Genomic DNA, 72089 nt, shown 5'->3' on the forward strand with positions numbered 1-72089 from the left:
ATACAAAGAGCAGAAAACCAGCCTTTAATTGTTCCGTGCGTCGCACACATTTTATACACTTATAATTTTAGGACTGTGTAATGCTTGTGAGAAATTATAGGTTTTCAGAACAAAAGAACCGGACACTAACATCAGATCAGACCTGACAGGATGCATTCCTTTCAGCATGCTGGACACTGACATCTTATATCCTTCATGTTCCGGCAGCAAGTGCTTCCATTGCTGTTCCTCATCAGAACAAGACAGCTCCCAGGACACTTTCAAAGAAAGCTTCTAATCGCAACTGGTCCAGCATTTCAGACCAACAGAAAACTCCAAATCAGCCTGGAATTTGTCAACACTTAGATACTGGACCACAAATGTGATTCCTAGCTTGTTTAACCATTTCTCCAATTATATTTGAGCCCCTAATAGGTATTATTTGTCCCAAATCAGCCAGAAGAAACCTTAAGAGAGTGATGCCCCATTTCTTTTAAGGGGGTTGAGTACATTTTCAGTTGCTATCTTGGGCAATAGAGGGTTATTATCAATGGCCGTGGGTTGCAAGGTACTATTGGTCTTATTTAGAAAGAAAACAAGGTTAGAGTCAGAATGTCTCTCTCCTCCCTTATCTTACATTCTTAGGTTTGGATTTGGAGTTGAAAGAAAGAAAGGAGAATATAGAAAGATATAGGGAAGATAGAACAAAAAAAATAGATTTTCTTTGGGGTCCTAAGAATTAATTGAAAGATGTTAAGATGGAAGGAGTGATATAAGCTGATCCACACTTCCTAATATTCTAGAATCACACAGAATTTTGGTGGTGGGAGTTGTTTCAAAATCCTAAACAGCTGCTAGATAAATCACTAAGAATGCTATTTCTATGGTGTTTTGTTGTATTTAAAGTCAAGGTTGATGACCATTGTTGCTTATGAAACTATGCCAGTCATTCTTGTGTCCACTGTGTGCCTTTCCCCTGCTGACTGTCAAAATGGCTCAGTGCCACAATTTTTAAGATTTTTTGGGGTTTCCTTCAAGTTTGGGATAGTTGGCTTCACCGAGGAGTTTTCAAGATGAGATTGAAACCATGGTAGTTCCCCCCCCCCAACCATTGAAATCAGTGTTTTTATTAAGAATATTTTCAATAAGTCCTCAAAGAGTAGTTAAAAAATGTTACTAAAATCCAAATATGTACACATGCCCATAGAATTTGGTAATCTTTTTTTTTTTTTAGCAACTTAGTTATTTTTTTTTATTAATTTATTCTTGTTACATCTCAATGGTTATCCCATCCCTTGTATCCTCCCATTCTTCCCTCCCTCCCATTTTCCCCTTAGGAAGGACAGCAGGTTACCAAGAATTTGGTAATCTTTAAAACAAAAGCATAAATCATTGAGTTCAGATAGGGAATATAAGCTATCAGCTAAATAGCACAATCAAGTAGAGTTGTTTTAAGTTCTCTTTAAAAAAGCATTTATTAAATTTTTATGTGTAATGTAATATTCTTTATTCTTAAGAATTTCATATATGTATCTTACTGGACTATGATATCCACTTCACCAGTTTTTCCTCCAGCTCCCCCATATATCTTTTAAACTTCCTACTCCTAACATTATATGGGGTTTTTAAATAACCCACTGAGTCTGAATATAATTGTGATTTTTAAGCATTTTATAAAATTTATTTATTGTTAACAATTACATACATGTATTAGTTCCATTTAGCGGCCATTATTCACTCTTCCTCTCTCCCACTCTTAGGGACTTCTTCTTCCACCTGTCTTTTTTTTTTTTTTTTCTTGGTTCATGCAGGAAGCCAGGGTTGCTGTGTATAGATGGAGTGTGAAACCCATTCTAAACCCAGGAGCAGTGTAAATCACTCCTCTCCACCAGCACTTTCAACATCTCTGTCCCTCTTCTGTGGTGATTGGTATTTACTGGACCTTGGCAGAAAAGCTGTGTATATCTCACGGATTGCTGAGACTCACCTGGCACTTACTGCCAGCCCTCCACCAGTTGTGAGACTCTGTGGTAGCCGGAGCCCTCTATAAAATGCCCCTTAGGCCTAGGCTAAGAGTAGCACTGGTCTATGGGTATAAAGATAAATGTTCAAGGGTTTTATGTTCTCAGACCAAAACCTCATGAGTTTTACTGGGGGCGGTTGCGTACTTCAGAGTTATGTCCCATGGCCACAATGAGTCATAGGGTTCCTTGGCTCTCTTTCTGTCTGCTATGACCCTGTGGCTATACTTTGTGCTTTGACCTTATCTGACATAAGAGCAAATGGTGTTGCTGTTTGGACAGGAGTGCGCAGCGGTAAGAGATAAGCTAGGTCTCTTGACATTCTGTGAATTGGAAAATTAAGTTGAAGGTGGCACAACCATCTCCGTATTAGGAGTACTCCTTATTTTTTGAGATCAGGAAAAACACTTAGGAAGCATATTATCAAAGTTTATGAGTGAGAAAACCCCAAATATTCCATTTGGCTATAGAAAGAAGACTTGTAATGTAGATTTTGAGGTGGGAAATTAAATAAAGAAACTGTTATACTCTAACCTTTATCCTGTTCTATTCTAGTTGAGTTCAGTTTAGTTTGGTGGTGGCCATTGGACTTGGGTGACTAGATCATGCTAGTGCTTTGTCACTAATCTAAACTCCAGCCATTGGTAAACTCTAGCTTTTAAAAACAAGGACAACAAAAAGAATCATCAGTCTTTTTTTTTTTGAGTAGCTATGGATTTGTTTCTTGTTTTGTTTTGTTCTTTTGGATTATGTTCAATTATTTTAGCCAGCAAAATGCTATGTAAGCTTGTGTAACCAAGGAGGAAGACTTGGGCTGAACACCATTTTGCTACGTGGACACACACACACAAAAATCATTAACTGAAACAAGGACACTAGAAGCAATACAAATTAAAGGTCATGTGTCCCCACCCTTTGTTTTTAATGTGATAAGTCTGCATAATTTTGGTGCCCATCATATGCTTGATTACTGAATGGTAAAAAATGACAAGACACAGTTTTTTTTTTCAGCCCTTAGAAATGAGCTTAACAATTAAGACTTGCTGCTAGAAACAGTGAAACAAAACAAAACATTTTTTTTGTTTATCCTCAAATCCAAGTATTTCCAAATCAAAATTATTAGTTAATTTAATCTGTTTCTTTTGAGTCAGAGTTTAGAGATACTCAAGACTAACCAAAACATACTTGGCCCTTGAAATTCCTCAGGCCTGACATGCAAACACAACATGTCAAAATTGGAAACCATTATTTCCTTCCCAAGGTACAAAATTAAGCCTACTTTTATTTTAATGATGAAATACTGGATTAGTATTGGGCAAGGATAAACGTGAACTTTCTTAATGATAAAAGTAGAAAATATCATTAGGAAAGCCACTGTATTCTTCCACAAATTGCAGCACAATAGATAGGCTGTTCTGAGGCAGACATTAGCTCGAAGTATGCATTGTTTGGAAAAAGGAGTTAATTAACAACTTATTAATTGGATAGAAAATCTGAAACTGTTGTACTTCTAGCAAATACATAATTTTCTTCAAGTATTATTAAAGCGTTTTTGTTGTACCTATTAAAGATTCTTGTCTCTAAGTTAATTTCATTATGCTAATAAGCTATGATCATCACAGAACCTAAGCTTTGATCCATGTTAATTGTCGCGATCTTCAAAGACAAAGTCACCACTTACTTTAAATGAATTTTACATCTTTTTAAAGAATCACACGGAAATTAGGGGAAGTAATTAATTTTTTATTATGTGTCTCAATATTTTTAAGGGAAGAAGTCAATGGTATTGGCTAGAATTCATTTTAACATTTAACTAGGGAAAACAGCATGAGGCAAAAAAAAAGTTCAGATGCAAAAGATTAAAGAAAATTTGAAACTGGGATCTAATTTGTCTTGATAAACTTTGGTGTTTAATATGCGTCTTTTGTTCTCACTATGAAACTGCAGGGTTTTGATTTGTAAGAAACTTTTTGAAGAATTAATTCTTTATAATTTTTATTCACTGCTCTGTTTCTCTTTTACAGTAAGACAGGGAAGTTGACCTTCAAACCATAAGACTTGAAACATCTATGAACTTGCAAGGTGAAATCTATTAGTGGCCTGATATTAGCTATTGCACAGCAAAAGTGTATGTTTCTTTGCAGGAGATAAAGCCTACTTATCCCTATTTGACAGCCAGTTGTTTGAACCTTAAGAAGTATAAGCAAATAGTGATATTAAATTGTTTGCATTTCTCTTTGTGTCAGAAAAGGTTAAGTGTGGAAATATTAACTCATTTTTGTTTTATTTTTTCATATGAAGATCAACTGCTTTAGGAATGTATTTAGCAGGATAATATTGATTGTATTTTTGTTACGACGTGATATGCAGGTTAGAGATATTCTCCTAAGCTACCATCAAATAAAAAACTTTATCCCACAGATGAAAACTTCTCTTTGCAACAGAGCCTATTACAGGAAACCGCAGCCAATCAAAACACAGATGTGTGAAGTTCACCCTAACAGGTGCATCTATTGAACACTTATACATTGAAGGCTCAGGGAACATTAAGGAAGAAGAGACAGACATATTTTAAGATCTAGGAGATCATGAAGTTTTCAGTGTTACTTTGTCTTCTAATATTGCTGGAAGCTACACCCAGAAAGTCTCCACAGCCCAACTACCTCAACATGAGCTGAACAGGAATAATAACAATGCACATAGCAGCATCAAGAAGTCCATAACACCTTGTCCTTGTTAATTTTCTTTCTTTTGTATTTCTCCCACAAATTCACTGTTATCTTCTTCCCTATGAAATGTGTATCTCACACTGCCTCTTGCATACCCAGCAGTCTGGGTACTGTCTGCTACTTGTTTGCTGTCCCCTAGTTTCTAATATTCGTGGGGACTCATAGTAGTGATCATAAAATGTCACTAACGGCTTATGTGAGTCAGCCCATCAAGAACGGATTCTTCTCAGACTATCTCTAGTTGTGTAGGTATCTTTTGTCTCATGAAGCAGTGGATGGTTATGTTACTCAGTTCCCCGGCTTCAGTAACACATATAATTTTCTCTTATACCCCCTCAAAAACCAGAGAGTGAGAGCTCCTTCACTGCTTTATAAAGGGTCTTTATCAACACAAGCATTTCAAGCGCTGAGCATTCCCTAACTACTATAATTCTATACATGGCCATTGTTAAGGCTCTGCCTAATTATGGATTTCCCTTTCTTCTGTGTGGAAATATGAAACTGAAGAGTATCATAAGTTTTTGCATCCTAAGAAGGCTCTTTACCAAGATTTAACTTCTATTCTGTGTCAACTACCCAGCTATAAGAAATGGCAAGCCAATTCCTGCATCCTTTCCTCTCTTTAATTTATCCACCAAGACAAAGGTGATGTGAAGGACACTAGCCGCATTTCCCCTTGTACTGTAATACCTCCTTTACACACACAATTCTCCCCAAGATGATATCTTAGCCTCAGTTGCACATCTTATCACACATTCATGGTACCATTTCATTACTTTTATCTTTATATATTACCCTGAAGGACTTGAAAACTTTTTGTAAATCTTCAAACCTCTGTACTTGGGAGGCAGACACAGTCATCAATGATTTACGTCACTGAAGGAAACTACCATGCTGTGATTCCTCATACAAACTCTTGAACTACCAGTGGCTCATGCTTAGCTGGACATATTGCTGCCTATATAAAGAAGCAGAAAGGCATACTTTCAAACACAACACGGGGAATGATAGCCATATCAGAATTGTCCCATGAACTCTCCTTCCTCACATAATTTATCTCTAGTTCTATGACTTGCTGCGCATAATAATTACCATGCAGTTACTCCTTCTAAACTCACCCTTGGGAGTGTAGATCCCTACTCAGAGATTAATTGTCTGACTTATATTGGCAAGATATAAGTAGCACCTGTTCATCACAGATAGAACACTAGTGACACATCAGAGAAACAATTCTATCAAAGTCCAACATGTAAACTAATGGGTCATTTACAGGAGGATGGGTGAGGAAGTACCCCAAACATCAATGATAACTCAAAGTCAGATCACTCAATCTGGGTGCCAACTCTTGAAAACTGCAATCCTGGAACTCTTTGTACAATATGCAGACAGCTCAGTAGTTTAAACAGTCCCTACTCTTCAGTCATTACTGCTTTGTGTAAGTAGGAAAAGGAAGGATCTCATGGATCTAAGTTTCAGGGATTTCCTGAGACTTGGAAATTATTTATTTCATGAGGCTTAAAAAGGCTTCCCCAGGATCAAATGTTTCATTTTAGAGTAAATTGCTCCATCAGAATTATGAGAAGTTTTCACATGTTAATTTCCAAAAAGATAATATAAACATGTATTGTTTGTATCATCTTCAAATTATAGTAGACAAAATTCAACATTTATATGGAGAAAAAGATAAAATATCTCCCTCTCCTCACTACCAAATTATGGCTATAGCTAGAATGATGTCTAAACTACACATTTTAGACTAAATTCTACTAAAAATAATTTTAAAAATAGTTTCTCTTAAATTTCTAGCACACATTTTATTCTTAAACTTGTTCTTGAACTAGTAAAATCACTCTTCAAATACAGCACTTGCATTTTATAATATCTATATAATTATATTTAGTTAAAATAATTTTGAGACTTTCATACATGATTATAGTATTTACATAATTTCCACTCCTTCCCCTCCCCATAACTAGCTCCTCCCCTGGGCCAGACAAATCTATCTGAAATTCATAAAAGCATAGCCTTTTCTGTTAAACTATTATTGTTTTACACACACACACACACACACACACACACACACACACACACACAGTGTTGTTTATATATAGATGAGTTTAGACAACTTTCTATATAGACTTTTCTGGAGAAACTGATTCTTTCTTACTTGGTAGCCATTGATTGACTGTAGCTCTTTATGTAGGGGAGGGACCTTGCAAAAATGATTTCACCCATGTGGTGATGGCTATTGGTACTGTAATTATACAGGTCTTACTTAGGCAATCATATAGCTGAAATTTCATGGGTTCAATTCCTTGTCACGCTTACAAGATGCTTCAGCAGCAGAAATCTTACTCCTGTGGCTCTTCCAATCTTCAAACCCTTCCGTGATTTTCCCTGAGTCTTAAATGAAGTTATAGTTGTATTCATTCAGTGTGGTGCCCCTTGTGGTCACTGACGAGGACTCTATGTCTTACTCCTGAAAAAAGTGCACAGCCATGTCTATTGCTCTTTATTCACAATAGCTAAGAAAAGGAAACAACCCAAATGCACTCCAACTTATGAATGGATAATGAAAATATGGTTCATATATGCAATCTAACACTATATAGTTATAAAGAAAAGTGAAATCACCAAATTTGCAGGTAAATGGACCAAATTAGAAAATAATATATTAGAGGAAGTAACCCAGACCCAGAAGGACAAACATCACATATTCTTTCTTATTTGTAGGTCCTAACTTTGAATCTTTCAATGAGAGCATATAGTTTGAAGTAAGTACAGGATTCAGAAAGTAGAAAAGGACCATGGCAGGGAGGGGGCAAAGCAAACTGTGGATAAGAGTATAGTTCCACACAGGTTCTAAGAAGTGAGAAATTGTAATAACCAGGGGACTTCTATGGGGGGTTGTAGAGGATAATGCAGAAGGAGAAGAAAACAGGCCATAAACAAAACTCATTATGCTTGAAAAACTTATAGGAAAACATTATGCTATGTTTATTTAAACACATACACATATGTATACATGAGTACATACATATATACATATTATAATTATGTCACACAGGGTTTATTGTTCCCTCCAAAAGCAACAGACTATCGAACACAAAACAAAGCACCCCACTGCCATGAGTGGGAAACCCCTCTAAGTTTTTGGTCAGTTTTTCCATGAGTCTTGCCAAGTATAGCCATTGCTGTTGTAATTCTTTTATTGGAGATGCTAACTTTTGGCTACATGGAATGAAACAGTAAAGGGGATGATGCAGCCTTATTCCTTAGGAGACTGTAGTAAGCTAGGCTGAGAGGTAGAGAGTAAGAGTCACACTCAGGTCCAGCAGTTTCTCTGTTATCCCAAAACCCCAGCATTAGCAGAGAGAAAGAACCCATGTAACAACAAATGAATGGGAGCCTTTCCTTTACCTTTGTTACTGTCTGGAAAGAGTAAGTTAGGGATTGCTCTTTGTAACAAATCTTAGCATACAAGTCACAGATTCACCTGCTTTCCTCTGCCACAGTCAAAATTGCAAGTCACTTGTCCAAATGGCCACAGATATGTATGATAGATTGTAGCACAATAGGCCTTATAAAAAGCAAAACAGATGATTTTAGAGTGCTGAGGGTCTAAAGCTCCCTGCTACAATGTTACCGAGCATGTACACATGTGAAGGCCTGTGTTTCATTCTCAGTTACAGTAACAAAGGAAATTTCAGATCAGCTTTCAATGCTATGAATAAATAAATTTAGAGTTGGGGGCTGATGAACATAGGAGGCTGAAACAGTTACATTGTCTAATCAAAGATTTAGTTTATTACGTGAAAACTTTAAACTTCTTTCCAAATGTATCAGAGCAGCAATGCAATGGCTTCAAAGAGGTTTGTGATCAAAGGTAGCAGTGGATTCTATGATTAGGGAGCATAACACAGACTTTGTCAAATGCTATAAACACTGGAGAGCAGTAGCTGAGAATAATATCTGTTTTATTTCTAAATAAATATGATTCTCTATTCAGAGGAAAATAATACTTGCAAAACAAAATATGTTTTTCCCAGTTTTAACTTGAATTGAGCAGGCATTAATATTCTTTATTTATTGTACTTTATAAAATATACTGTAAATTAGAAGCCTGGCCATAACTTGGCTTAATAAAATTTTAAATACTCCAAAGTTATATTCTCATATTTCAAATCATGTGACACTTTATAATACTCTATACTTGTAGCCTTAATTTTTCAAAAGTCTATTTTCTAAACACACTGGACTTTTCCTCATACGTAGCAGGAATGAAATGAGCTGGGCCCAGGTCAGCGTGTCCTGCTTTAGAGATGGTGCTCTTGAGTTCACTTTAGCACTTGCTGAGCTGTGTTGACTGATGTTAGTAGTTTGTTTGGACCCTAAAGACACTTGGATGCACACAATTTATAATGAATGTAGTGTAGTAGACATACCTGCTCATCAGCTATCAGTGAGCATGAGACTATCCTATGTGACATGACCATGATGTGTTAATGTTAAAATGATGCCAAGGAGAACACTGCAGAAAATAAAAGCAAGGAGGAACCTGAAGGGAGAGTAAATAAACTATTATCTGACACACACAAGGCACAGGAGTTCTCAGTCCAAATGCCTTCCTCAGCAGGTCAGAAGCCTTAGCATTCTGTGCTGGCAAGCCTAGGGTTAAGAATTGAGACATTAAGGTCTGGAGCAAATAGCCTTAGTTCCCAAATATACCAAGCAGTATTCTAACTTAAAAATGTTAAAATATCTCTGACTAGAGATAGCATAAGATGTCTGAGGTTAGCTGTGTTAGATGCCTTCCTCTTCTAAAGACGTTTGCTTTTAACTAAATGCTTGCTTATCTTTCTAATTTAACATAGTCCCACATTCTTCTTTGTAGTAATTTTGGGCTATCTGATAACATATAATGGAAAACATGTTTATGTCCTCTTCCAGTTCTTGTTGCATATTTCAAATGCTTAGAACAACAATTTTCAGAAGCTTTCATTAAGGTTAATTTAAAAACTACATTAAATACAAACAGATTTTCTCACAAACAAAATGCAATGTGTACTTAACAGACTCCTGTATGTTATATTTGATAAACTACCTCATATAAATGCAAATTTTGACTTTCTGCCAGAACCAGGTGGTATGGAAAATATTTCTATTAAACAAATAATGCTGGAAGAGCAAACTTGAAGCACTGGTGTGTTCACAGGGAAAGGGGATGTTTTCACTCAGGTTTGATGTATATTTTCAGGTTGACCTTTTTGTGTACAAATTGAAAGAAACATGCTGAAAATAATATGTGGTGAGCAATTGCCTTCATCGTGAAAGCGGGCTCAAGAAAACATATGCAAGGGTTGACTTTTACCTATTCGGAGACACAGAGGAAAGTGTTCTCTCCACTTTCCACGTGCCTATTTTTCAAACTCGCCTCCTCCTCCGTTAGTTTTGTGGTTATATTTCATCTCGTTTACTAAAACTGAACAAAGAAAGCAATGGACTGTGTGAGGATCACAAATGTTACTGCATGTGGCGCTTTTATGAACTCCCATTAGACAAGAGCAACAACACACAACAAACAAACAAAACAATCAGAACACGGGGAGTAAACAGAAGACCATCCCCTCCCTCAATCTAGTAACCTCAGTTTAGCCACACAAAAACAAAACAAAATGACAAAAGTTAAGCATGCGTCTTAGAAAATTCTTGGTTACTGTTCCTCAGATTTTCATGATCATTCAAACGGAAATACTTCTGAGACACATAAATGAGAATAGAATACAGAAAGGCTTATTTTAAGGAAAAGTTACCCAAATTTAGTGTTATTGTGGATCATGATGTGTATTTCAGTATATGAGAATACTTTCCACACAGAACTATTCAAGACCGTAATGCCATGAAATAGTTTAGGTTTGATATTGCCACTCAGAGACAACGTGTTTACTGGAAAGACAATTTACGTATTTGTACATGCAAACTTATACACGTACAAACATAAAGGATGTTAACAGTGGTGGTGACGGGATTTTTATCAGAAGTGTGTGTTCTAAGCTGTTGACTTCGGATTTCACATGCTTTCTCTCTATGTTTGATGGCAGTGTTCCTATTTAAATTGTAAGTATGTAAGGCTCACTTTCCATGAATTAATGGGCACTATTAATCAATTGCAATCATTTTTTCTTTGAGCTATGAATAAATTAATACACTAAACATTTGAAAATTTAAAGGCGTTTTAAAAAACAAATCTTAAGTTGAATTGACACATTATAATTCACATATTTGTAGTAAGGGTTGCTAATATATTTGTCACCTCAAATATTTCTCATTGTTCATGTTAGGAACACATAACATTTCAAACAGCTATTTTAATACATGTAATCACTGTGAACTATAGTTGATAGACTGTGAGAGTTAGTCTTCCTATGTGGATAGCCCTGCACTCATTAACCAACCACTGTTCATCCCAGAATTTTCCAGCCACAGCTCCCCTTTCTTATTTTTCTTTTTTTCTTTTCTTTTCTTTTAGAGACAGGATTTACTCTGTGTAGCCTGGCTGTCCTGGACTCCCTGTGTAGACCAGGTTGGCTTCAAACTCACAGAGATCCACCTGCTTCTGCATCCCAAGTGCTTGGATTAAAGGTGTGTGCCACCCACGTCCTCTGGATAGGGAGGGCTGGTGGCACTCAAAGAAAGGATAGCAGGCTACCAAGAAGAGACTTGATACCCTATGAGCATATACAGGGGGAGGAAGTCTCCCTCAGTCACAGTCATAGGGGAGGCGAATATGAGGAAAATGGGAGGAATGGGAGGATACAAGAAATGTAATATGACTAAATCAATAAAATATATTTTAAAAATTCATAACTGTAAAAAAAAAGGTGTGTGCCACCATGCCTGGCACAGTTCACTCTTTCACTGCTTGTTTCTAAAATTGAATTTTTCACCTTCTACAGATAAATGAAGATATGCAGTGTTTGTCTTTTTTTGTGACTAACTTGTTCATGCACTTTCTGACATAAAAGTATAATTCCCATATTGTTTTTTTGAGAGTAAAGAATTTAATTTTCTCTTTGGCAAAACACAGCTCCGAAATGTAAATGTTGATACTGTGAACTTCATAATGTAAGATTTTATAGGCCTCTCACTGTGAACCAGGAACAGGGGAAAAGCCTGGAGACAGAGGCCCTGGATAGTTTGCAGCATCTTAATACAGGATACCAAAGAGGGAGAAGCAAGTTTCATGGCAGCATTGTTGTTGGTTTAATAGAAAAGAATCAGTTTTCACGACTCCAAAAGTAGTTAATGTTTGGTGAGAAATGCAGGCAGTTCTACTAAAGAAGACAGAACAGACGAGTGCGGTTTATGGAGGTCTCTTAAGACCTCTGATCTCATGTGTTATTTCTGCTAACCTGAAACTAACACTACTGACTCACAGAAAATAACTCAATAATTGTCTCTAATGACAACATCTGACTGAGCATAAACTCTTCAGAGCCAACGAGTTTTAATAAAATAATTCTCATTAATACCATAACTTACTTAAATTTATTTCCTCTCACAATCAAAAGAGAGCCAAGGATTTTAGAGTTCATGAACTTTCAGAGAGAGATCTTTCTTCTCTGATTGAAATAGGAACAGCAGCCACTGTTTGCTTCCCAAGAACCGTTTGTCTTTAGAGAGCTGAAAAATTACACTGCACACATAGATAGTCAGCATGACTGGAGCTCTGTTCCAAAGGGAAGTTAACTTTCAATATTATGGATGCTTTGATTAATTCTTTATAATAAGCATATTTTACCCTGAATCCTTGAGAGATTTCAAAAGCCAGAAAAGGGTTTGATTATATGAAGCATGGTGTTAATGGAGGCTTAATAGAATCATGCATACTCCAACATGTTTAAAGCGAGGAAGCCTGACAAATGGTATTGACTCTATAACAAAATCAATATTGCCTTGCTAAGTTCGGTAAATTCATTTCTCAATGTTTATTTAGTATCAAAAGAACAAAATTCAAAGAATATGTAAAGCCAGAAACTTCCAGGGTTAAATATGAAGTGAAACAGTATCGAAACTATATTAAGTGAAGCTGGTCCACATTAGTGATTTATTGGAGGCAGGTAGTCAAAAGCATCCAGCTTTTTAAGGTAAAATTCTTATATATTTTAATATGAGTGACTTCGAATTCAATATTATTGTATCCTTTTTTCCAAAGGAATATTTTAGATTTTAAGCCAAATGTGGAATTATACGGTTGGAGGTTACATAATGCAGACCCACAGCATGTTTTATATTATGTCTGGGAGACAAGCATTAGATTTCACAGAGAAAGTCATGGAGATGGCACACTGTCGGAATTTCTGATCTAATTGCAGTGCTTATGTCTGAATGACAAACCCAAGGGCCAAATTCACAAACAATTGCATTTGCTTTTTGTGCCCTTGATGCCTAAATCTCTAGAACTTGCACTTTTAAACAGATAACATAAGTTTTCTCTTTCCCCCCTTACAAAACTTGGAACTTACAAATGTTTCTTACCTAACTTTAATAGTGTCCTTAGGGTCTTTGCATCACTCCCCAAACTGCAGGGCAGCTGAGAAAGGTACTGCCAAGTCAGCCATCCTACTCAAGTGTACATTCAACTCGGGCTCCTTTTCCAGCTCAGGCGCACAAAGAATGCTTCCAGAAGCATCTTTAAAACATGGCATATAGTGTTACTTTAAAACATAGCTAATTTCATTATTTTTATCATATTGTATTTATGTTCAAAAGGAAAGATTAAATAGTATCACCAATTAAACACCATTTGTTTTCAATATTGAAAGGGGGATTAAAGCTCACTTCTAGCCATCACTGTCACAAAGAAAATATGTGTGTGTGTGTGTGTGTGTGTGTGTGTGTGTGTACACACACACACACACACACACACACACACACACACACATATATATATGATACATATAGAGAGTTTATCCAAACCCCTTCCTATTTTACATTTATTTTTTTATATTTAACATTTTATGTTGGAAATATATTGCTTGACAATATGAAAAGATACAGATTTCCTTGCTAATTGATACTATATTTAAAATACATTGACAATTGATATATGGTGCATTTTTAATGCATATGGAGGATACAGTAGCCTGCTTCTGACCCTGGCAAAGCTAATAAGCATCCTATCACCTGCCTCTCATCCAATGCTCTTGACAGCACATATCCTTGTCAACCTTACTCTCGTGTCCAGCCTCCTTGCCTTAGCCCCTTGAAATCATCTCGACTCCTTTTTTTTTATACCAAGGACTCATATTTATGAACTCTAGATACTTTCCATATCCCAAGACTGTTGTTTGGATAGAATCCAGTTCTGCAATACAGTTGTGTCTGGATATTGGACTCTACCACCATGGCCCTAATGTTAGATCCATTTTAGCCCATAGTATTCTGTTAAAATAAATAACCAATGTTTAGTTACCACACGCTTTTTTTCAAGAGGGTTCTGTTTTATGCTTATTACTTCCAGACACTTATTAGTAAGCCCTACTCATGTGTTTAAGGGTGCTTCTATTTTTCCACTATGTTAAGTCCTTTAAAGACACATGGTGTGCAAATATACTTAAAATGGATGAGTGATAATATTGCTATTTTCCGATAGAGGCATGATTCAAATAATGTGTGATGACTGTCTCTATACTCCTAGTAAGAACAAACTCACAGGGGCTCAGTGTATAATGATGTTTACTGCAAAGCTTGATGACCTGAATTCCTTCTCTGAATGGAAATTCAGAAAAATTTGGTGAAAAGAGAAAATTGACTCCAAGTCCTTCTTTTACTTCCACATGAGCATTGCGATCTCTCCCAATACACACCACATTATCCAAATCTCCTTACATATTAAGTTTTTAAAGATATTGACTTTAATGTCATAAATACAGTCACAATCCAAATAAAACATATACAATATGTTTAATATTTAATAATTTAAATATTTAAATTTAATAATATGAAAAATACAGATTTTCCTGGCCAATCAACACTAGATGTAAAATACATTTATAATCGATAGTATGATACCTTTGTCTGCACAGATGGAAGGCAGACTTCAACCTCTGCTCTGGCTAGTTCTTGAATAGAAGAATGGATATATGTCACAGAAACCAAGTCATCCTAATCTTAGAACAAGTTTGGAAAATATATACCTACTATCATTCCACTGTGGCAAAGAATACGGACTCATTAAATATCATCCAAATTTGGACTAATGATTAGCGGCCTGGAACTTCTAAGTCCAAAGGTGTCGGGGCTGGAGAGATGGCTCAGCAGTTAAGAGCACTGTCTGTTCTTCCAGAGGTCCTGAGTTCAATTCCCAGCAACCACATGGTCGCTCATGACTATCTATAATGTGATCTAATGTGCACTGTATACATAATAAATAAATACATAAATCTTAAAAAAAAAACAAAACAAAACTAGGTGTCACTTCATTTTGCAAATATAAAGTTTGGTTTAGGTTAGTCTAGCCTGGACATGAGATTAAGTGTTTAAGAAAGTAGTCACTGCAAAGACTTCACAGGCCACACTCGGAGTGGTACCTGTATCCTTGGGTGTTCGGTGTACTGAAGCACCTGTGTTAGAACAGGGCTACTTGTTTGCATCAATATATTTTTCTATTACTTAGAGGGATTCTACAATAACAGTAGAAAATTGACCTGCACCATAATTTATAGTTAAAAGTCAAGTGCAATATTTTGTGGAATGATTAATTATGTATGCATTTCTGTTCATTTGTGACATATATTCAAAACTAAACAATGTTAGGAAAGTGGAATGAAATTTCTGATTAGTGTGTTTCCATTTACTGTCTTGTCAAATACTGTGTGATTATTGTAGCACAGGTCACATATAAACACCATATCATCGTGCCTGTGGGGAACTAAAATACAAGTGCTTCTTCATGTATTACAAAGAAGAAATGCAAAATACAAGCTTAATAAATATAAAACAATAAAATAAGATGAATATGCGAAACCTAAAATTCGATAGTTCATACCATCATCATCAATATTATTTTAATGAGACTTTCAATGGTATAAATGCCTAGTTGAAAGGATTTTCTCATCTATGGAGTAAAAAGCATTTAATGAAAGTGTTTGCTTTAATTTTTCTCGTATGAGACCCTCAAACAGATAGAGTGAACATGTATTGTGAAAGAGTATATTAGGTAGGCTTACAAGACAGTCTATGTCTCTCTTTTTTTTTTTTTTTTTTCGAGACAGGGTCTCTCTGTGTAGCCTTGGCTGTCCTGGACTCCCTTTGTAGACCAGGCTGGCCTCAAACTCACAGTGATCCGCCTGCCTCTGCCTCCCGAGTGCTGGGATTAAAGGCGTGCGCCACCACACCCGGCTGGCAGTCTATGTCTCAGCAGTCCCAATCTGGTGATGAAGACCTGGAGGATTTCAGGGTAGAGCAACTGTTATTTCACCTTTATTGAAAATCCAAAGAAGCTGGTTCTAACATGAGCACAGGAATGCAGTGGCACCATCTACACAGTAGATACACTGACCAAGAAGAGTGAAGGCAAATAGGCAAAAACCAAAGTGGGGCTCTAGGTTCTCTGCTTGTAGTATCCTTGGTTGATGCATCAGTTTGTGTAGCCCCTTTGGGATGAGATCCACTGCCTTTGATGGTCTCCTTGTGGAGCTGTTGACTCCTCTGGGTCCTTCCATTCCCCAGCTCTTCCATACAACTCCCACAGCTCTGCGCAGAGTCCCCCTGTGAGGCTCAGCATCTGTCCCAATCCCCCGCTGGATGGAGTCTCTCAGAGGACATCTATGTTGGGCTAATATCCACTTATAAGTGAGTTTATACCATGCGTGTCTTTTTGGTCTAGTTTACCTCACTCAGGATGATTTTTTTCTAGTTCCATCCATTTGCCTGCAAATTACAAAATTTCCTTGTTTTTGATAGCTGAATAGTTTCGCACTGTGTAAATATATAACTGAAAAGCTTCTGTAAGGCAATGGACACTGTCAACAGAACAAAATGACAACCTACATACTGGGAAAAGATCTTCCACCAACCCTACATCTGACAAAGGGCTAATGTCCAAAATATATAATGCACTCAGGAAATTAAACACCACCAAACCAAATAACCCAATTAAAAGAAAAAAAGGGTACAGAGCTAAACAGAGAAGTATCAACAGGAATATCAGATGGCCATGAAACACTTGAATAAATGCTCAACATCCTTAGTCATTGGGGAAATCAAAACCACACCAACAACTCTGAAATTCCATCACACCTGTCAGAATGGCTAAGATCAAAACCTCAGGTGACAGCACATGTTGGGAAGGATGTAGAGAAAGGTGAACACTCCTCTATTGCAGGTCAGAGTACAAACTTGTCCAACCATTTTGAAAATCTGGTGCTTGCTCAGAAAATTAGGAATAGTGCTACCTCAAGACCCAGCTATACCACTCCTGGCCGTACACCCAAAAGCACAACATACAACAAGGACATTTGCTCATTCAGCTTTACTCTTAATAGCCAGAATCTGGAAACAACCTAGATGTCCCTCAACTTAGAAGAATGGATAAAGAAACTGTGGCACATTTATACAATTGCAGAACCTTTTACAGGGTTGTCTTTAGCAGAAGCAGCAATGTCCTTTGCTGCTGGCTCTGCACTGCTGAAGGCAGGCTGGGACTAAGAGTAGGAGTGCCTACTGGCTTCCCTTTTAGTTGATTACAGATTCAGTCAAATTGACTCCAAGATCAGCCATTATAAGATGGTCAGACACACTGACATGTCTTCTAGTCTTCTCTCTCTCTCTCTCTCTCTCTCTCTCTCTCTCTCTCTCTCTCTCTCTCTCTCTCTCTCGTGTGTGTGTGTGTGTGTGTGTGTGTGTATGGTGTTATAGTATGATCACCTTTGCGGGAATGTGCATGTTATCATGTGTGTATGAAGGTAAGATTAATACACTAAGTCTCCTGTTCTCTGGCATTCTGCTTCTAGGTTGAAATAAGGCCTGTTACTCAGCCTTGTTCCCTGTGATATTGATGGCTGAGACTAATTGTCAATTTGAAATGAACCAGGATCACCTGAAAGATGGGAATCTAGTCATGCCTTTGGGGCATTAGATTGAATATATTCAGCCAACTGAAGTAGATACCTGTCCATTTTAAGTGGCACTATTCTTTCACTGGGATCCTGTGATGTATAAAATAAGGAAACTGAGCTAAGCACTACTCTGCGTTTATCCTTCTTCATCTTATAATTGTAGGCTCTTCATGTTCTTTAGGCCTTCTCTTCTCTGTCATAAGGGACTATAATTTAGAGTGCACTTTAAACCCTTTCTCCCTTCTGTTGCTTTTGCTGGACTATTTTATTATGGAATGAGAAAAGAAACCAAGACAGGTAGTGACCACCAAGTTCCAGAGGTCCTTCTCTCTCTGCCCCACAGTGCTAGGATTTGAGTTAATGTTTTCATTTTGCTCAGCAAATACTTTATTCACTGACCCATTTCCCCAGCCACTACAACTTGTTACTTTTTAACAAAGATAAAGGAGATCATAAAAAACAAAACAAAGCAAAACCTTAGATTCTGACAAAGTAATCTGCCAAAGGGGAGATTGCCTGGAGAGGCAGAAGGTTTGCACATTCAGTTGGGATGTTCATATTACATGATTTCAAGACTTACTATACAAAGAGTTCAATAGAACAAGACGGAAATCTCAGAAAGACACCTTCAAAAATGCAGCCTACTGATGTTTGACAATGTAGTAAATACAATCCAATGGAGAATAGATAACCACTAAACAGTCAATGGAAAAAACATCTGGACAATGATCTCACATCCTTCACAGAAGTTATAATCAAAATGGATTATAGACATAAATGTAATATGGCAAACAATAAAATATCTGAAGACAAATTATGAGTAAACACTCTTGACAGGGTTTACTGATATATTTAATATTAAAAATCACAGGAACACTCCATGAGAAAAATTGATAAACTTTTTCATTACAATTCAAAACACTAGAAACACATCATTTGCAAAAAAATTGTGAAGTAAATAAGAAAAGTCACAACTTAGAAGATTGTGTGTGTGTGTGTGTGTGATGCCTACTTGATAAACATCTGTTATTTAAAACACAGGAGTACCTGTAATCTTAACCATGAGATAATTAAGAGTCTCAAAGAGAATTAAAAGAGAAAAGAACTCTTACCAGTGACCTACACAGATGGCAAATAAGCATATGAAAGGTATCTATTATAACAGACATTAGGGAATTGCAAATTAACATAAAAATGAGGCTACACTCCCACAGCTATGTAAATAGGGAGAGTCTAACACACTGACAGCATCAAATGCTGAGCAGGATGTGGAGCAATGGGAATGTTCATTCACTGTAGGTAAGAGTGCAAAAAGATTACAACCATTTTGCAAGACAGCTGGCCCATTTGCCAGCAAAATATGAGAATATTTGAGATGACAGTCAGAGGTGAAAGGGTACATCTAGATAGGAAGCTATTATGCAATGGTGAAAAAACAAACAAACAAACAAACAAACAAACAAAACCACTGTGGAGACCAGGAAGAAATGTAAAAGAATACTGTGAAGCTGTGAAGTGATGTACACAATGTGAAAACTGTGGCACTTAAACATCCAGCTACACGTTCTAGAGAAGCTGTAACGGAGAGACAGAACAGACTCAGTGTTGTCAGTGATTTTTAGGTACGAAAGGTAGAAAGGTAAATTATGAATAACTTTTAAGGCAATAAAGCTGTTGTAGTATACAATAATTGTAGACGAGAGTTTTCATAAATCTTTCAATATATCTTTTATGGAATATAAAAAATGTTCTCACATAAATTGACAGTTGTTATTGAATATAATATGTCATGGTTGATAAATGTCACACATGATGGGAAAAATTGTGTGTGGAATAGTGGGGTGTGGTAGGGGCATATGACAACTCATTTTTCAGTGTTGTGAAGCAGCAAGTGCCCTAAAGAATAATGCTTATTCATTTAAAAATTAAGTAAAAAAAAAAAACCCAAAGTGGTCAATTTGGTATTCCACATTCTTTCAATTTTGCAATATTTGGAGGAATTCATTTTGTTTTATGGCTTTTATTTAGGAAAGCTTTGTTAACCTTCACTTGTGCACTGCTCTCTCTCTCTCTCTCTCTCTCTCTCTCTCTCTCTCTCTCTTTCTCTCTCTCTCTCTCTCTCTCACACACACACACACACACACACACACATACAAATGCACACTTCTCCCACTAATATTCCATCCTAGTCTTAACGAATATCTTTTTTTCTCTTTGAATGTAAGCTAACATTAAGGAACAATGTTTTTGCACAATTGTTACCAACTTTAGGACTGTGGCACTGATTTCAGTGCTCAGACTCTCAAATGTGTTTGTAGATTTAAATTAGGACTGGTCTTTTCTAAAGGACTAAATCGATTAGTAAACCAACATGTCTTTGACTATGGACTGGTAACCTATGAGTTTTATTAGAAAGATTTCCTTTTCTATTTTAGAAACCAAGCTGATATGTCAATCACATATGAATAAATAATAAGCATTGTCATTTGTAATACTTGATAAAATGTTTTCTCATTAAAAATAACAGACAGAGCGTTGTAGAGTGGCTAGAAAAATTTGCTGAGAGGACTTTTGTGAGGATGCGGATATATTCCCGCTTAAAGAGCTTCAGATTGACTCTAGGTTTTCATTACGAAATCAACTATTTTTTGTTATTTTTGGTATAAAGAAAGAATTCTGCAGGGATTTGTGAGTGCTTTTGTAAAGAAAAATGTAACAGCAGTGGTTTTATTTTTATAATACTTTCTGCAAAGTAAAAACGGCATTTCTGGTGGCTCATAGATGTAAGATTATGTGCATGTATGTCTGGCATATTTAAAAATCCCAGGGATATATGCAATTTCAACAAATTCATCTCTGATGCTTTGCACTTTAACCAATTCATTCACCATTTAAAAACAATTAAAAAATTCATTAAGCTGGATTCTGCCCTTGGATACACACAACAAAACCCCCATTGAAGTCAATGGAAATTGTGCATGCATATCCAGGGGCAGAATTTGGCCCGCTGTGTTTAATTCACTCAGATCATCCCCATTAATTCAATATTAATATTTCCCTTCACTTATTCAATTAGTTCGGTGGTATTCAAAATTCATTGTATGTAATACATTGCAATCAGTCAATCATTTCAGTGCCAGTCCACTTTTTAACAATCAATATTTGAAGTTAGTCAAGGCAAAATACAGTTTAAAATCCAACTTTTTTTTTTCTGCAGACATGTCTTCTACTTCTTAGCCTGAGTTTTTGGGCCTAAACACTTCCTATGAGTCAGTCAGTGTGAAAGACATTAGTCAGTGTGGAGCAGAACTCACCCTTGGATCAAATACTTCTTTGTGAGGTGGCCTAGTACGGCTGTCTAATGGAATTCAAAAGATTAGGCCTATGAAATAGTCACCACCAAATCAGGTCACACAATATCATTCGGCTCATGATAACATTTGGGTTATCTCTGTTCTGTGTGATTGGATCTATTTTGTCTTCAAGGAGGTGACCTTGAAAACAAAAAGGTTTCTTAATATCTCATTGTAAAAATTGTACATATAACTATGGTTATTCTCAAGAACTGTAATTATTAGGCTCAAAATTCATTTACATCTAACATGATTAAGCATATACACACATATATGTGGGTATAACTTTCACATTAATTATTAAGATCCATAATATTTGAGAGTTAGCAAATTTGTTGAAAGTGACCCCATTAAAAAATGATAGCTCACATTCAAGTATGAAGCATTCTGAAATGATCATGTTCAGATGCTTATATTTTACCAGTGTTATTGAGTAACAATTAAAATGTAGTCCACACATATTTAAAACATAAAATTTGATGATTTTTGACATATGGTAGTCATGCAATTCTCACCATTATGTATAAACCCTCACCCCAATTTCCTAATGTGTTCTTATTGTTCCCTCCTTCTGTCCTTTGATATTACGGTTTCTAGGCAACCGTGGTTCACTTTCCTTTTGGTATAGATTATTTAGAATTTTCTCGAACTTAGCATATGTTTTTCCACCACACCCAAAGCAACTTGAGATTCTATTGAATTATACACCAATAATTTATTTTGTTGCTTAGTAGTGCTTCATTCTATGCCTTTATTATAATGCCTGAGTCTTTCTGCTTATTGTGTTTAGGTGGTTTCACGTGTGAGTTATTACAAGTAAAGCTGCTGTGCACACTTGTGCACAGATATTTATCTTCAGTAAATAAGTGAAAGTGGAAAGAGAGGCTAAGTTATGCGGCACAGCAGTTTTTTATGTACCTGCTGCAGTTCTCAAGTGAGCTCCATCTTTTATTCTCCTCAGCAGATATGAGAGTTCTAGTCCCTCCAAAACTCCATCAACACTTGATGTGGTCAGTGATTTCAACGTTATCCACTGAGTTTTGTGGTAATAAACATTCTTTCTTTTTTTGAATTTCTTTATGATTACTTAGAAAAACGAAATATCCAAAAACACTATAAATGTAACATTTATATAGTTCCTGGTTGTTTACCAGTTCTTTTTGCTATATCTAGTTGAATGTATATATTGTGATAATAAAATATATGTGTAAAAAATAAAAAAATGTTTTATTAAAAAAGAAAAATTTGTTAATCATCTCGTTTGCCATTTATTTATCTTTTATTTCTCTCTTTTACTATTTCAACAGGGCTATTTGTTTAATTGGTGAGTACTCAATAATCATTCACATAATTCTGAACAAGATCAGATAAATGTTTGATGGTTTCATTCACTCAGTGGGCAAATTTCTTTTCAATGTGTTAATACTGTCAGTACATTAGCAGAAGCTTGCATTGTTGATGACACTAATTGTATTTTTGTTGTAATTTTTCTTTATATAACCATACTATTGGTATGATAGTCCAAAGTCATTTGCCAAATCTGACATCCCATCAACTTTATTCAGATGTTTTTATTTTCTATCATATATTATGGTTTGTGATCCAGCAGAGTTGTTTTTGTCTATAGCCTAAGATAAAGATTATTGACTTTTTCTTGCTAATATTCAACTGTTGTCGGGTAATGAACTCTCTTCCAATAAATTTCTTTACATTTTGTTGCATTTGTCAGTTTGTCTGCTTTTGTAACAATATTCTTTTATGCTGGCTGCCAAGTCATTTTGGCTTGATATGAGATTTTGTTGCTCTAAAATTTGTTGTCCTTTTATAATATTGTTTTGGCTATTCTAGACTTTCTATGTTTTTATACTATAGTGTAACCAACCACTTCGTTTTTGTTTTATATCTGTAGATTAATATGGAAAATTGATATTTTAATTGTTGACTTTTTAGCAATAAACATTTTACACTTGTACCCTCAACAGCCTTCATTCAGTGTCATCCCATAGCCTCTGATGTATAGCTGTGACACCTTTGTCAGATTTGTTTTCTAAGAATGTGATGTCTGTGTTAGGAGGTTCTTTACATTTCACTGTCCTGAGGATGTAACGCAGGGTAGGACATGTACTCGGCACATGTTCTACCTATAAGCTATGACCTCAGCTATGCAAATAATTTTTTATGATTTTTGTTTGTTTTTTTAAAATTTCAGGTTATTTCTTGGTGATTGATACATTATATTCACTGGAGTTGTAATCTTCAGTTTTGTCAATTATCACATTTTGGAACTCTTTTTAGACCTACTTCCAAAACATTTCCTATATCTGAGACGAAAGGTGGGTTTAGCTCTTTACTTCAAGTTATTACTGCTTGGTTTAATAAACTTCTTGTGACTATGCACTGCAGACATGGTGAGATCAACTATTCTGTCTTATTCCTAATCAGAGGAACTAACATTCAGTGTTCACCCTAGCTCTGCCATTTCTCTTGGCACAACTTTTAGCTTTGGATCTGTCACCCCAATAGCAGATTACTAAGGTTTTAAGCTGGAGTGAACTTAGAATTTTGTTGCTTTATCCCCCAACCTCTTTCTTTCTCTTTCTGTATGTATCTTTGTGTGCATTTGTGTGTGTGTGTGTGTGTGTGTGTGTGTGTGTGTGTGTGTGAGAGAGAGAGAGAGAGAGAGAGAGAGAGAGAGAGAGAGAGAGAGAGAGAGAGAAACAGATTACATTTTTTGGTACAGTCTATTAATGGTAAATCACACTATTAAAAGGTGATTAGCCACATATTATTTAGACAAGCCTCTATTTTGTTATGATGTGGCATCATGCTTATATATTTACTATGTTACTGATTTACTATGTTTCACTCATACTTTCTACATTCATGACATGAAAGCGAAGAGCTCACCATTAACTTTTCTAGAAATGATACTGATTTTTGTCAGGTAGACCCTAGTTACATTGAATGAATGGAAAAGGGTGTCTTCTTATCTTAATTTGTTTATTTTTGCAGGTATTCTTAGGCATTCGTCCAGACTGTTATTCTCTTCATACTCTTTAGAGACTCCAGTGACTTAAACAGCTAATCAGTCACCCAGTGATGATCCACAACTGCCTCATGCTGCTCACCCTCTAAAGCCAGGCTTTCTCTGCCAAGATTTTTAAAATCATCATGTCTTCATGATCACTGGTTATTTTTTTTATTATTCTATGACATCTTCCCTACATTTATGCCACCCAATGGGATTTCCCCCAAATAGTAATGAAAATATTTTTATAATTTTGGTTTTGGCATTTTAAAAACCATTTCCTCTTCATCTTACATAACTTCTATAATTATACATTTATATTAATGTCCTTATTTGTTCATTCTGTCACATAGTCAATCACTATGGAGTTCGTAGTTGCTATACTTGAATTTTATCTTTGTCACAGACCAAATTGTCTTGTTTTTTTGGTAAGACTGTAAATATTTGATGAGATGCCAGCCATTATGAAATTCATCTTACTGGGTGTCAAATACTTCTGTGTTTTTACACATATTTGAGAACTTTATTCTGCAAAACACCAATCACATGAACATAAGGTGATTCCACTGCATCTTACTTCTGGGATTTGTTAGCTGGCCCTGGCATGGTGCTTAGTCTGCTACTGGTTATTTCTAAGGCATACTCCCAGGCAAGCTCTCTGTATACCATCCATGAATGAAAGAATTCAGGATATTTTCCAGCCTAGAGATCCGAGGCATGCACTGTTGTCTTCTGTGAGTGAACTCAGAGGTGTCTCTGAGGGTCTTGTGGTCTTTCTTCCCTGGTCCGGAGTAAGCTTTTGGATGAGCTCATTTACTGAGGGCTAAAGAGAACCAAGTGCACTGAGGACCACCCACAGATTTTCTGTGCTTCTCTCATGGAAGTTCATTCCTTGTTGATGCTCTTTTCAGATTCTAGTCACTGAGCCTTTCCTGGCTTTTATTCTCATCCTCTTCACTCATTGCTTTTACTTATTGATCTGAGTTCCCTTACTTAGATATGTTCCTGTAAACACTCCCTTGGGACTCATCTATGACAACCGTGGTGGTGCTCCTGTCCTTGTCTGGCTGCCTTTCTGACATACCACCATCCTTTGTGACATTGTATTCAGAGCTGAGAACACTTGGTTCACATATTTTGCTCATTTTTGTTTCTTTGTTTGTTCGTCTTAATCACAAGGATAAGGATAGTCCCTGTTATCTCTTGTTTGGAAGGGATTCTCAAATTTGTCATATCATCAGTATTCTCTGTGCCATGGGCTCTTTACCTGTCTCTCACACACAGGGCACAGGAAAGAGTAGGTCACAGTTTTTAACCACAGTGAGTCAAGTGAGTTTTCACTACATGAGGGACTGGGGAAAATGGCAATTATGTGGTTGACTTACTGTGGATCAAAGACATCATTGGTTGTAAAAACCTTTTAGAGTTTAGGACAATTTAGTTTGATGACAGAAAGTCCAGCTTGAATGTGTGCTCTTCTTTTTCTTTGTGTGACAGAATTTGTATGCTTCCATTTATGTCTAGGAGCTCAGCAAAATGCTGCCCATTAATTAGTTTGGTTCCCTTAACCTCCCTTTTGGTTGGTTGTAGTGAACCATGTATGGAAAGAACAAATCGCCATAAGGGCCACTGAATATCTCTGCTATCCTTTTATTGTTTGTTAAAAAAAAAAAAAAAAAAAAAAAAAAAAAAAAAAAAAAAGGTCTCATGCTTCTAGTCCTAGGAACAAATAATTAATTTTCTTTATCATTTTGTCTTTAAAGATAGAACTGAATAAGGTTCTTCTGACTCATCCATCCTTTTCCTCTCCCATATCCCCAAATTACATAATGTTTTCCATTCCTGACCCAAAGACTTTAACAATGCTTGTAATTTTATAAAGAGGAGATTCAGACTACAGGTGGGGAGTACTTTGTAAGGGCAGGAGAACCATTCAAACAAAGGGGCAGTGTCCAAGCTGCTATCTCTTGAGGGATTTTGGAAGTACAAGCTATGTAGCATGCAAAGAACTGTTATTGAGTAAAATAGTTTTAAAAGTTTCAGGTGGTCTACATGGGTCATAAGGCTTCCATTTCATCTGGGAATCATCTCTAGCCTCTCTGTTTGTTTTTAAAAGAACTGTTGCTGCTCCTGCAAAGTGTCAGGAAGTTTGTTCACATAGGAACCCTAAGTGTGGAACTACAAATACTTGACAGAGACCTGGCCAGCACTCATTCTCTGCAAAATACAGAGATGCAGAAGTGAGTAGTGGGTTTTGAGGTCATGACGAGTGAAGGTTGCTTGATTTGTCCATATCAATAGCAAACTCATCACCCCACTTTCCTTCTTGTGTGTCATGGTTATAGTCAGTGGCTGGACTTTTAGTATAATTCAGCAATTTTTCAATATTTTTCTGGGGGTGAGGAGGGACTAGTGTCTTCTTTGGGAGGGTTACAAATCTATGCCAGCAAATTGTGAGCAGAAGAGAAGAATAGGACAGGTGTGTGTGTGTGTTGGTGAGGAGGCAATACGACAAAAATCAGTATGCATTCCTTCTTCAAAAGCAGTGGGAATCCTTTGCTCATGGCTTTGTAGCCAATTACTTTGTAGTGTATATACATTTCCTGTGTCTCTCTCCCTTTGCTTGGCATCATTTGTAGTCTGTTCCCTGTCTTCCTCCCTTTGCCCCTCTTGCAAATTTTGTCTTGTATTTTATTCTCAAGTCATAATAGAACCAACACTCTCCATGTGTCTTCTCTGGGCATAGAACTTTTTCTCCTTTTCATCACCAAGAAGACTCTTGTTCCTGTTCAGATGCACGTCACATGAATTATCCTCATAAGTATCATTTTATATCCCTTTAAAAAGTCAGAGAAGCCTACATATCATAACTATCTCCTCCAAAAACTATGTATTGTATGGGCACCCTCCTATCTGATACCATTAGCCATACTGAGTTGTTATGAAAATGGATAAAAGATGGTAATGTTAAATGAATGGAGCAGGTATTGTCTGCTCATACAGTGTTGACTTAAGTGGTGTTTTTTTTCCAGTCTCACATGTGTGAGCAATACTGACCTGATCAGCAGGAATTGTTCTAGCTCACTTCAAGGATTGTGTTGCACAGCACAGTCAGTGCCACTGAAGTAGTCATGGCCTACTTGTTTATTTGAAGAGTAAATAGGGAGAGAAAAGCTAGGACAAACAGGTGCGGAGACCACCAGTATTCAGAAGGGACCACTCATTTAATATAGCAAACCCAAGAGAGTATAGAAAAGAAATGTAACCTTTTTGCTAGGGAGCAGGGGAGGTTTAGACCAATTTATCCATGGAACCAAAAGGTTTTAATAAGTGTCTCGGCAGTAATCTTCTAGTTGTGAACTCACTGAGTACAATTAAACTTCACTTAACAGCAGTTAGACACAACCACTCTCATGCTGTCCCAGCAGCATTCTCACTGTTGTACTTAAGATGTATATTCTTGTGATAAAAATAGAAGAGTAATTGATATGACCATGATTTGATCAACTAATAATTAACTTGTATAACTTATTTATCCTAAACAGCCTGAAATAGCACTTTCAAAGTATCGAAAGTAAGTTTTGTATTATAATTGAGTTATATAGAAACAATACCTCATATTAGATTTGGAAAGCTACTAACCTGCACTCCCGGGATACTCAGGTAATCAATTTTATTCCTTCTCAAGTCTCTGGTGGGGTTGAAGATCAGATAGTTTAGTTTTACAATTAAGCTCAGTTCTTTAGGGGTTAATTTGTTTTTAGGTCTAGATAGATGTTTTACCTTGATAATGATGAGATATGATAGATACTGATTTACATTCAGAATTTTAGATGCACCAAGATAGGAAAGATGTTTTCTTCAAGGCTGTCAAATATGAATAGCCAAAACACTAATAATACAACATTTATATAATTCCTGATTGTATCATGATTCTTCTTGCTATTGTTTATTGTATATATATATGTAATAATATAACTGTATATGTAAAATATGAAAAATGTTTAATAACCCCCCAAAAAAGATTTTCACTGTCACAACTCATCAAGAAGCAAGTTCTTCTAGTGTGGGTTACTGAAACTAATGCACAAAAATACAGAAATGTTTTCTGAAAATGTACTTCGTCCCTAAACTTAATGATTTGTTTAGATAGCTGACATCTATTGTTGTTTTCATGGGTATTAGCGCATCAAAACGTTGCTTGTTCAGCCTTGAACACAAATGATATAATTGTATCTCATACTTTCTTTTGTTTCCAAGGCTAAAGGAAAAAAGTTTAAACACACTATGCCCACAATAAATGATTTCAACTAGATGAATAAATACAGTCTACTTTTGACCTTTTCCCTCTTTAGTTTATAGAAAGCAAGGGATGCTTTTAAGGTTCAAATCATTTGATAAACCCCACCTAGAATCTTAAAGAGAAGGCTTAGATGTCCTAACTCCTGGCTTGGTCTGTGAGACTATTGCCATTTTGCCCAAGGCCCCTCTGACTAGAGGAAAGGGCAAAACACCCTTGAGATAATTGTGAAACATTTTACAAGATTTTAATATTACTAAACACAAACTTTCATTCTTTTCTTTATGGCCAGCTGGAGCTGACACAAATATATAATTGTTAGATGTGAGTCTGCCCCAAACATAAGGTTTTATATAAGGGTTTATTTATAGATAACCCTTTTATTTTTATATTGAATGTAATACTTGCTAGTAGTTCTCAACTTGTAATTATTTTGCTTCATATTAGAGAACGGTATTAGAAATTAGAGTCCATTCACTGTAGTGTATGAGTCCCCTGCCCACTGCCTATGCTGAGCATCGTATGAAATCTGTTCAGTTCTTTTTCTTTCCCAGGCCCCTCGCATCATTCTCTGCTTCTCCTATTCTACCTCTCTTCATATTATTCATTTCTTTCTTTCAATTTTAGTAACATTATACTAATATGTAGCAGCTATATGTACATTTCAAAAATGAAACCCTTTCCTTCCCACAAGCTTGGCCTGTAACCCAAGTGAATGCTGGTATCCTTGGCCTCTGTGTAGACTTGTACAGTTAGATTAGTTAGTGATGTTGAGGTCTACAAGCCTGGGCCAAATCTGCACAATGAGCTTGGTACTAAGATGCTCCACTTTCTTCTTTTCTGTGGAATCCTATAGCTCTGTGGAACTTATAAATAATTGAGTTATTTTTAAACCACTGGATGTTTTCCAGTCCCTCTATTTCACACTGGATTAATTATGTAAGAAAACGGAGTTGTTCCTCACCAGTGTTACAATTTTTTAAAAAACAACATGCTGTTTAAATTCAGGTTTGGCAACTCAAGCCTGAATCCCCTCATATTTATGGCACCACACCCATAGCATAATAAAACCTTTAGAGGTCTTTTGTCTTCTCTCTTGCCTTCTATTTTTTTTCTCAAGGGTGTTTTATGCTGGAAGATGCAAACAAAAGTTGTCCAGATGTTATTTGTATCAGAACAGGATTTCAGTCCAGCTATCTGTGGTTGCAAATGTTTATTTTAATGGGTTATTGTGCAATCCTTGCTGTGTAGACCTTCATGGCCTTATATGAACAGTCTGAGCAATGCCAGGACATTGTTTTTTAAAGTATATCATTTTAGTCCAATGGAATGATTAGTTGTCACCACAGGAGCAGAGTCTGTAACACCTGGAGAAACAGAAAGTGTATTTTTGTCTGTGTCCTTGTGTTGACACTGTTCAAACTGCCCAATTATGAAACCATGACTGATGGACTTTAGGTAAGCAGGGGGAAGGTGTGGTCCAGGCCCTAGCAACAGCCTCAACCCTTGGAGACAAAGTTACATGGCTGCAGTAAACATACCCGGGGTGTTGAAAAACAGGCCAGCTGCTGCCCCATACAGCTGAAGGAATGAGAGAAGGGCTTAGCTAAGCCACTGCACTGTGAGCAGTAAGTTTATTTTAGTGATTACAGCAGGCATGGGCTGGGCTTATTATTCATTTTTAGAATTCTAATAAAATCTTAACTAATGTTTCCTTGATACTAAAGTAAATTGTTTACCTCGTATCTAAAAACACACATTAGACCAAGTGTACCAATTAACGCTGAGAAGTTTCTAAGGCTTAAAGTTAATTTTGAAGCTGAATTGCATCAGGCACAAAATAGATTTGATTTTTCAGATGGTTATAAATTTTTAGAGCAACTTATTTTCTTTGAAAATGAATATAAAACTATAGGGTTCCTGGAAGCCACAAGTGAGGAAGTCATTTTTTGCTGGAAGACTAGCCAAAAAGCAAAACACTTAAAACAAACTCTCTACTGCAGAAGAAATAGAGGCTTCTTAAAAAGATTATCTTAGTGACTTGACATTGAGGAATGATATGTCTTCCAGGGAATGCTGTCCTTAAGGACTTTGCATTGGTTTATAAGCAAAGCAAAATGATCATATAAAATTAAAAGTGAAAAGTGTTTTGTGAATCCTTTTCTAAAAAGTAAGTTAGATCTCTGTGTAAATTTTATAGATATCAAGAGTCCTGATAAAATGGACTCTATCTGGAAATGAGGTCACAGTGAGGAAAAGCTTTTGGAAGCTTTGGCAAAAAATAAATTCTTATCTTCCACATCAGTACACATACCAGCCAACCTTGTAAATAACACTACAGGACGAATGTCCAATAGTTCATAATGTACAAAGTGCTTGGTGAAAGTACATCATATTTTAGCAGTTTTGAATATCACTGTAATTTCTAGAATCTGAAATATACAGCAAGTCAATCTTCTTACCACCAGAATAAGAATCTTCTCTGGAACGTAAGTGAAGAAAGTGATAGAACAGAGAACAGAGTCAAGTTATTTAATACCCATTTGCTGTCTTGGTATCCCTAAATATCTGGATTATGTAAAATATCAAATTATTGCCCTAAATCCTCTACTACGATCACATATAATAGCAGTTAACTGTGGCACATTGTGACTGAAGAGATGAAAATTAGGAAAAGAGAAATGGATTCTGTTGCTCTTCTCAATATCCAGAAATACCCACTTCTACAGTGGGAATCGAAGTAACCATAATTTGGTGACATTGTCCACATTCCACTAAGAGCCAAACTTGACATAAGAGCATGAAAGCAAACACTTTATTGGGTCAGTGCACGAAGGCTTACTCTAGGATGGTAAAGACAGGCCCCAGGAAATGAAGTCATCCTTTATGGAGCAGTTTATTAAACCAGCTATGCCAGTGTGTGACTGAAGCATACTTTTGCAAGATCCTCTTGCGTATGCCCAGAATAAAAGAGCATATATATGAAATGATTCATTCAAGAAGTGATGGAGCTGGGATATTGACACATGACTGCCTGCTTGTCACTGTGTGTGTGTGTGTGTGTGTGTGTGTGTACATGTGTGTGAGTGCATCCGTGTGTGTGTGTGTGTGTGTGTGTGTACAAGTGTGAGTGCATCCATGTGTGTGTGTGTGTGTGTGTACAAGTGTGAGTGCATCTGTGTGTGTGTGTGTGTGTACAAGTGTGAGTGCATCCGTGTGTGTGTGTGTGTACAAGTGTGAGTGCATCTGTGTGTGTGTGTGTACAAGTGTGAGTGCCTCTGTGTGTGTGTGTGTGTGTGTGTGTGTGTGTGTGTGTAAGGCCATAATCTTGGATATGGAAGTTGATCCCTCAGCCGTACAGATGAAGAGAGGGTTCCCTGGCCATTAGTCCGATCTCAAAACAAAGTCTGAAGAATAGAGAGACACAGTCCAGCATCTGACACACGGGAAATAAGATGCCGTGACACTGAAGTGCGTAAAAACTTAACACAAATGAGGGCTTTGGTTTATATTATTAAATTTATCCTAAAATATTATTATAAGAAGGTTCTGAACTGAATTTCCTGGGTAATAAAATGCATCTCAATTTTTTTTGAGACTATGCTGTCCTCTGGTCCTCACTATTATTATAATTTCTTAGCTATCACAGAGCTGCCCAAGGTGTCCTGAACAGCAATGACTACATATTGACCTCAAGGAAGTATATCAGCCATACATTCAATTTAGAGTAAATTCAAACAAAACTTGGAGTGTGTGTGTGTGTGTGTGTATGATGTTCTACATTTCATAAAATTAAATCTACAGAAAGAAACTAACAAAATCCCAATTAACTGAAAGATGTACCAATTAATTTCTGTTAGTAAAAATTTTACTGTGGCTGCTAAAGGGAAGCAAAATACATTAGTTAATCATTTGTCTATTTAAGCAAAACTCATATGTATTATTTACTATGTACTAGGGATCAATAAAAATTAATACCATGAAGATGCTAGACAAATTGTCAAGGTCTTTGGTGTACTTGGGAATTGCAGAAACTTAGTTCTGCAATTTTCTAGCTAGCTTAAGCACTAGTTCCTCCCATTTTAATTTCCTCATCTAGAAAATATGAATATTAAAATTAAGGGACTCCATATAAAACACACTGAAGAATATTCCTGGTGAGTAGTAGTGTTCTTACGTTATCAATATTTGTTAGAATGGTGTTTGTGGACATTCTGTAGTTGCTGTCATCAACTAACTATTTGTAGTCTGCTAAAGGTGGCTGAAAGACCTGTGCATTCAGAAAAATCTGACAAGGGGTCCAACATTCCAGAGGATAAGTTTAGTTAGTGAAACATAATTTGAGGAAATGGAGAATCTAGTTTTTTTCCTTGGAGACTGGAAGGTCTCGTGGTGATAGGAAGATCCAGGATGAATGCCACACTATAACAGAAAGCCCAGGATTCAGGACCGACCTGACATACCCTGGGACTCGTGAGCATCAAGTGCCGGAGAGGCAGGTCCCACATCACTGGTCTCTAGGTGATTGGGATGAGGTGGCCCCATGCCTCTGCCCAGGATTCCTCCCTTCCTACCTACCATTCTCACTCTGTTTCATGATTTTATTAGTAGCATTGACTATCTCAAATTTTTGGTTGTAAAGTCCCACATTTAGTTTTCCATGTCAGCTTCGATCCGTGAGTGTCCCCCTGTATCTATGTGTGATTATTAATACCTTTTATTGGATATCTCGGAGTTAACCTACAACACCCATTTCCTTGCATTGCCCTATAACATTTATTTTTTCCATTGTATTTTTCAGCTCAATTCATGGTAATTCCATTCTGCTAATCACTCAGGATGCCAATTCTCCCTTTACCTCTCCCAGAAAGCCTGTATCAATTTCATAATAATATATTATTTATTCAGGTTCTCAAAGGTGTGAATCACATGATCTCTACTATTTGTATCTGTCCTTGCTATCCCTCCTGGATTATTTAAGTGGCCTCAGAGTTAATCCACAACTTCCTCTTCTGAGCCCCAAAAGCCACAGAGCTGCTATCATAATCCTAAGTAAATTGTTGTATATTATGTGTCTTCGAACACTGCCTTGTCACTTCACCCACTGTAAAATTTCAATTCCCTTTACTACAGAGTTCTAGCAGGTTGGCCTATACCACATTCATTACCTGTGACCTCATTTCTTTAGTCCTCTCATTTGTGACTTTGTCATCCCCATGTCACTGGCTTCTTTGTTTGTTAACAAACAACAGCTGCGCACTCCAACGTGGTGCCTTTGTTCTGCCTGGTTCCACTGTGGGAACATTGTACTCTTGGATATTTTCTCATTGAATGTTGTCATTTTCCTGGAGCTTTTCCATAAAGATTATCATTTTTAGTCATGTTCTGGTCACCATGAAAATTCCACTTCCCCCCTGCACTCTTTGCTGCCTATAGCACCCTGTAGTATTCTGACAGTTATTTAACGGCTGCCCTTCCAACCTCCTGGGCTATAGGCCCACAGTGCAGCCTCTCTGTGTATTCTGCTCAGATGTTTCCTGAGTACTGCTTGATGATCCATGTGTCTCAATATGCTCCCCTCTGTCTTTTGAGGTGTGTGCTTATTATACTCATAATAATGATCCCTTCTTTCCATCCATAGTGCCTAGTACTTAATATTTAGATGACTTAGGTATTATTTAGAAGATTTTATCTTTTAAAAGATTTTCTCCGATGGAAAGGGGAAATTATTGCTCTGAGCTTCATGTCTGAAAAAAATGAACTAATAAATAACATAATGAGTCACTGCAATGTGGCAAACATTATATGTATTACTTCATCCAGATTCGCAGCAATATCATGAGTTGTCATCTCAGCTTTAATGATTTCAAAACTAGGGATCAGAGACGTTTACAGATGTGCCAATATTCACACAATAAATTGGGTGGTTTGAGCTTAGGAACTAGAGTTTTCTGGTTGCAAATATTTAAATTTTGATTGTAACCTGTTTTTGATGAAACAGAGTCTATTATGTTGATCTGAGGGGAAAAAATAAAAAGGAAGAAAGTCTCTAAACCTAAAGTGGAGGATGAAAGCTTCACAGTGACTCCATCCAAGGTCTTTGTCCAAGGAAATGTCTTATGAGAGTCACTTCACACATGCCTATAAAAGAAGGCACGCTAACCTGTTTACAAAGGTGCCCTTTACAGTAACTGCTCATATTGATTGAGTGAAAGTGATCTTCGCAACATAATTTTTTTCTGGTTTAGATATTTATTGGAAATGTTAAAAAATTTGATCAACACTGTGCCGAGGACATTCTTACCTTGTGTGCCTTTTAAGAGAAAGCATGGCTTTTTGTGACGTGCTCCCCGTTCTTTTGAAAATACTTTGAACATACGTGGAATTGTCTTTTGCTCTTAGGGACATGACTTCTCTGAGTTGGTTTTATTTTACTCCTTTTAAGCATACATCTACCATATGTACCATTTTCATCACAGGCCTAGAAGTATTTGCCACTTCTGGTACAAAAAGTAGTTCTGGAGGGAAAACAACATTTCAAGTTTATTTAAGAAAGCCGTTTTACCTGCTACAGAGGCACACATCTGTCATCCTAGCTACCTGGGAGCCTGGAGCTAGATGCACAACTTAGCAAGAACCTGTCTCAAAAGAAAAATAAAAGGAATAAGCAGAAAAAGGAGGAAGGAAATGAGGAAGAAGAAAGAAGAAAATTTGTATTTCTTCACTTCTTTTCCCTCTGAGTCATTTGTCAAGCAATAATAAGGATATGTAGCCCCTTAGCATTTTATATACAAACTTAGAGACATAAAATCTTATGGAAAGGGACCTTTTGTACAGAAAATATCATTTTGTCATTTCTTTCTTTTGTATGTGTGCGAAATGGGGTCAGAATATATAAATGGCTTTCCCATGGGCACTTTGATGGCTAAGTCAGAGCCAGTCTCCAATCGCTGACATTTGTCTTGTGAGTTAGGTTATTTTATTTTGGTGAATGAGTTGACTGAGGGTTAATGATGATTTCTCACCAGGTGCTTAGAGAAGTTAATGACAATCAGTAGCATCACTGGGGGTCCATTTTAGTTTATTATGTCTCCCTCACCTGGACATGAATGCACAGAGATCTTTAGAGAAATAAAAATTTCATCCCTGAAAGTAAATCTTTGCAAATAGGCATTCAATTCTTACTTTCCCAGTTAAAAATGAATGAAACAATTTGTGACAATTTTCTTCTATGTTTAAAATGTCTTTTCATGTAAAAACAAACAAACTGTCCAGATAGCCTTATTTACTTTCCTTTTTCAATCGTCCTGCAGACAGTAGGTAAAAAGCAAGGTTTCCAGTGAGATAAGTGTGTTCACTCTCAGTTTCCCTTCTGCAAATGAGCACCCGCCAAACAGTTCACCTAGCTTAGTGTTCCAGTTGCCATGGCTTAGTGCACTTCCACTGGATGATTCTCTTAGCCTAACCTTCAATTTGCTGGGTTTTGAACTCAGAATTACACCTTACAAATGCAGCGTAACAGCTGGTACAAGGGCTCCTTTTGAAATTTTAATCATATGAATTAAAGATTGCTAGAGATGCTTTCTAGACTTCTGCGAGGAGTGATCTAATATGTCGCAAGCTAAGTATAGATAAGCCCAGGGGAATTGATGTGCAGAGGTAGTAGGGATAGTGACACTATGGCTTGTGTACTTTGAGTACCAAATTGGGGTAGTAACTACAAAGGATTCATTTAAACGGCACCTTAGCCAATTGCAATGTTACTTAATATTGTACTGTCTGCTAGTGTAACATGTATTTTGCAGCAGTCTTCAAAGAGAGGGGAGCACAGACTCAAAAACCTCCATTACATCAAACCCCAAAGTGGTACAGAGAAACCAGAGGATGATCAACATACTAGGGCACAATTATCATGACTACAGAATTTCTTTAAAACACCAAGATCACTTATTTCATTTCCACAAGGGATGAGAACTTTAGGTAAAACTTCATGAATACTGAACTGATTATTAATAATACATTTTCAATACCAAGCAGAAAAGAACAAGAAGTTTCTGAAGGCACCAGAATCACATAGAGTGCAGTTAGGATGGGTTGAATTTTGTTTCATTTCTATGTGCATCTGTGTGTATTATGCGCTAAATAATGCTGCAGAAATGTCCCTTTTACTATTTAAGAATGGTTTGAGAAACAGCTTAGGATATTTGAATTCTGTTTTTATTTCGAAAATTCTTACTATTGTCACTTATTTCCCAGAAATATTTCTAGCACGTATAAGAAGCTATATACAGAATAAAGACAATTATATATGGGAATTTAATTTAACTTCTAATCTCTTGTGTGTACGTGCACATATGATATATGTTTTTATGCATTTAAATGTGAGTATGGATACACACATGTTACAGAAGATATGTAGAGGTCAGAGGGCAATCTTGGATGTGGTCATTGCTTTCCATTTTGTTTGAGATAGTATCTTTTCTATTTGCTTAGTATAGAAGGATAGGTGGTCCATGAGCATTTATCAGTTCTCTGTGTGTCTATCTCATATCTCGGAAGTGGATTTTAAACACATGTTACCAGGTGAAGCTTTATGTGGGTTCTGTGGGTCTGAACTCAGATCAGCACACTTACACAACAAGCATTTTGTCCACTGAACCACCTCCCCAATCTGAGAACTTAGTCTTTAGGAACTGCTAGAAGATGCCTAAAATGTGGTAGTGATTGGAGTGGAGAAACATTTATATCAGTTACTTTTAAAACAAACAAACAAAAAATATATATATGTATGCATTTTCACTAAAGCTTTTTCATTTGTGTCCAACATTTTAAAAATAAATTTTCATTATTCTTTAGAATGTCATATATATATATATATATATATATATATATATATATATATATATGCAATATAGTATGCACCAACATTTTTCATCTCCAAATTTATTTTATTTTATTTTATAGTAGTAAGACTCCAACCCAGGGAGGGCCTCATATATGCAAACCAAATGTTCTTTGGCTCACCCACATCCCCAGCTGCCTTTTCTTTATTATTTATCATGGCATGGGATTTCCTATATGGTAAATATTTCATGACACAAATTTTGTGCTTTCTAATGATAGCAGAATGGTTATCGGGTGGAGAAATCTACTTTGTTATTATCCAAGTTTATGTATGAAGTCTAAATACAACCTATTGATCACAAAACAACACCAACCACCATGAGATGAACCATGGGTTTTTCTAACTCATAGTTCCATGAATTCTTTGGTACACTGACCGCCTGGAATACTCACACTCTCTTCTCATTAACAAAAAGGTGCATATGCTTCATTCACTTGCTCTATTTCTCCCTTGAAAGAGAGAGAGAGAGAGAGAGAGAGAGAGAGAGAGAGAGAGAGAGAGAGAGAGAGAGAGTTAATAGATAGCCACGATCAACTGTGTCAAAGTTTGAATGAAATACTGATCCCTGAATTCTTCAACAACAGTAGAGCACTTTTCTCTACTTTACACAGACTCTTTGTATAGTGCGCTTACTCTCCTGTCTGATACCAAGTCTTCAGTAAGATGACTGAGAAGTTTATCTTTTTAGGGAGCCAAGGGCAGGCTTTGTTCTGTGTTTATAAATTTCCATGAACAACACTAAGCCAGGTTAGCACAAAAGGATGAGTGAAGCTCATGCAGCAGTTGAAAAGGCTCAGGATTGGTCAGAGAACAAGGATCTGCATGGAGACTAAGCAACTGATATGGAGGGTTGTGGTGAAGCAATAGGCAAGAAATAACAGACCGGGAACAGATTTTGGACAGCTTCGAATACTTTTCTAGCCATGTGATAAATAGTTGCTTAAAGCAGTTGGTTGCATTTAATTATTTTTATTTCAATTTTATTTTTTTAATGTGGTTACTTCATAGACACATTTATTTTCCAACATCAGCTCCTTCATAGTATAATATAGAATGCCTCATTAACAATGGAAAATGGGCTTAAGTTAGTTCCTAGCAGGAATGTTCTGAAGAATGTTTTTAGATATGGAAAGAGTTAGTGAGGGAGATTATAGAACCTCTGGCTTTCCTCTGGAAAAGTTTGAAGAAAGTAAAACTTTTTATTTAATCTGTGCAGTGTCTCCAACCTCTTCTATCTTATTCTTTCTTTGCTTGGATGTGATGATAGTAAATGCCTGTACTCAGAGTGGGTGGCTGGTACCAATGGCTGAGTGCCTCCCCCACTCCTGCTTCAATCTAGTTTATAGAATGGTTTCATTTCCCAATACTTACAGTGATCAGATGAGAGCCCTGGTCTTTAAAATGCTATCTGTGGAGCAATAGCATCAAGAACACTGGAAAACTTGTCAAAATGCAAACTCTAGGGCAGGCTGCCATATTACTGAGAAAGCTCAGAGGAAACGTGAGGTATCTACACATTTAGATATGCCTGTTTCACCATAATGATAAAGGCTGAATGCTTCATTCAACTCTGAAATGTTTGAGAACTGAAAGCAGAGCAGCACTCAGCGCAAAGCACACAAGTCCTCACTAGGCACTGTCTACACGCTGGCAGCACCTTGCATCTAGGTAAAGACAACTTTGCTAAAGTAGTGTGGCTCAGACGAGGGATCACCTATAAATATGCAACAAATTTAGCCAAGTACTGCATTAGGCACAAAAAAAAAAACAGCCTTAAAGAAGGCAGCAATGGGCCCCTGTGCTAAGACCCTTGCAAAGAGATGATTTAAGAATGGGGTCAGACATGCATTTTGGCTGCCCATGATACCCTTAAAACTCTTTTCTATTTTTCCATAGTTTATACTTTGCAGGTGAAAAAGCCTTTGCTACCAGAGAGAGGGTGGTTCCATCTCTCCCTGATGTAATTTCCTCAGCCTGCCTGCCCATGTGTTTACTTAGAATGCTATCTTTAGGATGTTCTAAAGAAAGGCAAACACCAGAAAGAACAACAGCTGAGATGTTTGCATCTAACTCAGATCTGAAGGATAAAACTGAAGCCTCCGCTGCAGCTGGAAGAATGGGGAGCCTAGCACTGGCGATGGGCAAAATGGCTATTCATTTCCTCTCTTGTGATCTTTCCTCTCTCGTTTTGTGAATCTCAATACATAGTTGAGACTTTTCCCAGATTCACAATCAACTCTGATTATCTCCCTCCTCTCTCCACTTTTCCCTTTTTAGTTTCTTGGATGCTGTTAGAGGAAGAAGATAAAAACTATCTGGCATGGAACATTCTTGCCTTTCTTTAAAAAATTTTTTAGGTCACTCAGTATTTGTGTAAAGCTTGAGAAAAAGGAGAAAATATGGCCAGTGGATAAGAAAAAGCAGGAAGTTTGATTTCTCTTCAAATATGCTTTTCATCTCTGACCTCTTATGAAAATTTTGCTGTGCACCCAGTCACAATATTTACATAGTTTTAAGCAGGTAGTGATATTTTTGTGACAAAATCATTATACAGTGTTTATCTGGTCTTATTCTCTTATGATTTCAGAGCTCTTTATTTTCTTTGGAATTTACCGTATGTGGACAATTTAATTTGAGCAGCCTCGAAATAGCTTCGTTGCTTAAGCTACTCATAACTTTTTGCTTACCTGAGCATCAACTCTTAAATTCTCTGTAATTATTCTAATCCTCAGCTGGAGCACAACAGGACCCACATAGCTGAGACAGTGTCCTTATACCAGATACTGAGGGGCACACACCTCAACAGCTCTGCTTTCCTTGAAGCATGTTCCTTCTTCATCGTTCTGTGGGCTGATGCAAATTGTTCTTGGTGAAGAGATTTGTCAATAAGTTAAATACTAACTGACAGTGATGTGGCTAGATTTGGAAACACCAGCTACAAGGTGTGACAGAGAGAAAGAAAACATCCAGTGACAGAATCCTTGTACTCCCCACTCCCCCCAGAAGCAGATGCAGAAACATGTTGAAAAAAAATGCAAAAAAGACAGAAATAACAGGCTGACTCTAATATAATTACATGTGATCAGAATGACTCTGTAGTCCCACACCTGGATCCAGAAGCAAAATGCACAAAGATAGGGATGGGGAGTGGTGGTAAAATGACTTAGCAACAGCATGTGTGAAAAAGACTTAAGCATTTAGTTGACAATAATCTCAGTAGGAGTCAACAGTAATGTGGCTGCCAAAAAGGCTGATGGGCCCTGAGGCTGCATTAATAGAAGTGCTGTGATAGAATAAGGGAAATAATGGTGCCACTCTTTGTGATGTTACACTCACAGAGAATATTTGAAGGATGTAGTCAGCCCTGTGGGCCCCACTTGTACCTGTTTTCAAGAGACGGGGATGAATACTAGCAGAGTGAAATGTGGTCTAATATCTGGTTGTAAAAACCAAGAAGATTTGCCTTTAGGAATACATAAGAAGAAATTCCTGTGTCTTAAGGTTAGAGATGCGGACTAAAAATATTCAGCAGAGTGAATTCAAGAGTGGATATTCAACATATTCAGCAGAGCTCTCCTTTTTCCATGTGCCTACAATCTACAGCAATGAAAGACTAACATCAGAGGAGTTTAGGGAAAATTAGGAACTTTTGGAAGAGATGAAAGAAATTCTGATCATTACAAAGCCTGGGGTGACCAAAAGACCAAAAGTTGGATGAACAAAAGGAAATACTTAGATCTAGAAGAGACTAGGCAATTTATTAATCAGCCTGAAAGAGAACCCAGATAAGTATATTATGGTTTTACAGGTAGAAAAATGAAACATTAAACAGTTGAACTTTGACAAAAAGATCAACTTGTGAGTACTTACTTTTATACTTCTGTATACTTTTATACAGAAGCAAGTGGATTGCTGTGAGTTTCTGTGGTCAGCCCAGTCTACAAATTGAGTCGAGGATAGCCAAAACAGCCAAGGCTACACACACACAAAAAAAACCCTGTCTCAAAGAACCCAAAATACAAAAAACAAAAAAACCTCAGAAACTTAAAGGGCCACACTAGAGTCTGGGTCTCCCATCTGAGAGGAGATTCCACAGTGTAGAATACAAACAAATATGACCTCAGGTCATCCAGCTAATCCATGGAAAGTTCATGGGTCCACTAAGACACAGGAATGATCTCCAGCATCTAGCCACATACCTGCCTGCACTGAGTACCTGCGCTCTGTGTCTCAGACTGAATTGTGGGCCACAAAACAATATTGCTACATCTCCCTGCCAAGAGGAGATACCACAGTATGGAACACAGGAAGATCTGACCTCAGGTCATCAGGCTGATCCACAGAGGGATTTCCTGATGCCCACAGGCAAAAACCCTAAGCCTGTAGCCACTCACCTACAAGCTGTTCTCAATAACCAGTAAAGGATAACAGAAGAGACCACACAATGCCAGAGACAGCCAGATGGCTGAAGCCCATGTTAAAAACACAAACAACAGAGCGAAAATAATATGACATTTTCATAACCCAGTTACCTTAAACAATCAGCCCAGGACACTTTACACAACTGAAACTCAAGAAAATGATCTCATATCTTTTCCTTATGAAGATGACGATGGAGGAAATGAATAATATCCATAAATGAATATAAGAAGCTACAGTGAAACAGATTGAGGTCCTTAGAAAGGCTATGACAGAGGGCTATAGAAAGGAAATGAATAAATCACTGGAAGAAATTCAGAAAAATGTAAACAACCAGGTGAAGGTAATCAATAAAATAGTTCAGATCTGAAGATGAAAATGGAAACAATAAATAAAGCACAAACTGAGGAAACTCTGGAAAGAGAGAACTTAGGGTGGAAAACAAACTGCAGAAATAAGCTTCATCAACAGAATATAAGGGATAGAAGAAAGAATCTCAAGTGTAGAAGATACAATGGAAGAATATGATGCAAAGAAAATGTTGCATATAAAAAATTTCTGAGACAAACCATCCAAGAAATCAAGGACACCATGAAAAGACAAAACCTAAGAATAATAGGAATTGAGAAAAGAGAAGATGTCTGACTCCAAGGCCCAGAAAATATTTTCAACAAAATTATAGAAGAAAATTTCCCATTTTAATGAAAGAGATGCCTCTATACATATGAGAGGCTTACAGAACACCAAATAGAGTAGACAAGAAAAGAAAATCCTCCTGCCACATAATAATCAAAACACTAAATGTACAGAACAAAGAAAATATTAAAAGTAGCAAGGGGAAAAGGCAAAGTAATATACAATGCTAAACCTATCAGAATCACACCAGACTTTCCAGAAGAGATCACAAAAGCAAAAAGGGCCTGAGGAAATGTCTTGCAAACCTAAAGAGACCACAGATGCCATTCAAGACTATACTCAGCAAAACTTTCAATAACCATAGAGGGAGAAAACAATATATTCCACAGCAAAAACAAATTTAAACAGTACCTATCCACAAATTCAGTTCTACAGAAGATACTAGAAGGAAAATTCCAACCAAAAGAAGCTAACTACACCCCCCCAAAACACAGGAAATAGATAACTTCATTTAGCAAAACAAAAATTAGGCAAGCACACTAACACAATGAACAACAAAACAAAAGAATCTAACAGTCACTGGTCATTATCTCTCTTAAAATCAATAGACACAACTTTCCAATAAAATGACACAGACTAACAGAATGCATGTATAAACAGGACCCAACATTCTGTTGCATACAAGTAACACACTTCAGCCACAAAGATAGCTGTAACTTGAGAGTAAATTATTGGGAGAGGGTCTTCCAAGCAAATGGACACAAGAAGAAAGTTTGGAGTAGCTATTCTAATATATAATGAAATAGACTTTCAACCAAAATAAATCAGAGGGAATGAGGAAGGACACTTCATACTTTTCAAAGCAAAATTGAACCAAGACAACATTGTAATTCTGAACAACTATGCTCCAAATACAAGGCCACCTACATTTAGAAAAGAAACTATAATAAAGTTTAAAGCACACATCAATCCCCCACACATTAATAGTGGAATACTTCAACTCTTACCTGTCACCAAAGAATAGGTCAATGAAACAGAAGCTAAACCCAGAAATAGAGTGACCTGGAGGGGATCAGGAGCTCCACAAGAAAACCAGTGGAGTGAACAAAACCAGGCAGAGGAGGGGGTGGCTGCAGAGACTGATGCACCAACCAGGGACCATGCATAGTGAGGACCTAGATCCTTTGCTCAGATGGAGTAGAGAGGCTGCACAGTCTCCTTGTGGGTCCCATCATATGAGGAGTAGGGACCACTTCTGACACGGACTCTGGCCTCCACACATTGTTCACTTCCCCCTGGCAGGGCGGCCTCGCCAGGCCACAGAGGAAGAGGATACGGGCAGTCCAGATGAGGCTTGATAGGCTAAGGTCAGATGTTAGGGGAAGAGGGCTCCCCTTTCTGAGGACTAAGAGAGGGAGGGGCAGGAGATGAAGGATACAGGGTGGGATTGGGAGGTGATGAGAGAGGGGACTACAATTGTGATGTAAAGTGAACAAATTAAAAAAAAAAAAGCTCCACCATACAACAAGGATATTTGCTTAACTATGTTCATAGCAGCTTTATTCCTAATAGCCAGAATCTGGAAGCAATCTAGAAAGAGCCCATGTTTAAGGTGAACTATGGTCTGCCCTGTTCTTGATATTTCAAGCTAAAGCAGAATTGCAGAATTAAAGCTGGGCATGGTAGAACACACCTTTAATCCTAGCACTCAGGAGGCAGAGATAGGTGGATCTCTGGAGTTTGAGGCCCAGCCTGGTTTATAAAATGAGTCCACGAGAGCTAGGGCTTTGTTCCACTGAGAAACTCTGTCTCAAAACAAACAAACAAACAAACCTAAACCAAAACAACAACAACAAAAAAACCCAAACCCAAAACCAAAACAAAACAAAAAAATAAAAACAAAACCAAAGGGGAAAAAAGAAAAGTGGTTTTCAGTGTAGACAGCCTCATACAGGCATGAAATAACACAGCAAAATCGTGGCCAAGTGGCCAGGTTCAATGATCCAGTCACCTTGTGTTTATCTGTGGGTGTTTATGAGAAAATTATAGGCTCTGGAGCTCAAGCCCCTTTTTATATTTTAAAGGCCGAATAAGCTGCTTGGGAAGGTTTCAAAATTCGTGCATCTCAGTTTCCTTGTCTACAAAGTAATACAGAACTAGCTCGTGACCCAACACTACATGGCACACAGTGAGAACTCTGTGAATTTCAGGTCTCTCCTGAGGCCAGAGGGTACAGAGCCCTTTTTAATGTATCTAATCAGCTATCAGTTCTCACATCTCTCTATAGAAAATTAAGGTTATTTGGGGTCATTTCTCGTACAATCTTGAGGAGTGTCTGTTCTTCCATTGATACACATGGATAACTATTTCAGAGCTCTGGATCTGTACCTGAGTGATAGCTGACCTGGCCAGCTCCCTGGATCTCCCTTATCCTTAATCCAGGGCAAGCTCTCCAGCACTGCTCTAGCTAGGACACCCAATGTCTCCATCTCCTAGTCTCAGGGTCAGCTCTCCTGCTCTCATACTCTCAGGGGTCACCTCACCATCACTCATGCCTCCATGCGAGCCATGGACATCAACACCAACCCTTGATGCTGTGTGGTCATGTATTCAAACATGCCCTTACTGGCAGCTTGAGTTGGGACCTCACCATGGTACCAGGCGGCAGGGCTGGCCACTCACAACAGGCTATGCCTCTCTACCCTAGACTCTCTAGTTCCGTCTCTTTTCCTAATTCTCAAGCTGCTTCACTTCTCCTTCTCTTCCATCCCATTTGATACTTACACATCCCACTGGCCATGAGGATGGCAGGCCTCTGGGTGACATCCTCCATCCCTGCTGCCTCATGTGACAGCAAGCAGGTATCTATGGCCCTCCTGTGCCACAGACAGAAGATCTGTGGGAGGCATGGTTGTCTGCAGGTCTGTCTCTGTCCTCCTCCTCCCCCCACTGCACTGCCTGGATTTGATTTGATTTTTATGTGTCCTAGGCATAAGTCAGCTTTGGCCACCAAGCCAGGCATCAAGCTAGGGTGAACAAAGGACTGCTATCTGCTCTGCACCTGACTGATATAAGAACAGCACCACCAACAAGATATCTCATTTGCCCATTGCTAGAGTTTGTAATAAAAAAAAAATCACTAATGCTCTGTATCTTTGATGAACATTAACATCTCTTGGGAATTCATTGAGATTGCTTTTGGCCAAATACCCCCCTCGCCCTCCAAGAATGAAAAGAGAAAAGCTCAGGGTAGAGCTAGTTTGAGGTGCTTTTCAAAACTCTTAAGATAATTTTCATGTTATAGTAGGTTTGAAAATAAATGTAGTAAATAGCGTATTTATATTCCTCAATTTTCTATGCTTCTCAAACTCATAATTATTTCTATCTGTAAATAAGAGACACAAAGACTTGGTATTTGTAAAATTGTAGTCTTTAAACTTACACATAAGAATTTCAAAACAGCTATTTTCTCATCATATAGATGAACTACAACATATACATTTCCTGTGGAAATAGAAGTAGTCATCAAAAGTCTCACAAACAAAAGGCCCAAGGCAGAATTCTACCAGACCTTCAAGAAAGAACTAATACCAATACTATTCAAATTATTCCACAAAATAAAAATGGAAGGAACATTACCAAACTCATTCTATGAGGCCATAGTCACCTTGATACTTAAAGCACACAAAGATTCCAAAAATGAATGAGAATTACAGACCAATATCCTTTATGAACATTGATGCAAAAGTACTCATTAAAATGCTCACAAACAAAGTCCAAGAATACATCAAATATATCATTCACCATGACCAAGTAGGCTTTATCCCAGGCATACTGGACAGTTAAATATATGGATATCAATCAATGTAATCCACCATATAAACAAACTGAAAATTAAAAAAAAACCACACATGATCATCTCCTTAGATGCCAAAAAAGCATTTTACAAAATTCAACACCTGCTCATGCTTAAAGTCTTGGAGAGATTAGATACATGAGGCACATGCCTAAACATAATAAAGGCTATATACAGAAAGCTGATAGCCAACACTAAATTAAGTGAAGAGAAACTCAAAGAAATTCCACTAAAATCAGGGACTAAACAAGGCTGCCCACTCTGCTCATATCTCTTCATTATTGTACTTGAAGTTCTAGCTAGAGCAATAAGACAACAAAAGGAGCTTAAGGGGATCCAGATCAGAAATGAAGAAGTCAAAGTAGCTCTATTTGCAGATGATACGATAGTATATATGAGTGACCTCCAAAATTCCACCACAGAAATCCTACAACTAACAAACTCCTTCAGCTAACTGGCTGATACAAGATTAATTTTAAAAAAATCAATAGCCCTCCCGTATACAAATGACAAATGGGCTGAAAAAGAAATTACAGAAACTACATCCTTCACAATAGCCACATAGAATATAAAGTATTTTGATGAAACTCTAACCAAGCAAGTGAAACTTGTATGAAAAAAACCTTCAAATCCCTGAGGAAAGAAATTGAAGAAGATATCAGAAGATTGAAAGATCTCTGATAGGCGACCATAGGTGTGTGGATTTATTTTGGGGCCTTCAATTTGATTCCATTGATCAACCAGCCTCTTTCTGTGGCAATACCTTGGTGATGATTGAATACATTAAATGAACCTTCCAAGCTCCCAAAGATAATATTTTAGTTAAGAGATAGCGTTTACTTAAACCCTTCTCTGCTTTGAAGAATTCAATACATGAGTACTGCATTTATATAATTCCATCCTCTTTTCATGTCCCCCAATTCTTTCTCAAATCCATGTTCTCTCTTATGCTTGTTTAAGCAGTGCTGGCAAGTAGGGGTAGAGGTATTTGGGGACTTTTGATGCTTCTGAGAGAGGTTCTATCCAAACTGTGGCCTTTTAATTCAATATATTGGGCAGTCATTACAGTGTTTTCAAGAATAAGCCTGTTATCTGCTGATTATCACTGTGTTTACAATAAATGTAGATGGATGTTGGTAGAATTCAGTAACCACAGAATAAGGTTTAATAGGCCTAATCTGACCTTGGAGTAGAAGCTTTCATATTACAAAATTCAAAAAAGTAAGAAAAATGGAAATATCATAATGCTGTTCTTTTTATTATAAACAAATCCCTCAACACAAGTAAGAATAAAAGATCCTCCTCTAAACAATGAAGGTGTGGATATCTGTATAGGCAGGTGTTTATCAACATATGAGGAACATAGATAGCTAGACTAACTCAAGGTATCAAAATTTCCACAGAAATTAATAGCTTAGTAGGGATAATAGAGAGAATAAAAATGTGAAATTAAAAATAACATATGTATATTTATTTATATGTACTATATACATGTATATACTGGCTGTTTTATTAAGTGTAATAAATGTTATTTGGAATAAAACATAGTGACGATTGTGGTAGATTTCTATGGAAGTGTCTTCACCTTCTGATCTATGTCACCCCGTCCCTCCCCATTGACTCTTCTCTTGATATCAAATAGAGAGACATGAAATCTCAACATAGTAGTTTTAGTTTGCATTTCCTTATAGAAAATGAAACTGAGTACTTTCAATCTTACTTACCATTTGTGATTCTTCTTTTTATTTCCTTTCTTCACTGGAAGCTTTTCTTTTGATGTTTAATCTCTCCATTTAAAAAATATGTTCTGGAATTATAGTTATCATATTTTTTTCTAATTCTGTATATGTCTGCTTGTAATGGAGATACTTTCCTTTCCTGTAGTCCCATTTGTCAATGGTCAGGACTATTTTCTTTGTAGAGTTTTTTTTTTCCCCAGAAGGTTCTTGCCTGAATTATTTCCGGAAGACTAGTCCTTATGTTTTTCTCTAGAAGTTTTACATTTCTTTTTGTTGTTGTTGTTTGTTTTGTTTTGTTTTCTGATACATGGTTTCTCTGTGTAGCCTTGGCTGTCCTGGACTCACTTTGCAGACCAGGATGGCCTCAAACTCACAGAAAACTGCCTGCCTTTACTTCCCTGAGTGCACCACTATGCCTGGCTAGTTTTAAATTTCCTAACATATATGGATTAATTAATTCTTAGGCTGTCTATGTTCAAGTGTATATTTTTAATATCTTTTTCAAAACTTAGCTACCCTAGGTGTGTAAGTTTATTTCTGGGCCTTCTATTTTGCTCTGATGCTCTACCTACTCATTATTGTGCCAGGACTGTGCCGTCTTTGCTACCTTAGGTCTGTGGTACAATTTAATGCCTGGCTTTGTGGTACATCCGGCAATGTTTTTTTTCTCTTAAGGATTGCTTTAGTTATTCATAATCTTTTGTGATTTTGTGATCACATATATATATATATATATATATATATATATATATATATATATATATACACGCACACACATTGTGTGAGTATTCATTTGGAAACTTGATTGGGATTGCATTGACTCCTTAGATTGTTTTTGGTAATCTCGCCATTTTCAGACCAAAAAATTGTCCCAGTCCTGATACATGGAAAATTTATCCATTGTATAATATTTTCTTTACTTTTTTTTCAGTTTTTCAGCCTTATTTGCTGCTGGTGAAAATATAAATTAGTACACTCGTCATGAAAACAAGTGTAGAGGCTTTTTGAAAAACTAAAATATATAATTTCCACAGAACCCAGCCATATAAGCCCTAGACATATATCTACAGGATTCTATATCATACTGCAGAGATACTGCTACATAAATGTTTATTGCTGAGTTGTTCAAAAACAACAAGGAAATGCGACCCATTTATATGCTCACAAATGTATGAACAATGAAAACATGGTATGTTTTCAATGCAATTTTATTCAGCTGTTAAAAGGATGTCTTAAAGATACCAAGAAAAGGGAAAGAGGTGTTGAAGAAGGGAGTGGGTTGTATGACACATATGATGAGAGGCCAAAGGAAGCTATGGGAGGCCCAGGAAGTGTCAGGAGGGAAGGGGAGGAGCAACATAAAAAACAAAAAAAAAGTTTGAAAGTGACAAAATAAAATTTAACATCGTGTGTTCTAATCTTGATAGACTAAGCCGGTTGGACTCTTGTATTCATACATACAGATACAAAAACATATATGCATGTAACAAAACTTAAGAATCTGACAGGGTTTAGAGGGAGGGAGGGGAAGGGGGAAATAATCTAAGTATAATCTTTTCAAATTTTAAAAATAAAAATGTTAAAAAAATCTTCATTGCTACCTAATCTAAATGTCACAGAAGTTACCTATTTCACATGTAGAATGTTTTCAATATATTTGAGTTTTGTGATTATTACCCCCAAAAGTCTCTGCTTTTAATTTTCCATAAATTCTAGCCACAGTCCCTTTTCAGTGATGACTGATACCTTCCTGATCTCTTCTATTACACATTTTTTTTAACTTTTGGCTTTAGGGATCAAAGCTAAGATTACAAGCATTCTACCACTAATCTCTGGCCATCATAGCATTGTAAAGAGTTAGCAGATGCTGGGGTGCCTGGTATGACAGAGGCAAGCTACACCTAATTTTCTTTAATATATAAATTGAAAATATACAGAACGGAGAACAAAATCAATTAGAATCATTAGGGGTGAGCAGAAAGTAATACTCCATGTAGCATCAGCTCGAAAATCCTTAGTGGTACATTCTAACTGATGTTTTACCACGTTATGATTATGCTGTGAATCTTAAATCTAATAACAAGGCCTATTTTGAACATGAGTTATCCTACTTGCTGTTGTTAATTGGGAGTCTACTGATCCATGAGAAGGTGAGGCCTACTTGGCAAAAGAAAGTGAATAAGAGAAGGCTTGTGAGCCAGTTGGGCTCAGTAACCTGTCCTTGCTTCTTTTATTCTGTTTTCTTGATCAGTACTCAAACAGTCCATCTCCCATATCTTCCCTGAAATGTGGGATTTAGCAGGAGGCAGAATAAGTCTTTCCTTCTTTGAGTTCGTTTTTTGGCATGTTGCGGCTGCCATCGACGCAGAAGTATTCCACCCACACACCTGTCAGTTATGCACTGAAGCCAGCAGCTAATCACAGAGAAGGTCTGGAAAGACCTTTGCATGGAGTTTACAAAGGTAGAAGCAAAAAGTATTGGTGGTGATATTTCAACAGTTATGGTTGTTTCAATATATAGTTAATTAAAAATGTTAGCAGCCACATTAGAAACAAAAATTAATACAACTTTTAAAGGTACATACATAGATGTATGTAAGTGGCTTTGTAGGCACTGACTTTGGTTTGTTCTCACTGTCTTGCAATATAAAACACATAATTTTAGATAGAGTACCACTCTTCAGATAAAAATGTGATTTTTATTTTTATTGGGAGTTTTTGGAGTTTGGAAAGAAATACATATATCTATATACATACATATATCTATATCTATATCTATATATATGTGTGTGTATGTGTGTATACACCACAACTTCTAAGTCCATTTCCATCCTACAGGTTGTTAATCATAATAGTGGTACTTTTATAATGTAATTTTACAGTATATGTATCTGTAGCATTACTAAAGAAATAATTTTATCATTACTTTTAATGTTCAGTTGAAATTGCTTCATTTTCACAAGGCAAACTACCTTAAATTTTACTTTGATTTCATTAATGCTGAAGAAATTGAACTATTTTGGATTGAACTTGTCTACCTGAAGCAACTGGTTATCAGTTATTATTTTCCTCTTTGTATGAGCACTAAAATCCATGGACTTGAACATTCTTTATTAAATTTATCTGAATGAAAAGACTTTGAATGTAATATACAAAGATAATTTTTTAATATCTGTATTTTAAATGATTGTCTTTGATGCCATTATTTATAAAGAGCTAGACTTGAAGCAGCTGCTGAAACTTCAAGAGCTGTATATTATTTCCTTATTTTTAATAACATTAATACAGTCCCTGTATAGGAAAGTAAATGTTCGATGACATTTTGCGTAAATTTCATTTGTTTGCAATCAATATTTCAATAATCTTTATGAGCCGAAAATTCTTCATTGAAAGATGACAAAAAGAGTGATTAAAACCATTTTTAGATTTACAGAATGTATTACGTAAATTCGCTAAATACTTAATTCCCTGAAGCCGTTGATACCCTGATTTTATGTCTTCAACCTTTCCCAATTCTATATAGACATTTCAGGCTGCTCTATAATCTCAGTGGGAAAACGGTTAAGAAGGTCATCTGACCAAACCACAGCTGTTAATCATTCATTGTTTGAAAATGCAAAAGGTTGTGTGATGAGAACAGGAAGCACGGATGAACGTGAATTTGGATTCTCCATACAAATTTGGAGACAAGATTTTCCTACATCAGTGTCACTGCTTTGACTGACTAATGCACAGGCCCAGTGAGCAATACAGGAGTCAAAGGGAGGATCACAAGTTGCAGTAATCACACAAATGTTTTCATGGCAGCTACTTTGACAGTGGTGTTCCGGTGTTTGTGTGACACAAGATTTTTAGCTCCAGTGAGGGTTGGCATCAGTGTCTCTACAGAGTGTAACTTTTCATTCATAGTCACTCACTGATTCTCTTTTTATAAGCTGACAGTGCAATTAAAGACAAAGACTATTCCATGGTTTTTGAGCATGACTTATGAGAGAAAACAGAAAACGTTTACCTTTTCACTCTCTGATGCTGCACACAGGACGGGACCAGCTGATGGTGCTGACAGTGTCCATTAAGGAGCTAATGAACATAGGCTGTCTGTGTGTGGCTAATCTTGGCTGAATCACATCACAGGATCATATTAAGTAATACTTGTTGAGCACTGATGTAAAGAGGAACTATCTTGCTGTTTCGATATCCGTAGTGGGCCTGGGCCATTCATGTTGCACCCGTAGCTGAGATCTTGTTTCTTTTAAGCACTTGGCGTAAACGGCCCACACAAATTTGAGAAGGTTTGCAAACAACCAGACACACTAAGAGACGAGCAGTTTTGAGGAAGATTTATTTATTATACTAAAAAGAAAACATGTTGGTTCTAATAAATTGTTAGCACACTTGAGTATTAATACCTTTAATTTTTTCTCTTTTGCTTTATTCCCAGTTGCATTGATGAGAAAACTGAAAAATCACAAAATTCAGAAAAAATTCCATCAGGCCACACAGCAAGGTCTGATAGAGCCAGGGAGACTTTATGAAATCCAGACTGTCAACTAGCATTTTATCAGTGAGACCTCCATGCGAGTGTCATGGAGCTGGGAACAGCTTTTATTAAAATGCTCAGAAAGCCAGTCAGAGCCCTATTTCTTTCCATGTGAATTCCACTTTGAAATGCAAACAATTGCCAATTTGCTTGACTTGTATTTGTAATTATTTCCTTGTGAATTACTCATCAGTAAAAGCTTTATAAATATTTTTCTATTTTCCCAATGTCTATGGAATGATCATAGCATAGAAAATGTTGGCTTACAAAGATTTATTAATATCTCTTTTTGAAATGGCAGAATTTTGTAAGATAGAATAAATGCACTCTAAAAAAACAAATCTTCAATTTGAATTCCCGCCCGGACAACAGCTTATCTAATGTGGCTAATAAATGAACTGCAGGATGGCTTTTATTTAAAGGATCCATTATATAAGAAGTAGAAAGCAAGTGAATGTGCACACTTGAACTTAGTTGAGGGCGCCTTGACATCGGCACCATCTGATAGATCTTGAGACTTCACTAAGTTTGTGGCCGCCTGCCGAAGGCATCGTCCAGTGGCCATTACAGAGTCTGGTTTCACTTTTGAAGAAAACAAGCTAGTGGTCTTAATACGGCCAACTGCATCATATGCTCACCATAACCTCAAAATTTACTCTACATGAAGAATGAGCCTAATATTTCCTTTTGAAAATGAGAACTAAATCAAAGCATTTTATAGGTGATAAAATAAATATCCCTTTATGATCCACTTTTAAAATCTAGGGTAGAATAAACCTCAATAAATTGATTCAGAATATTGTCCCCACTCTCTGGTGGGAATCACATGAATATAGAATAATTTTTTTTATGAAAGAAAGCAAGTTTTTCCTTTTTGTTTTTATTCTGGTTGGTATCAAATGACAAAGATCTGAGTTTTGTTTTTCGGGTTGTCTTTCCTTTCTTGCTTAAAATTTGATGTGAGTTTAATCCAGTGCAAATATTAACATTTACAATACCTGTCTTTAAATAAAGAATTAAAAAAGCAAAACTTTAAATATTGACCAGCAACCCTTTTAAGCAAGGGAGGGAGGAGTGTTTTTAGAAGAAGTTCAAGAAGAGCAATATGTGTATGAAAGGCTCACAGGAGTAACATATATAAAATGATCAAAGGGAAAAAAAAAGACTGATAGATATGTAGGCTCAAATCTAACATAAAAGAAGTCTTTTTCAATAATATAAACTATGAAGACAGAGCAACTTCACATTTTGGTGCAGCCGAAGCAGAGAAATGACCAGCTGTATCTCCCAGGAACAAGTGTCACCAGACCAGAGATGCTGTGTTAAGAGGTAAGTTTTCACATTTTAATATTATTAAAATATCTTTCAGGAGAGTTCTTTAAAGTAGGCAATATGGAGATAGGATATTGAAATTACTTTATGTAGAATTTACTTATGTAATTCAATTTCTACTTTTTGAGAGAGGAGAGAGGAGAGGAGAGGGAGGGAGGGAGAGAGAGAGAGACAGAGAGAGAGACAGAGACAGAGAGAGACAGACAGACAGGGACAGACAGACAGAGAGGGAGAGAGAGACAGAGAGAGACAGAGACAGAGACAGAATGATAACTTCCCAACTCAACAAGAGACTCAATTTGCATGACAGGCGTTGAGATGAATATGACAGAGAAATGAGAAATGGAAGAGAGACTGCCTGTAACAGGGAAATTTTCACTTTAAAAGCAAAAAGTAAAAAGTAAAAAAAAAAGAGAGAGAGAGAGAGAGAGAGAGAGAGAGAGAGAGAGAGAGAGAGTGAGAGAGAGAGTCATAGGAAGAAAAATCAGGCCCAGGATGCTCATTTCCATTTCCCAGTACCCGATGCTCCTACCACGTCACTCCCTAAGTTTTATAGGTTGCAATAACTGGCAAGGAAGAGGTACGCCTGTCAGCTGCTCACAACGCAGAATCTTGAAAAGGTCAGCATAGTAGCAGTATGACAGGCCATGTAAGTCATTATGTGCCTTATACCTCATTTGTAAGTAGAACGAGAACGAGAGCAAATTCATGTAAACTCTGCCAGAAGACCTTTGAAAATGTGTTAGTTATATTGAAAGCTAGGCTTTCCTGCCTGTCGAGAAAGACAGATAGACGATTCCTTACAAAGGATGTACCTTCCTGAGGTGCAAAAAAAAAAAAAAAAGAAAAGAAAAAAAAGGAAAGCTTTTATTTTTTATTTAAGGAAAAGACATTGGAGGCTGAACAAAGGTGTTTCAGGGAGAAAATTCTAACTAATATATACACACAGGAACCCTGTGTTTTCAGGGGCTGGCTAGTGTCAATTGGACAGCATTTCCTGTTTTGCAAAACATCCTAAGACTTTCAAGTAATAGTGTTGATAAAATCACCAGATAGGTTATAATGTCTTCCAGCTCTCCTGTGAGGAGGCTGTTCACTGTTGAAACTTGTGTTGCAATGCAATGGGTAGCTTTTTTTTTTCTATTTGCTCAGAACTGTTTTTTTTGTGTGTGTGTGTGTGTTGTTGTTGTTGTTTTGTTTTGTTTTGTTTTGTTTTTGAATGAAAACTAATCCTATCTGGTTCATTCATTCGTACTAAAAAACTGCTGTTAGTCTCAGAGCATGCTACAGGTTGTTAGAGTGGTGAAAGGGTTAATTATTCATCCAGCCTTCCCACTACCCCTCTGTGCACACTGCAGCGCAGTTCCTAATGGCAAAATCTATTAGAATGCACAATATTCTCTCAAGGGACACAGAGAAGTCCTGTCATTTGAGATATTTGAAATTATGCTGGGGAAAGCACTAGAGAGTTGTGAGTGCCTATGCTCCAACCCTTAGGACACAGTGCATGACCTAATGTGTGCTTTCTATCCCTTAATGTCTCTGAGTCTCTGTGTGTTTTAATAGCTACCTCATTTTTAAGTAGATGAGCAACACACTATTTTTTTTTAATGGAAATTTAGTTTGCCTATAAAGTGTCAGGACAGAGGTGACAAGACAAACCACAAGGGGATGGAGGGAGCCTTGTGGAAACTTAATTGATTTGGAGAAAGGTTGAGCAAACACAACAGCATATTAGGGTTTAGCAAACACTTCAACTTTTTTTTCAAATGTTTTCAGTTCACGAAAACCCAAAACACATTTGGCCAAACACTTTTTCCTTAATTTCCAAGCCCATGTGTATTTCAAGGGAAATTCAATCCATGTGTTTCTGATTCATTTACACTTAGCTCATCAAAATGTGGTTTCGTAAGACCCATTTGATGTCTAAGAACCCTTGTGAGCTTTTTCATAAACTTTTTTATTCTTTCTTTCAACTAGGAAGTTATATTTTGCCAACAGTCAGTGAAACTTCAACCGGAAAGAGTTGGTTTTCTTTTGAATCTTAAAATCCTTCAAGCTGGTGGGAGTTAATGAGCAGGCGTGGGGAACACCCTACTTCAGGTCACATGAACTTGCCTATTTTGAGTGGCCTATCAAGTCAAATGACTTGCACCCACTCAGTTTGTAAGAGAAATATCCGAACTCTTGAAAATACTGTAGAAACCACAGGAATTGGTCTTATGATGAAATGCGGGCTTTCCCTGTGACCTGATAACTGTTCTCTAATGTGTCTCTGAGTAATCGGCGATCATAACATGTTTACCTCAGAGACAACCATAAAAAAATGACTTCAAAGGTGTGTAGGTTTGTCATTTTCCTGTATTAAGAGACAGAGAACAGGCTTTTGCCTAATATTTGTTACTCTGCGTTCAGAACCGTTTGTGAAAACAAGAATGAGAAAACACCGCTCAGTGGGCGTGCTGACTCAGGTGCACGTAGTCTCCTAGCTCATAGCCGGTGTTCCTAAGAGCATCCCAGGGAAGAAACATGCCTGCGGCCCATCAGTGAAGAGCCTGTGAGTAAGCCAGCGGTGTTTGCTTGCACCTGCAGCATGGATAACAGCTTTATTGAGTGTGGGAAGCTACATTATAAGGCAGCAGAGTGTTGTTGTTGTTGTTGTTGTTGTTTTGTTCTCTTGTTCCTCCTACCTTGGCTTACCGGTAGTATTTTACCTTTGTCTTTACCACCTCCCTTCTCCACCTTCAGACAATCGCCACTAGATAATGGAGCAAATGTGGCACATTCAGCCAAGGATGGGTTGACACAGAGTACACATTGCTTTCATTTGGTTGTTCTTTGGATGAATTCTTCCCTGAGAACAAGATAATGAAAACCATACGGTCATTGAAGACAAAAATCTGCATCACTTTGTTTCCTTGCAGCCCGTTTCATTTCATAAAGGCGGGTCCCTGGGTTGCCTCCGGTAAAGGATCCCAGCCAGGTGGAATCCTGCCCCCTACAGGCTTGCACAATTCAGTAAGTGTTGTCATCTGAGTTCCTAAATTCACCTGACTGACAGAATTCTTGGGAATGTGGCAGCCCTCGCAAATCTTCCAAATCTTCTACATCTCTAGAAACACGCCCTTTTTAGAATTTGTATTAATTGCATTCTGAGCCCTTTATAGTGGGAGCTGAAAGAAGAGGAGTCAGGATAGGGGGAAGTCAAGAGCGAAACTGGGAGTCTGAGGAGCTGGCTTGTCAGTTCAGATCACTCACCGCACTTGTGATGACCGCAGTTCAGTTTCCAATGCCCACACCTGAGTGATCACAATCAGTTTTATGCAGAATTGTAGGGGACCTTACACATCTACACATTTGGCCTATCTGGATAATCACACACACACACTCTCTCTCTCTCTCTCTCTCTCTCTCTCTCTCTCTCTCTCTCTCTCTCTCTCTCTCACACACACACACACACACACACACACACATAATTTTTTTTTTTGCTGTGAATTTTTGTTGATTCATTGTGAGTTTTGCCGAGCACCCCAATCTCACTTATTTCCCAGTACTTTCATATCCACCCTCCACCCTTGTAATCTCCACCCAAGCCAAGGGGGCGGGGGGAGTAAACATCTCACCATGGAATGTGTCACAGTGTGTCACACAGTGTAGACCTTCGGCCAAATAGCTTTACTGGCAAATGTTCACTGTAATGAGTCATTGGTTCGGGTCGAGGCCTTTGCCTTCTGCTACACCATCAATACTGGATCCTCATTAGAACTTCTCTCAGGTGCCCTGCTGTTGCCCTGAGTCATGGAACACCTAAAGCTTTGGTCCTGCAGGACTGGCCCCTTCATGCACTCCAGGAGATCATAGATGGCTAGACGCTAGGGTGAGCCAGCTCTAAGCCCTAGAACTGGACCTAGGTTGTAGCTGAGTTTGTCAGCCTGCCAGCTCTCCAGCACCCATTCCACTAGGGCCAGCTCCCCTGCATTGCCTAGGTGAGAAGAGGACCACCGATGGCTCTTTAGTGCTGCCCAGGCAAAGGCCTCAAGGGGCAGCTCAGACCACAGGTGTCCTCGTGGCCATTGGTGGCAACACGGGCCACAGACATCAACATAAACTCCTTCTTTGACAGGGTCACAGATCCAGCCGTGGCCTCCAGTGGCAGAACAGGCCAGTAAGGCTTCTCACTTCAGGCTGTTCCTCACTGCTGCTGACGCTCCAGTTCTGCCTCTCTTCCAAGTGCACACACCGCTCTGCTTCTCTTTCTTTCAAATCTCTCCACACCTTGCTTATCTAGTGGTGAGGGGCCGCTGGGTGTCTTCCACCTGTCTGTGTCACTATGGCAGCAGGTGGGCATCTCAACGTAAATTTTTTAAAAATTATAAAGGTCTTAAAACTCTCACTCACTTCAAACTTTGAAGGAAGTGGATGCTTTGTGATGGTGGCTACAGATGGTTTGAACGTCATCTCTAGGTGTAGTTTTCAGTAAAAAATACAATTATATACTTGCAACAACAAACAAAAGTTCTAATGACAGAGTGAGGGTAAAAAATTATTCACTGGTTCAAATCCCTTAACTGTGAATAAGGAGGCTGAAAGCAATAAAAAAATACACATGAGATCTTTGGCTTTGAACAAAAGAAAGTTAATCTTGTGGCTTGCCATGTATTTTATACAGACAACAGAGTGGCGCTGTAAAGTGTGTAAATTCATTTCAGAAATATAAAGGCAAAAACAAATGTTGTGCTTTAAAAGTTAAGAAATATGGGTTTTTCCCTTAAGATTGGCTGAGAAGAATCTTCTGCCATAGTAGAACTTCTGAAAGTCAGGTATGTATTAAGCCTTATGTATTCTGACCTCGCTTAGAAATACTGAGTTTCGAATCAAGTCCATGGTCAACTGCAAAGTGTTTTTCTGGTACATCGTTCTAATGCTGGAGAAATAATGTCCTTCTATTTTGCATTGCAAATACATCTTACTTTTATTTAGAAATATTTGTCATAGGAGTGAGGAGATGACTCAAAAGGTAAGAGCACTTGCTGCAGAAGCAGGATGACCTGAGTTCAAATCCCCAGCAATTGTATAAGAAATCAGGTATAGATATGGCCATAGACACCTGTAATCTAGCACTGTCGGAGCGATGAATGGGATTTCCCTGTCTTGATGCCTGTTATCCCAGCTTCATATTCAGAGAGAGACCCTGTATCAAAAGAATAAGGCAAGGTGAGAGAGCAGGATACCTCTGGCCTTCGCATGCCTATAGGCGTGCATGCTGTAACACTGTGTGTATGAATTATATACCACACGCACACATAAAATAACTATTTGTAATGTTGCTGAACTTTGAAAAACTTTGCATAATGTTAAATTATGTTATTAATCCACTATAAGAGTAAAACTAGATACAAACATTAATAAGACTATAAGGGGCCTGGAGAGATGTGTCTATGGCTAAGAGCACGTTGTGCCTTCGTCGAGGAATCAGGTTCCATTTCCAGCACTCACAGGGTAGTTAACACCCTTCCTTAAGTTCAGCTCCAGGAGGTTTATGTGTTTTCAGAGGTTTCTTTATATCCATGGTCAGGAATGACCTTGGGCCTTGGGTGAGGTTGACTACCATGCTGTCTGGAAGACGTGATGGTGGAAGCTGTTCATCTAAAAAAAGCAAACAGGAATGGGAAAGCATTTTGTACCTTTGTACTTACCGTACCAGCTTTCTTCTTTGATTTCATCTCAGCCCTCAGCCCATGTGGCAATGGTTTCCAAACTTCACCTTCATGGCCGTCGTTCCCTTTTCAAACTTTCTTAGAAATAATTCAGAGACATACCCTGTGGTATGTGGTGAGCTTTTCTAAGCTCCCAGGTGCCTCTTGGCCTGCTCAAGTTGAAAATCCAGACTCTTCATCACACTGGATTTGCTCCACTACCTACTTAACAAGTGCGATATTCCTTCCTGACCAAGGCCCACGATGATGGAACCTGGGACCAAAGACTAAAACTTTTGAAACGTGGGATAAAAATAAATCTTTCGTCTTGTAATTTGATTGTCTCAGAAAAAATTTTAGAAGGATAAAATATCTGACTAACTCAACCATGCAGAGAGTCTGAATTTGAAAGTTTCTTACTAGGTGAGAAAAATCCATCACATAGACAGATTGGAGCTAAGAATTTCCTGTTTCCCCTTCTCACCGTATCTCGAGGTAAAGCCCATTTGTGACATTTAAAGAATATCAATGTTTTCTTAGTATTCTGTTAAACCAGCAATATTACCCCAGGGACGGTAAACGGATATCAAGGTAATCACATATGCCCCTATTGAGAACTGAAAACTATATGGGTTAAACTAAAGACATTTATTTTTCTCATAATTTTGTAGTGTAGAAGTCTGAGATTCAAGTAAATGGGATTGGGTTCTTCCTCACTCTCTCATCTGGCCTTGGGGTACCTCTCTTCTTCCTGTTTTCCTACGTGGTTATCATATCTTTTGACATGAGCACTAGCCAAGGTCCACCCTAATGACATTTTAATTTAGTAATTTTCTATTTTACTTTTTCTTGTGATTCCCAGTTGCCCTTTGAGAAATCAAAAAGGTAATTTTCTGAAGATTTTATACATACATACAATATAAAGAGGTCACACTCTCTTCTAGGGCAACATATTTTCTGTCACCTTCCCAAGATCACGTCTTTTACCTTCTTATGTTTTATAACCCACTAATTACTCCAACTTATTAAGAAAACCTTAGAATATTTTTTTTCACTATTTGCTCCCTCTTTTCTTTTCCCATTTCTAAGGCCATCGAAATCTATCCTACACTTTTTTTTTTTTTGATGGTTGCCGGATCTGCACTGACATCTTATAAACCAAAGATGCCTTTCGGTGCTTGTCTTGTCAGTCTTCATTTGACAGCACTGGATACTTTTTCATGCTGTGTGGTTTTCTGCACTCTCACGACTTCTCATCTCCAACTCTTCCTTTCCTGTTAGGGGGGTATTGTACAGCTCTGTGTTGTTCTGTGCCTTCTGTCTACTCAGAAACTTAGTGCACACAGATCATTGTGAAACTGGATGGCTAATAATATTCTTGGGTATTTTTTGAATGGGACATAAAAATGTATGGGCATATTTTGCTATTTTGATGCACGTAAGCCAACATTAAGGTTTAAAATGTTTTGTATCTTGAAATGATATTTTTTATATTAGGTGTTCTGCTTAAATATGGTTTCATTTCAATGTTATTTTGACATTGTTCTTCAGGGCACAAGGCAAGGTGTGACAGGCACCAATCTGGCCTGCATTAGGTGCCCAATAACTAATTGTTGGTAGGATTAGTGAATAGAGTTTTAAGAGAATAGTAGGAAAAAATAAAACAATAGTGATAAATTCTAAAATTGATACATGTGAAATCTGGCTTGATGCTATTCCTCTGCTAAAATTACCTGCTCTATAACATATTCAGACAGTTGGAATCATTGTTAACACACACTTAATGTCAATAAGCTATAGATTACCTGTTCTGTTCAGACTTGAAGTCAGAGGTCAAAACGCTCTTAGCCTTTTCAACCATGGTCTATACTATAACATAGTAGTGAGATAAGCAAAGTGAGTCAACAATTTAAACATGCAAATATGACTCTAAATCGGTATTAAATGTCAAATTATTTTAGGAACAATACATATTTGGTTTCTGATTTATGAAGATGGTAACTCAGAATTTTGAAATATCAAAAGATAGATGAAACTGAGGAAATTGCATGCTTGTATTTTTTGGGGGGAATATAAAAATGAAAAATGATTCAGACTTCTAAACTTCCAACTAAGCTTCCCAAGGGTCAAACATTTTTTATTAAAAGGGGAGGAAAACCCACACAATATAATAAATCCATTATTCTTTCATTTTGCAAAATGTCAAACTCCATGTGATCCTTTTAATTTCTATGGGTGTTCTAAGCAGATCATATCTAGAGACGAGTTCATACACAGCATGGCAAGTATGGATCAGAATGTGCTTAAAAGGCATCACAGTTTGCTCATACACATACACCCCATCAACACCACCACAATAGTAAAGAACCATTCGACCTGGTATCGAACATAGTTTTCTGTTAAATGTCTTGTCCAACACATCTACATTTTGCCCAATTTTATTTCATGACAATAATTTTTTTTTTGTGCCAAAAGGATGTGTACTTTACAATGTGTGAGCACTCTTCTTTCACTTCCTGGAGTGAAAAAGGGTCACAGACAAGGTGGTACTTATTTCTAAGATGATTTTCTGACATTGTTCTTCAGGGCACAAGGCAAGATGGGATGATTTCCTCTGACATGGACATCTTCCCTTTCTCTAGCTCCTTTCCGCTAGTCCAAAGGCTGGTGTCATTTACTTATGCTCATCTTAATAGATGAGGTTTCCCACAATTATCCAATCAGTGAATTGAATAATCCAGCATATGTGTTTAACAGAGAATAAAGTTAATTCCACCTCCCTGTACACTAATGATTTACAGAAACAAAAGCAGTTTTCTTTTCCTTGCTTATCAAAGCTGCAGACTTCCTGTTTCATTATTTTTAAGTCCACCTAGAGTGATCTAAAGTGGTTTGCATATTATGACATAATCAATCACTGTACACACACTAATTACTTTCTCTCCTCCCCTTCCCTTGTCATCATGGTCCAAAACAGGTTGTTGACACTGAGTATACTCACACGAGCTGTTAGCTGCTTCGCGCCACTGCATCCTTGTATGATCTGTCTGATCCTAGACCCTAGAGAAAACTTGTGTGTGTGCATACTGTAGGTGAACTTTAGATAAATAAATAAACACGCGAAGCAGCTCCTAGATAATTGAAAATGAATGAAGGAGGAAGCAAAAAGAAAACCATTTCCCAAGAGATACACAGCTAAGGTGGCAGGTATGATTAAAATCCATATGATTTATGGGTAGGTGGATTACAAACATGACAACCCTGTTAGTGTTTGTTTGGATGCATTTAACAATAAAGTTTTGTTGTTGTTGTGCTTGCCGTTGGTTTTGTTCAGGAGTTAGCCACTCAGGAATTCCTAGTGCCTGACTGAGCAGTAATTTAGCAAGCTCTCTTGTGCTCTTTTCCTGTCAGCATTAACATGTCAATTCATTTTAATAGTCTGGGCATGCTCAGTGGGCATGCATTTTCTCAGTAGGTATCCCATGAGCCCACCCCGTGGCGCAGAAATGTGTTATAGCTTGTCTCAGACCTCAGAGACTTCAGCAGGTTTATTTTCATTATAGCCAAGTATATTTGTTAAAACGAAGACAAAATAACATATAGACTCAAGACCTTAACAAATGAAATAGGCCATATATATATATATATATATATATATATATATATATATATATATGGTAATTTAAGCGTTTCCAAAGACTAGGTCACACCATCTTACTTTTTATAAAATTATTACATGGCAGAGAAGAACACAGTGTGTGCTGTCCCTGCTTCTACTGTTTGGAAGTTAAGTGATACTGTGTCACAGTGAGGTGACTTCCTGTAGTCAATTTGAATAGTTGAACTTGTTTTCATATTAATGAGTATTCACCTACTATCTTTCTCATTAAGGTGCTTTAAAGTGAGTTGTTTTTTCAAACCTAACGTTCTGTCTATAAGTCGATGAAGAAAGAAGTTAGTTAGTACATAAAAAACAGATAAACACATCATTTAGAGTAATGGTGCTTTATAAATCTATTTGTCAGTTATCAAACTAGATGTCAGTTTCCATCCAAATTTACATGTATTAGGAAATATCTTGGTAGATAAAAAAAGATATGAAATGAAAAAAGAAAAGAAACCAGACTCAAATAAAAAATTTCACGACCTCCTGATCATAGAGGTTTAATCACCAATCGCAAGTAAACTACTGCACTAAAAAAAAAAAATTAAGCCTCTGAAAGTGCACTTTAATATCAGCCAAAACATTCACTGTTTTGTTGTACTATTAAGTCAGTTGGACCTCAGAACTTCTAAGACTATTGAAAAATTTCATAATATCAAAAATAAAATGAAAGTTGAAAGAAATTTAGTGTAGAATATTTCAACAGCCTTTTCTTTGAATGTTGTACTCATTTGAATGCATTTTATTTTTCATATCCTTTAATTGGTTTTACTTAATGTAAAGTGGCAAGCTTTGTCTGTTTCATTATGTTAGGAGAGTGAATGATGTTCCTCTGGTAGAGTTTGCAGACATGGTCAGATATTTATGTGCCATTACACGGTAAATAGACTCTTAGTTAAAATTAGCATTTGCTACAATGAATGCATTTTTATACTCATAATTCAGGTGTGTTCTTTTATTCAGTAAACATTCTTCAGAATGAATTAAAAGACTTTTAATAAGTTATTTTTCACATAGAGGATTTTATAAATATTTGGCTTTGACACTATAGAATGCTATAGACACTATAGCATTCTATAGACACTATAGAATGCTATAGACACTATAGAATCAGAGTTATCCTTTTCACATTCATTCAGTCTTAGCCACATATATTCCCAATTATTCATTGGTGAGAGTTCTTTCAACTTCAAATGACTGACCTGATCAGTGATTGGAAATGTAGACTGAGATATTTGAGCAGTAGTAATCTCTAATTCTAAAACCTAGAGATAACATTTGAACGGATACCAAATATATTATATATATATTTCCATATATATAATAGAAATAATTCATCAAACTCAGGAGATAGCTGTCCTCAGTATTTATTCAGGGCAGAGGAAATATTTTCTGTAATTTAAGGGGCAAAGTGGAAAGACAGAGCACAATAGGAAGGAATAGTGAAAATTTTAGATAGGTGTAAAGGCAGAACAGATGGAATGAGTATCTCCCCTTTCTGGAATGATATACTGTTGGTTTCCAGTGCTCTGCCCAGTCCATTGGCCTGGGGAGCTGGGCAGCTCGTCTTCCACTCTGTGTGCAGTGGTGTACCTTTACATGTGCAGCTGTCTGTATCATCCACATTCATCTTAAGGATGTTGGAGAAAAACAACGAAGGAACAAAATCCATCTGTACGATTCTGAGTTTGAGAAAAGTTGAGTAACATTCAGTTTTTTTTTCTTTAAAAAATCTATTTTTATCCTAAATAGTAAATATTCCATAATTGTTAAAAAAAAACTTTGCTTCTGTAAAACAAAATAGCAAAACTCCTATTTTATGGTATATTTGGCTTAAAAATTCATTAATAAGACTATGAAAAAATTTACCATTTAATAAAACGAGAGAGTAAGTGCCACTTCTTTCTAGTGTGCAATGTATTATCTGATGGCAATGCATTCTTGTGGCTTGTGTTTCTACTGAAATGTGACATTCCCTATGATATTCTTGTAGATATCTGATTATTTATACTATTTTTGATTAATAAGGTTTATTAGTAAACCTATAAATCTCTGTATTTTAAACACACACACATTCCACAGCCATTCCAGCATAATGTGTGAAATAAACACCATATACTAATTATTTGTGGAATTATTTAAATAATATTTTTACTTAAGATCTAACAAAATGCATCCATCATTGCTCACTAGCCAACACTTGTCATAATTTATCTTTTTGAAGATAATGTTAGGAATTGTTAACTTATTATATCTTCAAATATCAGTGACAGTTTCTTTTAAACTGTGGGTTTATAATTTCCTTTCTGAAGTAAGCCAATTTCATAAGAGTTATTTATACTTGAACATTTTTACAAAGGACTCCTACATGACCTAGTTTATTAGTATTTAAAACAGCGAGGAACTTACACACCAACTGTATTCGCATCATGGTCCTCCTTTAACATATAGATGAAACATGAGTTTTCTCAGAAGGTACAAAATGTCATTAGAGGCTCAGGTGGTTAAAATCAACATGAAAAATACATGCTGCATTTTCTCTCTTTACATTCGATAACGTAATCAGATTCCAAGTCATCTTGCCTCCCTCCCTCACAGCTTATGGAGATTAATTAGTTCTTACACTCTCGTCACATGATCTTCTCTGTCTGTCATTTAGCTGGCTCACTAGACCTATAAGCTGTCTCATGCCCCAAAGGACAGATTAAATTTTAGTATTGTTTGTCTTCTTTCTTTAAGGGTTGATTTTTCTAGAAAGTTACAAATGATTATGTTTTACTGTTAGAGAATTATTATTTTAATGTTTTGATAAAGGCAAATGTTTTAATAAAAGTGAAATGAATATCTCTTAGTTTAAAGTAAAGACATTACAATAGTATATAAAAATCGCCTCAGAAATAAGTATTAAAATTAGTTTTCTACAGCAAATACCCACCTCACAGATGAGGCTTTAAGAAAGCTCAAGTTAAGAAAAGTGTTAGCTGGTGTCCCCAAGACAGCTTTCAAATGTTACAGTGAATCTGAGCATTGGAAAAAAATAATTAGAAAATTATAAAATTTCACGAGACCATGAGTTGTCTTCGTGGCACAACTGCTATTTTTTTTTTAAAAGACCAACGAACATAAAAAGTAACATAGAAACTTAATTACAAGTCTAATTAATCCTTGCCAGTATATAGACTATGGTGGTAGTTCTTACCTATTTTTCTGATTGATACTTGGACACTGAGCTGCGTTTAAACTGAAGGGCCACAGCTTTAGATGTTTTGTTAGTTTGTATGACTCGAGGTTCTTAATCAGGAGGAAAACAAAGGAAGGAAACATTGGTAAACGACCTCAATAAACTCTACAATGTGTGATTAAAGCGAGATGAGAAATACTGTCAACTACAGTTGTAAGACTGTTGATATTTCTAGCTGAGGTCCTAATTAAGGTGTAATGAGAGAACGGAAGTGCAGCATATTCTCCTCATTCATGTCACTAAGCCAGTGAACCACAACTGCTCCTGGGGTTTAAGGTAACATGGGACCCTGTGAAACAGTTACCATTTAACTCCTGCGTGATTGCTTTAGAGCTAGCTGGGCCGATGTGTGAGTGCCTGCCTGCCTGCCTGCCTGCCCGCTCTCTGACTACGCATTTCCTTTCAGACATACTTAACAATAAAAGGTCGCTTCATGTAGGAGGCAACTCTGTTCTGCAAACACGTGCAATTCCTGGGAGCTTGAATGAAGGCTTCGCAGGAATTCACTGCTCAGGTGTTGCAGGCTCGCTATGATTCAGGAACTGAAAGGATCTGTTTGTCTCGCCTGTGGAGTTGGAGCATTGCCTTTGGCAGTGACCGCAGACTCCTGCAGATGATGAGATCCTTTACACCTAGGTGGAAAATGGGCCAATGTAGATGCCGTTAGACAGACTCAATTGGGCTTATGCTGAGAAAATAGTAGCATCCATACCTTGCATGGAGAGGGGATGCTGAGACCACCAGCTAATGTTGAAGCTTATCCCTTAAATGGGAAACTTTGGGTTGTTTAAATCTCACAGACGCAATATTGTATGAATCATTTTCTGCCTAGTATACTGCCCACCTGCTGAGGTTTCCTGACTGAGTTGAGCAAGGAGAAAGTCATCACTTGCCTGTGCCTGCGATACAGTTTGAATGTGTCCCTAATTTCACATGTTGGAAGCTTGATGCTCAATAGCGATGTTGGCAGGTAATCAAAACCATGAAGATGGAGCTGTTGTGAATGGAGTAATGGCATTGCTAAAAGTGAGCTCCAGAGAGAGGAGAGAGAGAGAGAGAGAAAGAGAGAGAGAGAGAGAGAGAGAGAGAGAGAGAGAGAGAGAGAGAGAGAGAGAAGAGAGAGAGGGGGGCTCTGTCTGTCACATGTCTCCTTATTACACAGCCCCAAGGCCCCAAGTAGATGCCATTTATTGATCTTAGATTTTCCAGCCTCCAGAATAATCAGCTAAATAAACCTCTTTATTTTATAAAGTACTCATTCTGTTAGAATGACACAAGTCAGATGAAAAACCTATCTTTGGGGCTCCATTAACTAATTAACACAGAGATACATGAGATACATGATGGGATGTAAACTAAACACCTATCCTTGGCTTTCACTGAGAACTTTTGTAGTCATTTTCTTCCTAACATTTTTAAAATAACTGAACTACGGTATAAAATTTGGTAATGAAATAATCACATCAGTAGGTTCTCCGCTCCCATAGTCTTCTCTGTGTTATTAGGAAATATATCCTTTATACTAATTTTTTTCTTCCCAAAAGAATCAGCTCTATGTCCTGTCACATTCCTTGGGTCTTATGAACAGGTTTTGTACGTGTACTATTACCTACAATGTGTTCATAATAACAAAAACATCTCTTATTAGATAGGCACTTTATTTTATATCAGCTATCTGCTTTACAAACTGCGAATTATAACTAGATAATTTAATAGTATATTGGTACTTGTAGGTTACCGTTCTACCCCCTCAAAGCAGACCTTTTCCAGAGGGGTAGAATGGTTACCCAGTAAACAACCCCAACACATATAAATTTCAAAAAAGAGGCAAATGGCTGAATATACCCATTATACATCACCCCCAGGCAGCATTCCAAGCCAGTCATGTTGATCCTGGGTTTCTGTTCCACTGATAAAAGGGGGTCTGCCAATTTTGTTTCAGTCCTGAGCTGTCCAATATGCTTTTAGAAGGCAAGTTTCCATGTTGAGTGAATAAGTATCAATTGTTTCCTTCATAATGGACCTCCCTCCTTCTTTGGCTGACTCTGAAAAGCTGCTACCACAATGGCTAAGAAATAGTACTGTTTAACCGCCAACTGTCTGTCGAACACAGTATGAAATAGGAAAGATTTTCTTATTCATCATTACATGACTGGCACGAGAATAATTTTTCTCACCAGGTCATCATGTCACATCCGCCATGTTAACTTGGCTAAATCAAATGTAGGAGCTATGTTGTTTCCCAGAATGCTTGGTTTTTATAAGAAAAATAAACAAATTCTTTTTCCACTTCCCTCACCACCAATGATGCTTGTTTCAAAGATGTCTAGTTAAGAAAAGCCAATAGACCACATTGATTAAATTTATATTATAAACTAGAATCTATATGTTTTCTAGGGAGCATCAGTCTTACAGCTGCTCTGACGAGGGTAGCTGAACTCAGGGTCTAGACCTTAATACAAGATCCAGTTCACTAATATTTATTGCTCAAATACAATCTTTATTAGCATGTCACCCCTGTATCAAAGCAGAAGACGTCAGTATTTATGATTATTAGTACAATATTGAATCATCCTGAACCAATTACTGATCCAATTACTCTGTCATTATTACCTCCTGAATAGGGCTTGATTTGTCTGTGATAAATATGATGCAATTAAACCACCTTTTTACATAATAAAGCACTGCAGGTGTTTATTCTTAAGAGTTCACAGACAGCAACAACCAATAGATTTAATTAAAAAAATCCTTCAAGTAAGTGTGAATTTCATTAAATTATTTTAACCTTAATACATGCTTAAAGATAAGATTGTATAATCTTCTGTTCAGGTAATGTTTAGACACTGTACTAGTTGTCAGGCCAAAAAAAAAAAATAATAGAGTTGGTCAGGTTGATTAAAAGTATCATTGTTTTATAATATTACTATTAAATATTAATGTTAAATATTAATTGAATTGTAAAAATTGAAGTCAGGTATAGTATAAAGGATTGATAATTATAAATATTGTATATGTTCAAATTTAAAACAAAGTAACTCTATGTATTTAAATATGCTTCTATACAATAATATGTATTCTGTTCACCAATGAAAACAAAGCAATGAACAAAACAATATTGAAAGATAGTGTTATTTCAACATTAGGATAAGTCTTAGGATCACAACAGATCTTGATTTGTCTTCATTCCCCCATTCCTAAATTTAAAATATTCACTATACTCAGATGAATAGAGAAATCAATATCAAGGTTATATTTTTTATATTGTGACAATATCTAGGCCAGACTAATAATTTATTTGGTTATTACTCTCTGATTCAAGGCTTAAAATTTATTTTGCATTAAATAATTCCTTTTGTAGATGAACGGTATTGACTTAGATTTTCTAAGACTTAAATGTATGTGACACAACCAATTTTATGAACTTAGTTTTAAAGTTCTAGTAAAAACAATAGACTTAAAAAACAAAACACTGTAAAAATGGATTTAATGTACTATGTCTATCATATTTTTACCAGTATCTTTTAGGGAAAAGTAAGCTTAATCTACTTATAGGCTAGTCATTATTTAAAGAAATTCACTAAAAATGAAAGAGTAGCTGGCCACTGGCATTTAAGTAATTTTATAGGCATGATTATGCATTGTACAACAGCCTTGATGGATTGCATTACTGCCATTAACCAAAGATCTCAGAGTATTTGGTAACATTCAGTTTACCACCCATCTTTCTGGTGGTCTGTCTAGGTAATTAAAGGAAAATGTCTTTGGCTTTAGGATTGTAATTGTACAAATTCAAGCAACTCTCCTCTTGCCTCCACTCTTCTTGCCTCTTTTCTTTTCATAGTTCCAAGTGCGAGGGGGGAGAGGTGTTTTTTTATGGCTGGCATTTCAATAATTGTAGATGTGCTCTTGGAGAAATCAATTGATAATTCTGAACACCTACCATCAATATCCAATTTTCTCCATATTTTTAAAAGGCAAGAAAAAACTCCAATCCATTGCAAGCAGATTAGCAGCAACACGCTCGGTTCTTTTCCTGCATGTTGTGCATATTGGGTGTTGGGAGAGCTCTATTTGGCTTCACATAAAGGAATATTAAAGATTAAAACAAACACTTGTTTTGGTACAAATGAAATCTACCCCTATAGCCAGAGAAATTCAATAGAAATTAAGAGTGTATAAAAAAAAAACCCTGAAAACAGGTACTAGATTCCAGACAATATTTAATCTAAACCAAGTGTTAAAATAAAAGCCACTCCAAGAATAAATTAATGAACTACATTTAATTATATTTACTGTAAGTAGTTTGGTTTGGAAACACATACCTCCACACTGATGAAATAAACCTGCATCCCGCAGAAGCTAAAGCAAGTTAAATGAAGATGCTTTTAACAAGGTTATTACTTAAGCAATGACAGGTTTACAGATTTTAGCACCACTGGGTTTTCACAGGAGCTACAGCAAGTGCTAAAATAACACACACCTTCAGGTTCATTAAATTCACCAGTGTGATGGAATAACTGATATTTTGCAATATTACCACAGTCCCTCAAAGAGCCATCTATAAATAAGATACAGTAGTAACAACGTTTGTGCTGATAAAAACGATGAAATTATTCTTTTACTTTTTTTTCCTGCAGGGAAAAATTGTGTTTAAGCAATACTGTTAGCACAGTTATACCTCTTAATTTAGATTTCTTTGGGTCTCTTATGCATTTGTTGATATAAAAGAGGTATGTTCTCTGAAATGTTTTGCTATGAGGCTACATTGAGGAGGAAACTTGTAAAGAGGTGATATATATATTAAGAGGAAATAAACTGAATCACACCCCCCCAAATATTTACTTTATTGTCTGATGTTTACTAGGATATTTATGGAGGCTGTTTTATTTAAAGAACTTGTAAAAATCCAATAACCGCCAGAAAGAACAGCATCTCTGATAAATCCTTTACTGTAGTTTGTCGTGAGATGAGCCAAAAACATAAATACTGGGCTTCTAATAAATCAATGGAGCTGGCCTTAAGAGACATATGGACAGTAACAGAGCATCTCAGGTTGTCTCGTGAGTGATTCCATCTGGATGAAGTCTTGGTGTTATTCACAGCCTACTTCTCCCCTAAAACACCTTCAATCTTATCCACAGCCTCCATCTCAAATGTCAGACCACCTGGGATATGCAGCTGTCAGGCTGAAAGCGAAGCTGCCTGGGACCGGCCTGGCCTGCTCGTCAAGGAGACAGTCACTGGTAAGCAGGCACTGCTAGGTGCACAGAGACAATTCCACTGAAAGCCAGCCTCAGGGAGGTGCGCCAACCCAGCTCTGGATCGGAGCCAGAAGGGCAGAGCAAGGATTCTGCAGGAACTATGTGTGTCTCTAGGAGACCTGGTGTTACTCTTCTTAGGATGCATTCACTCTTATCTTATCAGTAATCCAGAGGTCAATTTTTTTTTTATAAAGAGTACATTAAAATGTGTGTTGTTCTCTATACAAATATGTTTGTATATTTCATGTGTTGTCAGGGTCTCTGACATA

Source organism: Acomys minous (genome assembly GCF_964271855.1).
Source record: "Acomys minous genome assembly, chromosome: 10".
In the NCBI taxonomy this organism is placed as follows: domain Eukaryota; kingdom Metazoa; phylum Chordata; class Mammalia; order Rodentia; family Muridae; genus Acomys; species Acomys minous.